This window comes from Neovison vison, chromosome 4, assembly GCF_020171115.1.
Source record: "Neovison vison isolate M4711 chromosome 4, ASM_NN_V1, whole genome shotgun sequence".
Taxonomy (NCBI): Eukaryota; Metazoa; Chordata; class Mammalia; order Carnivora; family Mustelidae; genus Neogale; species Neogale vison.
Genome location: NC_058094.1, coordinates 207965918 through 208035631, shown reverse-complemented (window position 1 = coordinate 208035631; position 69714 = coordinate 207965918). Strand labels below are relative to the sequence as shown.

General features: G+C 48.0%; 2 protein-coding genes across 2 annotated transcripts; both read left to right on the top strand.

Annotated features, from left to right (window-relative positions):
• Positions 1 to 15886: 15886 nt before the first annotated feature.
• PRRT4 (proline rich transmembrane protein 4) lies at positions 15887 to 24769 on the top strand. The gene is made up of 4 exons (XM_044244594.1): positions 15887 to 16538; positions 16624 to 16728; positions 17008 to 17127; positions 22759 to 24769. The coding sequence occupies exons 1-4, from the start codon at positions 15887 to 15889 to the stop codon at positions 24582 to 24584; spliced, it is 2703 nt and encodes a 900-aa protein (XP_044100529.1). The 3' UTR covers positions 24585 to 24769.
• Positions 24770 to 29810: 5041 nt separating this feature from the next.
• RBM28 (RNA binding motif protein 28) lies at positions 29811 to 60756 on the top strand. The gene is made up of 19 exons (XM_044246518.1): positions 29811 to 30044; positions 34738 to 34896; positions 35275 to 35369; positions 35762 to 35837; positions 36502 to 36594; positions 37351 to 37422; positions 38387 to 38567; positions 38736 to 38878; positions 40105 to 40177; positions 42680 to 42789; positions 45973 to 46046; positions 46996 to 47131; positions 48128 to 48192; positions 49951 to 50109; positions 53314 to 53463; positions 53760 to 53834; positions 56333 to 56595; positions 57211 to 57307; positions 60202 to 60756. The coding sequence occupies exons 1-19, from the start codon at positions 29927 to 29929 to the stop codon at positions 60334 to 60336; spliced, it is 2274 nt and encodes a 757-aa protein (XP_044102453.1). The 5' UTR covers positions 29811 to 29926; the 3' UTR covers positions 60337 to 60756.
• The last annotated feature ends 8958 nt before the right edge of the window (positions 60757 to 69714 follow it).

Here is a 69714-nt window from a genome sequence, read left to right as displayed (position 1 = left end):
CTTGAGGTGTGTCAGCCTTACTTTGGCACTCCTAGAGGGAATTCAGGCACGGTGGTCCTTAAATTTTGGTGCATATCCAACCCCACCGGAAAGCTAAGAACAAACCCCGAAGCCCGGGCTCCCTGAGGTTGGACAGGGTCTGGGCCTCTGAGTTATCACTCAGTCCCGGGAGATTCTGACACATTCCCAAGCTTGAGAATCACTGTTGTAAGAAATTGGAGAATCCCGTTTCCGTGATTTCTGAGACTTGCCAAAGCATGTGCCATGAGACCTTCAGATGACACGGCACCCACTTCGTGGCCTCATCGTAGCGATGTGAGAGAATGTGTGAAAGGTTCTGGGCGCTCTGTAAATCAGTCTTAGCACACCCTATTTGCCCTCCCCTTCTGCAAATGAACAGAGGCTAGAGATGAATGCATGCCAGGCTGGCCCAGACAGTACACTCAGGCCAAGGTGGGACAAGGGGACAGTTGCTCTAGGGAGGAACGCCACATCATATGGACACTCCGAGGTGGTCCAGAGCCACGTTTGGAACAGATGCAGATCACAGACCCCACAGTCAACAGGATATGTCCACCCACAGTCCAGCCTGGTTCAGGCGTGGGGAGCAGGTGCCCCCTCGCCCAGACCCGGCACCCTCGCCCAGCTCTGTGCGGCCCAGGGTGCCTGCCACCAGGCTGTGGAAGATGTGGCTGCACAGGCCCCAGGACTCGCTGCTACGGCACCCCAGATCTTGCCTCATGAGCGGTGGCATCTGTGCAGGGAGCCGGCCAGGGTCCCAGTGGTCCACAGCGACACCAGCACCCAGGTGGCCCACCTTTGGCTCCGGTGCTGGCATGGGAAGTGGCTTGGCACACTCTCCATGGCCTGCACCTCGAAGCCACGGGGCCAGGGAGAGCGGCAGTTACTTGTTCTTGCTGGGGCAGGAGCAGAAGCAGCAGCAGCTGGCGGGGGCCCAGGGGACCCTGGGAGGTGCGGCTTGCAGTGCAAGTGAACAGAGCCCGAGAGCTGGGGGGTAGCCGTGGGGCTGTGGCTGGCCCACCCTGGAGGACAGATGGAAGAGTGGTGGGTGGCCCTCGACTCTACCTTCCCCCTCACATCTGCCAGCGGAGGGCAGGGCTCTCAGATAGCTTCACTCATAGGTAGCTCGGGAGGAGCTGCACTAGCCCTCTGAGGGCTCCTTCAGCTTCTGTGCTTCCAGTGCTGATCAGGAAGTGGGCGGGCAGCCAGCCAGGAGAGGGGTCAGCACCCCAGCTGTGTACGACTCCGCCACCCTCAATTCTCCCTCCACCCCATCTCCTTACATCCAGGAGTGGGGTCTAGAGAGGAAGAGGGGCCAGCCCTGGGGAGAAGGGGGCACGCAGCTCCTCCCTCCATCCTCGAACTAAGCTTTTTTGTTCCTTCAGGATTCCTCCTGGCATCTGAGAGCCGCACTCCGACCCCAGCCTCTCTGGGTCCGTGCCTCTCCCCACAACTTTATACATGGACCCCTCCTTACTCAGGGGCTGGGGGCAATTCTGTCCACCACCCCGCAACCCCAACAGCACTGACCAGGCCCCAGCTCCCAAACCCTGCTCCCCATACCTGTTGTCCCCGGGATGGGGCCCCTCCCCTGCAGAGTGTGGGAGTCACTTTCACCAGCCTCCTGTACCTTCCTCCCAGGTCAGTTCCAGACGGAAGATAGGCAGGGTCAGGCACCCAAGAGACCCTGGTCCCAATCTCCTGCCCCACCCCTTCTCAAGGCCATTGGCAACAGCAGTCTCTGGGCTGAGAGCTTGGTGTCTGGCTCCCAAGTGAGCCGCGCTCCCCAGCCCAGCTAGTGGAAAGGAGGCAGGTGGGTGAGAGGGTGCTGTATTAGCCTGCAACAGGTAGAGACCAGCCTTTCCCTCTCTGGGTGCCTCAGTTTCTCCACTTAGGAAGAGGGAAAAGGTGCCTCCATTTCTGTTCTCTTAGGGAAGGAAGAGCCCCCCCCCCCACCTGCACCTCAGGCATCTCAATGGCTTCCTGTCTCTTGACCCCGCACATCAGGTCCGCTTCACCCTTCACCTCTCAGGGCAGGGTCATCTCAAGAGTGGCCAAGGGCAGGTCGGGGCTGCCTCAGGTGGCAGACCAACTCAGGAGACCTGGTCTCTCAGAGTAGTTTTCTGCTTCTCTCTCTTTTCTGCCCCCTGGGGTTGGTCGGAGGCAGGATCATCTGAGGCAACCAGAGCTTTCTCTGACAAGCTGTCAGGGTGCGTGGGAGGATTCTCAGGGAAAGCCAGGAGAAGGGAGGCCAGGACGAGGCTCACCTGGGGTGGAGAGGCGGAGAAGGAAGAAGGGAGCCAGAGGTGGCTGTGATGTGAGATCCTTGTCACTGTGATGTGAGCCTGTCACTCTCCCACTCCCAACTCTGATGTCTTCCTCCCTACTGCTCCTTCCCTGCGAAACGGGCTAGGGGGGAACAAAACGTATTCTGGGCTTCAGGGAATCAAGAGGAGGAACTTCATTTGGACTTGACGCCACCAGGAACCCTGCCCCACTTCGTCCTTCTATGTGGGTAAGGATGGTCCCTCCCATGGTCCACGGTACCTCTAACTCCTTTCCATGGCTCTTGTATCTGGGAATATCTAGGGACATAAAGGAGAAAAGGACTTTTTACGGTGGAGATGTTGGGGGTAGAAGAGCGGAGGCCGTCGCCTTCCCTGCTTGGGAAAGGAAGCAGGAATCCCGGTTCCGCGGGCCTTAGGAGCAGTGTGGCACTGCGTCCAGCAGGTGGCGCCAGGACCCGCCGACCTGTGAGACCTCGGGGACCCTGGAGTGGGGCAGTTTCCTAGGCAACAGGCAGCCTTTCTGAAAGCCCTGCCCTTGGCAACCATTCCCTGGTTGCCAGCGTCCCCAGTAAAATTTGGTTTCTGAAGGACAGGAGGAACACGGGAGTAAAGTAATCTCTCAGAAAGGAGAGAAGCTGGGGGTGGGGGGCGGAGGGGGGGCGGAGGGGGGGCGGAGAGGAGTCTAAAAGGCCTGCTTTCCGCCGCCATTTATGACCAAGCAGCAGTCTCTGTGGTGGGTGCATCTTATCCTCAGCAATCCCATGAGGTGGGAGCAGCACATATTCCTTGATTACCGACGGGGAAAATGAGGCCTGGGGAGACAGTGACTTCCCAAGTCGCCAGACGGCAAGACGTGAGCTCAGTTAGGAAGCAGGGCCTGCCCAGATGTCCTCCCTTCCATTCCACCCTACCTCCTGGGGAGCATGGTGTCCCAAGTCCCTCCAGGAAGCTGGCAGGAGGGGGCTGGGGACCAGGAGCAGTAGGCGTGGGTGAAGAGAGCTGAAGACGAATCTGCCCTTTGCTACAGGGCTGCTACCTTGGCCCAGCCCACGTGGGGGCACCCCTCTGCTCAGGGTTCCCCTGACCTTGCACTGAGGCTCCCCTCGATCTGAAGCCCACAGAGGTGGAGGGGAGGGGATTTAGGAATTCTGGAGCTTCTGCGAGCTTTCTAGGGAAACCGAGGACAGGCGAGTGGTTTGAGAAGGACGAAGCTGGCATCCAGGACTGTGCAGGAATAGATTCCGTGTTAGCACTTGTGCAGAGAAAGCCGGCTTCAACTGGGTCAAGGGACAGATCTGGAAGATTCAAATTCAGTTCAAAGATCTGATTTACTCTCATGGTGTTGTGCTGGCATTCACCTGCTTGCTGCACATGTCCGTCAGGATATCGAATAGGATCTCGCCCTGAACATAATCCTGAACGAGCACCGATACCTGAGAACCAGGAAAACAATCCAGTCGGAGTCTACATCCAACAGCAGGGGAAGGCCAGTGTCCCAGCTCGAAGACAGGCAGGGAGAGCAAATTCTCTCTTACTCAGCCTTTCTGTTCTATTCAGACCTTCAATAGATTGGATGAGGCCCACTCACATTGGGCCACTCACATTGATCACATTAACATTTGAATCTGTAGACTGAGTAAAGCTTTACTCAGTCTACAGATTCAAATGTTAATCTCACCCAGAAACACCCTCACAGACACATCCAGAATAACGTTTGACTAACCATTTGGGCACCCTGTGGCCCAGTCAAGTGGGCACATAAAATAAATCATTACACATCCTCACCATCTTCCCGGACCTGATCCTCCTTAAATCAACCCTATCTCAGAAAATAGCAATTCTCTTCTGGTTGCCGAGATAAAAAACAAAAATCGTGGAGCCACCTGCACTCCTCTTTCTCTCACATTTGTGTTAAATCCATCAGCAAATCTTGTTGGCGAGCTTCCATAATGTGTCCTTGGTCTGGTCACTTCTTCCAGTCTGTCCCCCAGCAATGGCAGTCCGGGCCACTGTCGTCTCTTGCATTGGTCTCTTGCATTGCCTAGCCCCCAGTGTTGCCTCCCTACAGAGACTTCCCAACATAATGGCCTGGGTGGTTCTTTTCATGCTTCTACTCAACACCATCCAGTGGCTTCCCCAGGGGTGAAAGTAAAATCCAGTGTACAAGGCCCTTCACCATTTAGTCCCCTTTAGCAGACTCTGCTTTCCATCTGTTTCTCCTTGCTAGCTCTGTTCTAACGACGCCGGCCTCCTTGCTGACCTCAAATGCTTCCACCGGCCTGTTCCTTCTGGGTCCCCCAGATATCCACACGACTCACTCCTTTACTGCCTTTGGGCGTCGGCTCCAGCAGCAACTGGTTGGACAGACCTTCCCTGACCCCATGCACAGAACAGCAAACCACTCCCCTACCTCTGTCCCTAGCACTTCCTTTTCCTTTTCTGTTGCTTCCATAACACATCACAAACATACTCTGTGTTTGTATATATGGGATCTGTTTTCCTTTGTAATGTCTTCATCATGGAAAACAGCCTTGCTCTGAAATACCTGTTGAATAGAATGAATGAAAACATAGAACTCATATTCGTCACCTATGGCGAGTACAGCAAGCAGAGGAGGCAAAGATAGGGTTGATGCTATGCTGGGCACTGTGTTTCATGCATTAGATCATTTAATACTGCTGCATGTCCTAGAGGCTTATTACCATCCTCTTTTCTGGAGGGAAAAGCAGGCTCAGAGAGGGGAAGTGACTTGCCCAAGGCGGCCCAGCTACTCCACCACTGAGACAATTGTGACCCAGCCACTTGCTCTCTGACCCCAAACTCTGTATCCCTCCCTCTCTCCCAGGGGAGCCCAGGAAAGTCCAGGGGCAAAGAAGGAAAAAGAAGAGGAAAGGAATGCTCCTGCCTCCTTTGGAGAGAAATAGAGTAGGACTGAGCTGGTGGGCCCTAGGTGACAGGAACCTTGCCAACCCCTACCGGCCTCCTCCCTCCACTCGTGTGGCCTCTACAGCCCCAGGGCTGATTGGGCTCCCTCCCCTGGCACCAGCCTTCTTTGCCACACCCCCGCCCTTGCCTGGGGCCTGGCTACACAGGGATCCCTTTCTGGCCCAGTGAGGCATGTAAGCCCGGGCTGACAGGCGTCCGGATGCCAGGGCAGCTGTGGCTGGCCAAGGGTGAGGTCACGGGCTGAGCACTCCATACCCAGCCCTCCTCTCTCATCACAGGCCCACTCCTTGCCCTGCCCAACTGCAAAAACTCCTCTCCAAACTCCTTCCTGCATCAAAGCTTTGCCCCCGTGGGCTCTGGTCTTTCCTGGCAAGGCGTCTTGTATGAGTTTAGTGTTGCTGCTGTAACAAATCACTGCAAACAGAACGGCTTAAAACAGCACATGTTTATTAACTTACATTTCTGGAGGCTGGAAATCTGAAGCAGATCCTCCAGTCTGTGCTCCTTCTGGAGGCTGGAGAGGACAATCCTTTATCTCGTCCAGCTTCTAGAGGCCACCTGAATTCTTTGGCTGGTGGCGACTTCCTTCCTCTTCAAAGCCGACAGCTCAGCGTCTTCTAATCCCCTTGTCTTTCTGATCTCTGCTACCGTTTGCACGTCTGCTCTGACCCCCACCCTCCTGTCTCCCTCTTATAAGGACACTTGTGATGACACTGGGCCCATGGGGATTATCTCCCCATCTCAAACCCTTGACAGATCCACACCTGCAAAGTCCCCTTTGCCATGCAAGGCAACATATCTACAGATTGTAGAGATTAGGATATAGACGTGTTTGGAGGTCCATTATCCAACTTTCTAGGACCCAGTGAAGATGCTCACTGCCTCCAGAGCTGAGGGGGTATTTATAGCACATTTACCACGGCCTCACTCTACTCCATGCTGAACCCCGTCAGTATTATCTCACACCATTCCTCGGAGGTGGGCATGGATCCCCACAGTATAGGTGAAGAGCCCAGCCAACTCCAGAGCCTGCGGGCTTGCCTCCATCCCAAGGCTGCCTCCTCAGACTGGAAATGAGCTGCTTCCTCCAGGAAGCCCTTTGCTTTGGCTCCAAGACCTGGGGGTTGCATCCTGGTCTGGCCTGGAAGCACCTTGAGACCCTCAGGGCCCTGGTGTGGGACACAGAGGAGGGACGTGGGCAATGTTGAGATAGAAGGAAAGATGGGATTTGTGGACTGGGCTTCATGGACGGGCTCTGCAGGATCTATGACCCCCGTCATGGGTGTGTAAGGTTCTGTGTCTGCCCATTTTTCTAGGCAGAAGGAGCAGAATTCCCACCAGATTCTCAGAAAGGGCTCACTCTCCAAGGATTAAGAAGGCCTGCTCGAGGTTCTGCTCCTGCCTCCCTTTCCCAGGCTTCCTTCTCTGAACCAGCTCGATGCCAGGGTTCACTCAGCCCCAGCGGCCAGGGCCAAGGTAAGCTATGAGGAGGTGCTGGGATGCGGGGCTGGTCCGCGGGAAACACAGAACAACATGGTTCGCAAGGACTCACCTTCACTCTCTTCTCCTCTGCACCCATACAATGATTCCATATTCTCTCGATCTTATAATATACCATTGTCTGCCCTCCCTCCCATGTTACTGACCCCTCAACCTCGCCCCGGTCCCCTACAGGCACACTGGCTGGAAGGACACGTTCCTGCTCTGCTCTGTTCTCGGCAGAGTCTGGCACTTCAGGAAGGAGCACAGTCCTCCCCAGGAGACCAGGATGAAGCAGGCTTTCCTCACCCCTGGTTTCCCTTATCACCTTCCAAGTCCCTGCCTGCCCTGAGTCTCCCAGCAGCCCCATCCTCCAAGCTTTTCCTGTCACTGCCCTTGCAGACATGACTTCACCCTCCTATCAGCCCTGGCCCAGCCCTGAGAGAAGGGGTGGAGCACTCTTCACAGCGCTGGCAATGGGACTGGAACACAGGTCTCCTGGCTCCCCCGTAAGACAGCTTCAGATGCATTGTGAGGATCTCAAAACTGGGGATGGAGTTTGATGAATGCTTCATTTCACCTTGTAAAATAACTAGTGTACTTTAAGCAATCTGCTCTACGAACTGGAAACAATGGAATTTGCTGGTTTGCCCTCTTCACTTGCGCCCTTCTTCCTGGAGGTTTTGCAAAGGAGTTCCTCCAGTTTCCCTCCTCCAGGCAGCTGACCAGGGAACAAGCCTGTGTCGGGAGCAGGGCACAGGGTGCAGAAACAGAACACCAGTCGGTGCACCCACAGCCTGCTGCCTATGCTCACTGCCTCCATAGCTAAGGGAGTATGTACGCAACATTTACCATGAGCCTCACTCCACTCCATGCAGAACCCTGTCAATATTATCCCGCACCGTTCCTCGGAGGTGGGCATGGATCCCCACAGTATAGATGTGAAGTATATAGTGGGTCCCCGCTGTACAGTGAACTCCCCGCTCACGGCCCAAGAGAGAGGACAGGAGGGGCGGGTGAGGGAAAGAGAAACGACCCAAGGCATCCAGAAGAGTTCGTCTCTTTTCTCTCAGCAGCTCAGCCACAGAGAAGGTCCCCTCCCTCCCTCCCTGCCCAGCCCAGGCCCTCTGGGAGGTGAGATTTGAGTGTCCCCAGCATCAACTTCGCCATTTAGCGATCCTGCCGTTTACATAACCAAGGCATCGAGTCTCAGGAAGCAGGGGAGGAGGGCTGAGATGAGGAGCAAAGATTGGTCTAAGGTTCCTCCCCAGCGCTTGGAGGTGGAAGCAGGGATGAGGACAGCCTGCCAAGGAGAGCTAGGGGAATGGGACCTGTCCTGGGGCTTGCTGGCTCCTCTTCTGGCCTAAAGGGGGGTGGTGCTCCCTCCACTGACACCCTGATCAGGCCTCACGGGGTGTCAACCTAGTAGCTCCATTGTCCCCCCTCAGCCCTGCACGCCTCTTGGCTGCTCCCACCTGTCCCACCTGTCCTCCAAGCCTGGGAGGAGTGGGGAGGGGAGGGTCATGGGCAGAAGTGGCTCAGGGTTACGGGTCTCCACGCCCCTGCTGGGGGGAACAGCTGAGTTCTCTGGGGCACTTGTGGGAAGCCTTCAGGCTGTCAAAAGCCAAAGCCCAGCTGAGTTTGCTCCAGTGCATTTGTGTGGGAGGAGGGGCTTGTGGCCCAGCCGGGGACCTGTCCCCTCAAGGACACCCCCATCTTGTGCCTGGGTGGTCCAGAGGAGGGGACTGCAGCTCCTAAGCAGCGAGTCTGCTTTTTCACAGGGATGTGAGAACCAGGACACTTTTCCCTGGGGCCTCCTCTGCCCTATAAAACTTAAACAGATCAACCTTGCAGATGGCATCCCAGCTCCTACCGGCCCCAACCTCTTTACCTCTCCCTGCTGGCCAGCGGGGATCTTGCAGCCCAGCCCCTGGAAAGAAGCCTCCTCCCCCAGCCACTCTCATCTCCCACTTGTCCCCACCACACTCCTGTTCCCGCAGCCCCCACCAATCTCTTCTGTCCACTGTCCCCCAACTTCCCCACGTCCTCATTCCCTACAGCAGCTTAATTTCATCCCTCCTGGAGCCCTAACACCGCAGTAACACGGTAGTAAGCCCTGGCATAGTATTTCAGTGTTCAAAGCACGTCATACATAACTGATACATAACTAACTGATTTAGCGGTCTCAGAGTGTTTATGAAGGAAGGACCATTATTATCCCCATTTTACAAATGAGGAATCTGATAGGCTGGCAAACAATAGGGTTGCGTTAAGTCTAAGGGCTGAAGAAACAGGGAGATACAGACCCACCAAGCGGACACTAGGGAACAGCTGTCGTTGTCAAAAGATTAAAACACTGTTTTGTTTTGTTCTTTTTAATTATAAAATACTGTGTGCAACAGACCTCCCTGACCCCAGCCCTATCCACCCGAATCCCCAAGAGCTAAAATCACAAAGAGATGAAATGCAGGGACTCACTGGAGGGGCCCTCCACCAGCTCGCCCCAGCTCCCTGACCCTAGGAGCCAGCAGCAGGAGGGAAGAAGGATGGGGGGCAGAGCAAAGTAGGACTCCTTGGTCCCCATCTCCATTCCCCAGCTCTCCTTGCCCTCCCTGCTCTGCTTCCTGTTCCTTTCCATTTTTCTTCATTTCTCTTATAGACAACAGGCAGTTACCTGCAGCCACCAGCCTCTGGACACTGAGAGGATGCTCTGACCTCCTGGGGGAGAACTGTACCACAGAGCTTTTACGTACGGTTTCACCACATTGTGTGTATTCATAAACAAGGGCAAGGGGCAAGAATAACCTAACTGGGAAAGGAAAGGATGGTCTTGTACTGGGCAGAGACTTCCTGGAGAAGGGATACTGAGCAGAGCCCCTGGTTCTTGGTATGGCTTTGGCTCCTCTGAGAATTACAAGAACCTTTTCTGGAAAAGCCCGTGGGCAGGGTCACAACGGGGTCCTGGGAAACCCAGAGCAGTGGGTTGGAGGCTAGTGTGTCCCCCAGCCCTCAGAGCTCTGTGCTCTCTGCTTCTGAGATCACTCCTCTCTCCCTTCAGGAGTGGGGCAAAGTGGAACACTTCCTGAGCGGGCAGAGGGGTGTGAAGGGGAGAGCAGTAGCTTCATTGCGCATGGCCAAGACAAGGCAAGGACACAGAGGAACTGGGGTAGGCTCACCTAGACAGTTCTGACCCAAGGTTCCAAAGATGGCACAAAGGCATCGAAGATCTTGGTGATGACAGCTGTCAGCATGTCTTCTGTGTTGGTCACAAGGCTCCAACCAGAACTCTCCTGTGGGGCACGGCTGACCTCCTGGGTCTCCCTTCATTGTCTTCCAAGTGAGCCCCTTTGCCTCTCTCCTATGGTGGCTATCCTGCGTTCTGCACCCCACGTTTTCTGCTTTCTTGGTTTACTTTCTGGTTTTGCTAGAACACTCTTGCTAGTAGCTTTTCCAGAAACTGTACAAGGGAGGTAAACATTTTGGAAATGTTCTATGTCTGAAAATTGATATATCCTGTCTTTCTACCTCACTGAGAGCTTGAACGAATATAAATTCTAGGTTGAAAGTAAATTTTCTTCGGGGCACCTGGGTGCCTCAGTGGGTTAAAGCCTCTGCCTTCGGCTCAGGTCATGATCCCAGGGTCCTGGGATCGAGCCCCACATCGGGCTCTCTGCTCAGCAGGGAGCCTACTTCCTCCTCGCTCTCTGCCTGCCTCTCTGCCTACTTGTGGTCTCTGTCTGTCAAATAAATAAATAAAATCTTAAAAAAAAGAAATTAAAAAAAAGTAAGTAAATTTTCTTCAGTATTTTGAAAGCATTGCTTTGAACTTCTGTCCTTGCCGCTGAGAAATCCAAAACCTTTCTGGATGTTATTTTGTATACAAACCTTTTGTGTGTTAGTTTGTTTTGGAAGTTTCTAGACACTTCTCTTTAATTTTCCTTGGTGTGAGTTTATTTTCATCTACAGGGCTGGACACACCTTTAATGAGCTGGCAACTCATGTCCTTTGGTTCTGGAAAATGTCCTCAAATTAGTTTAGTGAGGATTTCCTCCCTTGCATTTTCCTCTGGGGTGTGTGTGTGTGTGTGTGTGTGTTCTTTATTGGCTTCTGTTAACTTAGCGTCGAACTCTTGCAGCTGTCCTCGAATGTTCTTATCTTTTGTCTTTATATATATATATTTATATAATCTTATATTTTCTTACTTAGGAAGTAAAGCAAGTATGCTTGCTTTACTTCCTAAGGGGACTTAATCAGTTTTATCTTCCCATCTTTCTACTGATGTTTTGTTGCCGCTGTCATGATTTTATTTTTCAAGACATAATTCTCGCTGTTGCTATGTTTTGGTTGCTCCTTTGTATACAATCTTGTTCTTGTTTTATGGATGTACTAGCTTGTCTTACTTCTCTAACATTAGCAATGGGCTTTTGACACTCCTCGAACTCTATATAACCTGTTTCCTGCAAGTTACTTTTTGCTGTTTGTTTTGTCTCTCTTTGCATTAGAAAATTTTCCTGGTTAAACATCTGCCTTCAGCTCAGGTCATGATCCCAGAGTCCTGGGATCAAGCTTTGCATTGGGCTCCTTGCTCAGAGGGGAGCCTGGTTCTCCCTCTGCCTGCCGCTCCCCCTGCTTGTGCATGCTAGCTCTCTCCCTCTCTCTCTGACAAATAAATAAATAAAATATTTTTAAAAAAAAAAAAAGAAGGAAAGAAAAGAAATTTTCTGGATGTCTGGTAACTTTTGGCCATGATTAAGGTTGTGGAAGGTGAGACGGCTAGTCAAAAACCCTGAGTCAACTCACAGGTTGGATTCGCCACTGTAGGGTTGATCTAGTTGGGTTGTTTTGAGGGAAACCTGTATGTCAGTATCTTTAGGTCTTTCCTCTTGGGCTTGTGAAATACCTTAGGGTAGAGTCTTCCAGTTTCCTGCCCAAAGGGCAAAGGTCCTACTCCCAGCTCTTTGGGAGCCCAATAGTAGGAGAAGGCTAGGGGCCTCCGCATTCAGCGTCCCATGTAAGGTGGTCACTTAATCCCCCTGTTTCCAGCATTTTCAGTAAAGTCTCTGTTCACAACTGCGTTTGGAGCTTCTTCAATCCAGATACCCTCTACCTTACCTTCCTCAGGGGAAAATCTTCCAGACTCTGGGCTGGGATGGGCGAGGAACTTGTAGTCCACTGGCTTGGAGTTAGGGTAGAAATCTAGGGATCTAACTGCTTTTTATCCTGGCCCTAATCTTAACAACCTCTTCCACAGTTCCAGAGGGCCCTTGGCTTGCCAGTTCCTGTGTCTTCTGAGAACCCTGCAGTGTAAATCAAATCGGCTCTCCATTTTCCCCACTGCCAGTTGAGATGTCTTTTTTTCCTCAGGGCTGATAAGTCAGTAACCGCATGGCCGTTTGCCATCCTGCTTCAAAAATTCTGTGGCTGTTGTCTGTTTTCCTGTTTTCTCCATCCTTGAGGATTTATCTCTTGATTTTAAAATCTCTTTATTGAAGTTGTTTAGTGGGGTTTTAGGAGGAAGTAAAATTAGATATACGTATTTAATCATCATCTTAACTCAGAACCCTAACTCCCCTTTCCAATATATTTTTAAAAATATATAATCCCTGGGAATAACTAACTCTACGTGGTCGTGGAAGATTGCTGTTTTAATGTACTGGGGTATGTTTATTTCTGGTTTCCCATTTAAAGTCTTTAAGTGAACACGATTAGCAGGAAATGAGCCTTTCTATTAGGAGGATTCAAGGGAAATGTCTCTAGCAGGATAACGCTTATTAAGTATATGAGAGAAAACCAGAGGCTGGGTCCCAGTAAGCAGGCTTCAGGCAGCCCCTAGAGGATTTGAGGGAGTTCCCTACTAGGAGAGAGATCCTATAGTGATCCCGGAGGGTGCATCCCAGGAATGCCCTTTGTAATGTTTTGTTTAGGGACCCAGAATACATACCAGAGTTCATCATTGACATTCCCAGGAGAGAGGATCAGTTGTTGCCTGATTTTATCTTACATCAGTTGAAGGAATTCTGTGATTAAAAAAAACAAAGATGAATCCTTGATGCCTTTCTGAAACAGATCCCACTGCCCACTTGGAGCCCAGAATTCATCTTTTTTTTTTTGTTGGTGTCATTATTCACTTATCTGATATTCACTGAGCCCCTACCCAGGGCATCTCTCTACGTGAAATTTCTACGACTCTGTGAGCCCCTTTTGCAAACTCTCTGTGACTGAGACAGAATCTGCCCTCAGTAACTCTTTCAACACAGCCACCCCCAACTTCACAGAGCAGCAAGAAAGGTGAAGATGGAGCCGGGGTCAGAGGCACATCCAACGCCATCACTCAGTGACAATAATTTTTCTCTCTGTGGCTTGTGATGAAAAATAAGTGAGGATATTCCTAAAGCATCTAGCACAAAGCTTGGCACACAGCAGGGTGTCTAGACTTTGAGGGACAGCTTTATGTGGGGGAGCTTCCTGTCTTATGTTCTCCCTATATGTTTAAATATCAGCATTTTTGCAGGAACGCTTGAAGGGATTTAGAGATTCGAGATAACACAGATGAGCTGGAACCACTTAAGCCAGTCACTGGGACAGCCCAACAGGGTCCATAGAGTATCCACAGTGACCTCCCTGCTCCTTTGTCATCTTTAACCCCGGGTTAGCCTTGGTCTGGGCTCTCCTCTATTCGTGAAGCTGCACATTCTTTGATTCCTCTGTTCCTGGAGACTGGTTATAATCCACCTCTCACACGCAGCTGAAGATCACCATTCATTCTTCCTGGCAGACATTTCTGAAACTCTTGAGTATTTTTGAAAGATCAGTTTTAGTTAAAAAAAAAAAAAAAGTTACACACTGATGGGTATTCTGCAGTTCAACTGTGAAGTGTTGCAGGCCCTCCCGCGTAGCGGTACAACTGTTGGAAGCCACCAGGTTGTGGAGCGGGCAGCACATAGAGTGGGTACAAGTCCCTGCCAAGCTGCGTAATCTTGGGCAAATTTGGGACTTCTCCGAGCCTCACTTTACCTACCTGTGAAATGTGGACACCCAGAGGGCTGTGGAGAGGACTAATGAGCCATTACATTTCTGCTCACGGCGGCTCTTCTTGCCTAGGGTGCCGTCCCGGGGCCAGCTGCCGGGGTCGCGCGCGCGCGCGGGTGTGTGCAGGCGTGTGCGCGCGCGGGACTCCGGCCCACGGCTGTGTTTCCCAGGGAAGGAGGGCGCGTGGATGCGCGTGACCGGCCGCCAAGGGAGTGCGCGGCTGCCTGCGCCCGGCTGCGAGCGAGAAGCCCACACCCGCGGCGGATGGGCAGCGCGGGGTGAATGAGCGCGCGTCGGGGCGACGAGCACAGAGGCGGCGGCGCGGGGCGCTGCGGTGCGCGCCCGCCTGCCTGCCCGGGTGGGGGGCGGGCCGCGGGTGGGAGGGGGAGGGGAGAGGGAGGGAGGGGCGGGCGGGAGGGAGGCAGGCGGGGAGGGAGGGCGGGCGGTCAGAGCGCGGCTGCCGCGGAGCCCGGCGCGGGCGGCTCTGCCGGGGAGCGGGGCGCGCAGCCAGGAGGCGGCGCCGCGGGGAGGGAGTGCGGGGCTGCGAGCCGGACCCGGCCGGCCGCGGGGGACAGCGCTGCGGGCCAGACCCGGGGCGGCGTGGCGGCGTAGCCGCGGTCGCCGGGACGTGCCGAGGGGGTCGTCGGGCGCGACCGAGAGAACCGGCGACACTCGCCGGAGCGTTGTCCAGCTGAGCGCCTGGGCCGCCGCGACCTTCGGTTCTCGGGGGACTTGGCAGAGGAGACCCGCTTGCGGGAGGGAGCCGGAGGAGCAGGTCGGCGGGGCCGGGCAGGGGGAGAGAGGGAGAGAGTGAGAGCCAGCGGGAGCGAGAGAGCCAGCGAGCCTTCGAGGGGTGGGTGGGTGTGTAGGGCGACGAAGGTGTGTGATGTGTCTGTACGGAGTGTGTGAATGTGTGTGTAGGGGTGTGTGTGCCTCCGTGTGACTGTCTATACTGTGCGTGTCTGTGAGGGGCGTGTGTGTGTGTGTGTGAGAGAGAGAGAGAGAGAGAGACAGGGAAGGCTGGGAGCTCATAGAGCTTGGATCTGAACCCGTGTAAGAGGGAGGGGGCTCAGCAGAATCGGATGTGTGTGTGTGTACATGTGTGTGTGTGCAGGGTGTGTGAAGGGTGAGTGGGTGAGTGTGTCTCGGGTGCTAGGTGTGGCTGTGTGTGTGATGTAAGGGTGCCGGGTGCACGTGTGCCCCTGGCTTACCCTCCCCTTCCCCCACCAGATGCGTGTGCGTGGAGGGGGTGTTCAGGGGGGAGGTCGGACTCCACTGCAGCAGCCTCGCGCCGGGCTTGCCTGCCTGGCCATCAACCCCAGGAAGCCCGCGATGGCCAAGAGGCCCCTCCCCCCAATACTTCTAGGGTTAAGGGGAAGGGAGCAGGGCCAAGCCCCAGGAAAAAGGGGGCAGGCTGCATGGGCCAGCTTCTGCCAGACCAACGCACCCTGCTTCTCTGGCTGGAGCCTGGCTGCCTTTTCCCGCTGGGCCAGATCACGCAGCGCTGTGCTTTGCCCCTCCCGGGGACTGCATTCCCTGGGGTCTGAGTGGGAGACAGAGGGCCAGCATCTTAGGTTGGAGCTGGAGTGGGGGTGGAAGCAGGCCACGTTCCTCTGTGAGGGTTTGCTTGTTCACAGTTGTATCAGCAGAAAGGTGCTTGGCACATAGTAGGCCTCAGTAAATATCTGAAGGTGGACGGGGGGGTGGGGAGAAGAGAGGGAAGGAAGGGATCTGAGTCTGGGAACCTGAGTCCACCCCCTCAGCTATTAGGAGAGGATAAGGGCAGCTGGTCTCCTTCAGATCCCAGTCCCCAGAGTGAGCAGTAGGGGAGGCAGGGGTTTAGGGAAAGGGGCTTTAGCTGGAAGAGAAGGAGAGCTGCAGGTGAGACATGTGGTCTGGGGCCTGAATGGAGGAAGGAGCTGGCAACTCTCCCTGGGCAGAGCCCTTTGCGTCCAGCCCCACCACCTGCTTCTTGGTGATCAGCAGTCTCTCTCCCGGGGGGCATCCGACCCCAGGCAGCCAGGGCTCACAGCGCCTCTCCTCTCTCCAGGACCTTCAGGCTCAAAAAGTGCCGAAGAACTGAGCGCCCTGCCCACTGTGGCCACCTGAGGCCAGGTGGGGCCATGGCAGGGCAGGGCTGCCTGGGGCTGGGGCTGTTCTGCTGGGTCCTGCTTGCTGTTCCAGTGGGCCCCCAGCCTGCCTCCTCCGTCCCAGGTGTCCCTCTCACCACTCTGACCCCACCACCTCAGAGTGAGGCCTCTATGCTGTCTCTCAACCTGGGACTGAACTTCAAATTCCACCTTCGGGGACCTGCTGCTGCCTGGGGGATCTCAGTCACGGAGACCCAGCCGCTCTCTCCTGGGCCAAGCAGGGAGCCCGAGGAAGAGGTGGCCAGTGGGCTGAGGACTGATCCCCTTTGGGAACTGCTGATGGGCTCCCTTGGGAACTCGCCCCCAGAGTGGGGCTCTGCTGAAGGCAGCTCTACTCCCTGGGCCTCCTCCCTGTCTCCAGAGTCCACGTCCCCCCTCTCTGGGCCCACTGACCGGCCCACTGCTCCCTATCAGCCCAGGATGGGCACTGGGACCTGGGACACTGCTCTGACAGCCACAGCACCTCTGTCCAGTGCTCCCAGGCTCCGCCAGAGTGAGCTGGAGCTGAAGTTTGACATGGCGCTGAGGGCAGGCGCAGCCCCCACGCTCGGGCATCGGACTCTGCCCCTGCTGCCCAGCCTGCGGGCCAGTCTGGCAGAGATTGCAGGGCGCCTGGGACCCTTTGGTGAGTACCCACCCCATCTGGAGGAGAGTCCCTGCTGGGCAGCCTGGCAGGTAGGAGGAAGCTTCAGCCTGGGCTCCTTTTGCAGGCTTCTTTGGCACTACTTTGTCCCCACTGCGGAACTTCTCAGGCCCAAGCCCTCCAGGCCCAACTCCATCCCCAAGCTCTGCGTCTAGAGTTTCAGATTCTCCAGGTGAGTGTTGATTTCACTGCAACGAAAACTTAGGGAACACTCCTATGTGCCAGGCACTGTGCTGTGGGCCTGATCAGCACCCCCCTTTCTCTTTTGACTCTGTGTTGCTGCTCCCAGGGCCTGGGACACGGACCACTGCTCCCATGGGGAAATGCCTGTTTGGTGTACATTGGCTCTCTCAGCGTAAGCCCTGGGGGAAGGACAGGATTTTCTCCAAAGCCCCAGAGGCCAAGGCTGGCTGGTAGGATGGCCCTTGAACCCCACATGCTCCCTTTGCAGGGTTCTTTGGCACCACTCTGTCCCCGCCCCCATCCCCCCTGGAGAGAAAGCTCCCAAGCACAGGCCCGTGGGACCCAGCCGCCTCCCTAAACTCTGCCACGATGGCAACAGCATCAGTAGGTAAGTGTCTGATTCATTTGAACTTGACGTTTATTTAGCACTTACTCCGTGCTAGCCACTCATCTGCATTCTGGGACTCTCTTCTTTCCTTGTCCTCATCATCATAATCACCATTTTCTTCATCACCACCATGGAGATATATATTAACAGTCTGAGAACAAGTGTCACTGGGGGCAGTCCCACACAGAGTTAAGTAAAAGTCCTCCGAGAGATTTGTAATCCCAGGCAAAGCAGGATGTAGACAGATGTATGAGAGGCAGACAGATACAGGAACTCCCTCCTGGTTCCCACAGCCTTAGTACCAACTTCACCCTTCACGCCAGTCTGCCTGGCCTGCCTTTCCACCCCGCTCCCTCCACCTTGGGGGCTCTCTCCTTTGCTGTCTGATCTGACATGACATGTTGTCAGTTAGGAGCAAAGCTGGGCCCCTCATTGGGAAGACATTGAAGACAAGACTTTGAATAGACAGATGCCATCTTTATTCAAGGAAACCTTTCCGAATATGTGCATGGACAGCTGGTGATGCAGAGGAAAGAGCAGGGCCTCTGGAATCTTGAGACTTGGTTTGGAATCCCAGTTCACTTACTAACTGGCTGGGTGAACTTGGGCAAGTTATTTAACCTCCCCAAGGCTAAATTTTCTCATCTACCTAGGGTTTAATAATAGTACCTATCTTGTTATCATGAAGCTTCCAGATAATGCAAGCTCCTGGCAGGAGGCTGGGCGAGAAGTAGAAGTTTATTAAGGGTGAGCTGTTAACCTTGGTTTTTCCCAAGTTCACTTCCAGACCCTACCTAACACTGTACCCTTGGCCCCAAGGCCAACCAGCCCAACCCACAGGGCAGGGGGCACACTCAGGGAGAGTCTCTAGTAGGTGAGGCCAAGGGAGCCATGGAGAGGAACCGCTAGGCCCAGCTTTGTTCTGCAAAGCCTTTATACTGTGGCGAAGCCTCTTGGCCACTTCACAGTAGGAACCAGGTCAGCAGTGGAAACCGCTGATCTCCTAGCTTCTTCCAGTTCCAGACTTAACACAGAACCTGACTCTAGCTCCCTCCCAAGCAGTCCTTGTACTCCTGGGCTTGTGTGTATGTGTGTGGGGGGGGAAGCTGCTGACCCTTCCCCCCTCAGCCCAGTGTGTAGTAGTGACCGGATCTGCTCTGGGCAGTGGGGGGGGGGGCAGGCTCTGTGGCCCCTGGGGAAGGATGCTGGCTGGCAGTCTGTCAGCCTTGGTGACAGTGCTGGCCAGGCAGGTTTAATGAGTCTGGACAGTATCAGAGGAAGCCCAGCTCACTGCCCCACCCCTCCCCCCTCCTCACTGATGGCTGCAGGAACTCAGCCACTTCCTGGCTCTTTCTCTCAGATAAACCCAGGAGGGCTGGAGGCCCCTTGGCCAGAAGGTCCAGGGCCTTGCTCTAGCCAGCAGTATGTGTAGAGGGTAGTGTGAGGCAGTTAGGAGACAAAGGGAGCCTCTGTGTGTCTCTTCTAGGATCTTTCTAACCTAGGTGTGTTTAAGCTTTGAATCTAGGTCTCTTCTCTTGCATTAGGCTCCCAACACCTGGGGCACAGCTAGTATCCAGCCAGTACACCGTGGGAGAAGTTGGGCTGGTCATTTACATATTGAAAGACTCAACCCGGTTGATAAGTGCCCACTGGCCTTAGCCCCCTGAGCCCTCCCCTCTACTCCTAGACCACCCTTGGTGACATCTGTTCTGATTGGCTGCCGTCTGTGCCATTTTTAGTGGTTAAATATTTCGAATGTCAGTTACCCTTACAGAGAGGATCAATCTTCCATGATCCTAGAGGAGGGGGTGGGGAAGAGGAATGGGGCCAGGCAGCTGCATGGGCTACCACTTCTACTGGGAGAGTGATTTCCCAGCCCTTTGATCTGGGCAGCTGGTACATAATCAGGCCTGACTTTTCCATAAATCTAGCAGGCCCCCGCTCCCCGACTCCTCCCTGGCCAGCTATGACCTCACCAATCCCTCACATTGACATCCTACCTCCTTTCTTGCCCCTGAGGTCAAGAGGGGCCACGGGGCCAGAGGGGGATCACCTTGTAAGAGAGGGCTGCTCAGGAGAGGGATCGGAGGAACTTACCATCTTCTGGGGGGAGACTGAGGGCTCCTTCTGGGGAAGCCTCAAGTGGGGAGATAGGGGAATGAGGTCAAGTGGATTCTTCTAAGGCTGAAGAAGCTGGGTCTTCTCTGCCTGTTCCCATCCATGATATGGCCCAGCCCTGCGTCCACAGGGCAGGCCCACCTCCTCTCAAGAAAGCAATGCTCCTACTTCAAAACTACCTCCTCTAAGACCTTAGCTCTGCCTGTGCTTTGTCTGTTTTCTGGGTTTCCTCTTTTATTCCTGGCTTCTTAGTCACATTAAAAATTTGTTCTAGTTGCCGTAGTGCTTGGGGGACAGAGATGAGAGATGGGGTTTCTTGTGGCCCTCGGGTAAGAAGTGGAGCTGGAAGAAGGCAAGGCAGAGCAGATCTCTGAGGGCTGTGCTTGTCGGCTCAGTGAGCGAAGAGGAAGCTGTGAGGGGTGGCAGTCTGGCTCCAGCCATAGCCCTCCTGGGCACGGTCCCATTGCCTTTCTGCAGAGCCCGCCAACGCTGAGGAAAAGCCAAGCAAAGTCATCCACTTTGCTGAAGTGGGTTGGGCCAGAGCGCCAGAGGGGCAAAGGAATGAAGCTGGTAGAGGGGTTGCAAGTTTTTGATGCTGCTAACATCAGACTGATACCCACCCCTGATCGACAAGCTATCCCAGCTGAATGAACCTCATTTAACTCATGGCTGCGTCTTCCTTAAGTGTTCAGGGGTAGTCAGTCCAACTAAAGGGTGTTCTTTAAATAGGGTTCACAAGGTGAAACAATGTGTTGCCTTTCTAAGCAAGATTAGTATGGGCTAAGAAACAACAGTCTTTTTTTTTTTTTAAGATTTTATTTATTTATTTATTTAAAAGGTTTAATTTATTTATTTCACACACACACAGCGCACAAGCAGGGGGAGCAGCAGGCAGAGGGAGAAGGAGACTCCTCGCTGAGCAGAGAGCCCCCCCCACAAAGGGCTTGATCCCAGGACGCTGGGATCATGACCTAGGCTGAAAGCAGACGCTTAACTGGCTGAGCCACCCAGGCGCCCCCAGAGACAACAATCTTTTGTTGATTATATCAAGAACTAGTTTGAGGCCAGAAATAGTCACTGTCGCATGAACACAAGTTGATGATTGATCAGTGATACACATTACCCAATAATGATGATACCAACACCAAACACATACTGAAGGCTTATTACGCACCAGGCACTCCGAAGAGCTCTGGCCACGTCGAACATTTATCCTCTTAACAGCCTTAGGCAGAAGGGACTCTTCCCATCTCAGACTTGGGGAAGGTGATGGAAGGGGAAGCAGGGCCCATGCTTCCATTTGTAAGAGGCAGCGAGCTGTGTAGACTTAATTTTTGGCTGCTCCCTCTCTGCCCTCCCCAGATGTCTGATTCTGTCTTCCCAGCTTTCCCTCCAGAGCCGCTTTCTGCACACCCCACCCTCCCCACCCCTTTGTCTGGTACTGGGGATTGCTGTTTTGCATGCTCCTAGCAGGAACTGGCATGACCTGGGTGAGGAGTGTATCTGGGGTCTTCCTGTAGTGTGTGCCTGACACCAGGCAGGAGTGCGGCCAGGCGATTGGGGTAGGAGTCTCGCTGTCAAGATACCCTCCCTTCCTCATCCTAGGTCTGCCTTCTGTGCCCCTCCCCACCCTCACCAGGGTGTCTCCATTCTTCCCCACCATCTTTCTCCCTTCATACTCCTTTGCAGCTGCAGATCTGCTGAGCTTGCTAGGTGGAGGAGGGAGAGGTTGAGCCGGAAGCATCTTCCTTTGCTGCCTGGCTATGGGAAGAATCCTTGGATCTCTTTTTAGCTCTTCTCTTGCTCCAGGAAAGTAAATTAGGGATCTTACTCCTCATCCTCTTTTACTTGACTCTCCCCTCCCCTACTTTTAAAGATGTATTTATTTATTTTAGAGAGAGAGAGAGAGAGAGAGAGTGTGTGTGTGTGTGTGTGTAGTGGAGGGGCAGAGGGAGAGAGAATCTCAAGCAGACTCAATCCCATGACTCCAAGATCATGACCCAAGCAGAAACCAAGAGTCAGACACCCAACTGACTGAGCCACCTCTGGTGCCCTATGACTTCCCTTTTCCAAAGGGATGTGGGGAAGGTGTTGGAGCCCACACTGCGGCTGGGAGCTTAAGTTGGCAAATCGCAGAGCACCTGAGGAGCTCATTCACTAAGAAGGCATCTTATCCCACTCTGCTCACCCCAGTAATTCCTTCTGGAGAGTTCAAGGGTAGCCTCGAGACCCAGGGGAGTCCATTTCAATGTCAACTTCTGTAAAGTGGAGTGAGAACTCAAGGGGCATGTACCTTAAGAGCCTTGGATGAATGACTTTGTGACTGAGTTGGGATGGGGACCATGGCCATGGGTAAGCTAAGGGTTGGGGGTGTGGCAGACAGGAAGGCCAGTGACAGGAAAGATTGTGTTCTCTTCAGATGCTGGGAACGGGAGTGTCTTAACTCTCCCCCCAAACCCCCGCTGCTGCATGTGTCCACATGTGTAGGGGCTTTTCCTGAAGAGATGGGGGAAGGAGGAAGCAGATAAAAAAGGGCAGGGGATGTTTCTCCTAGCACTAACGTGGGAATTGGGAGTTAGGAGTGTAGTATAAGAGATAAGCAAACTAGTCTTATGAAAAAACTCTGGAATTGTGAGAAGGGGCTCAGACCAGTACTCAGATCTGGATTCTGAGATCTGCCGATTTGTGACCTTGGACAAGTCACTTTGCCTCTCTGTAGAGCCTCAGTGTCTTCACTGGAGAAACAAGAGGATTCATTTATTCAACAAATATCTGCTCAGTGCCCACTTTGAGCCAGGCCCCATTTTGGGCATGGAGATTCAGATGTAAGCAGAACAGACCGAAATCTTTGTTCTTATGAAGCTTACTTTGTGGTGGGAGGATTGAACTAGAGGGGCCTTCTCCAGTTCCCTCAGTAAAATTCTGTAGCTTCTTAAGAAAAACCCTTTTCAGGGCACCTAGGTGGCTCAGTCGTTTAAGCATCTGCCTTCAGCTGGGGTCGTGATCCCAGAGTCCTGGGATAGACTCCCACATGGGGCTGGTGTTCAGCGGGGAGTCTGCTTCTTCCTCTCCCAATACCCCTCCCCCGGCTTGGCTTGTATGCGCACTCTCTCTCTCAAATAAATAAATAAAATACATATAAAAAGAAAACCCCTTTTCAGTAGAATCGCAGAGTGATGAGCGGAAATAAATAGCAGAGAGCGAAGGGTGGGTTAGGGATGCCGGAGGGATGAGAGTTGAAGAGTTTGATGGGGAGGGGAAGACAAGGGGGTGAGAGACCGGTGAATCTCTACTAAAGACAAGTGTAGGGCACCTGGTGGCTCAGTTGGTTAAGCCTCTGGCCTTTGGCTCAGGTCATGATCCCACTGGGATCGAATCCCGTATCAGGTTGGGGGTGGGGAGGACACGTGTGACCTAGATGTTATGCAGACTCTCTGGTACACAGGCTATTGGCTGTGGGGAAGGCAGGGGAAGGCTGTACAATTGCCTCAGACGAATGTTTTTTGCCCACAGACCCCACCAGCCCCACCTTTGGCCCAGATGACTCCACTCCTGCCAGCCCTGGGAAGCCTTCGGTGGAGCCAGAGTGTGGGTCAGGGTCCTGCCGCATGGGAGAACTGCCTGAACCCGAAGGGCCGCCTCCTGTGGCTCCGCTGCCCCTCTTCTTCCTGACCCTGGAAGCCAACTGGGCAGAGGCCAGAGCTCGCTGGGGGCTGGCCTGGGAGGCCCACGTATACGGGGTAGGCGCGCTCTTCGGCCTGGTGGCCGTGCTGGCGCTGCTGGCCCTAGCCCTTTTGCCGTGGCGCTGCCCGCCGGGCGCCCCCTGCCTGGCGCTGCTAGACCTGCTCCTGCTCTCGGCCGGGACCACGCGGGCCTTCCCGCTCTTCTACGACGCCTACGGGCACCGCGATCGGCTGCCCCCGCTCGCCTGGCTGCTGCTGCAGGACCTTCCGCTGCCCTGCCTGGCTGCCGGCCTGGGCCTGGCCTGCCTGCTGCTGGCCCGGCCGCGCCCGCCGCGGTGTCCCGCCGGGCTGGCCGCGCTGCTGCTCCTGGGGCTGGGGCTGGCGGCCGCCGCCGCCGTCGGGAGCGCAGCCCACCGCCCGCTGCGGCCTCTGCGTCTCGCCTCCCGCGGGCTGCACGCCTTCCTCGCCGCCCTCCTCTCCGGGCTCCTACTGGCGCTCTCCTGCTGGGGGGGACGGCGGCGGCGGGCCGGAGCGCCCCTGGGAGGGTCGGGCTTCAAGGGCGCCACCCCGCTCCCGCAGGCGCGCAGCCCCTTCGCCCCGCGCGAATCCTGGCGGCGCGCTGCCCGCACAGCTCCAGTGGCGGGGACCTTCGGGCTGCTGAGCGGAGCCCTGCAGGGCTACGAGGTGCTGCACGCCTTGGGCTATGGCGGCCAGCCTGGCCTGGAGGGACCCTGGCCCTGGTGGGCCTTCCAGCTAGGCCTGCGCTTGGGCGAGGTGGGCGTCGCGATCCCGTTGGCGCTGCTGGGCCTCTACCCGGCGCTCAGCAGCCACCGTGTGCCGCCGCGCTGCTGGGCCAAGCTCTTCCGCTTGTCCCCGGGCCACGCAGCCCCACTGCTGCCCGGGGGCTGGGTCACCGGGCCCCCGGACAAGGAGCCCCTGGGTGGCGCCATCGCGCGTGGCGACGCGGAGCTGCTGCAGCTGTGCGCCCTGGCAGGGCCTGGCCCCGACCTCCTGCTCCAGGGAGGCGGCTGCCGGGGCTTCGATGGCGCGGCGGCCAACCCGGCCCCTTCTCCGGCCTCCTCCCCCTGCAGCGACTACACCGTGGACTTCCGCCCGCCCTCCCCAATCAACCTGAGGCGCAGCATTGAGGAGGCCCTCTGCAGCGAGGCGCTGCTCACGCCCGGCCTCTTCCAGGGCCCTGCCTTCGGGGAAACCGCGCCTGGGCTCGGCCTTTACCGCACCACCTCGCTGGTGGCGAAGGTGGGGGTCGGGCCCAAGGGGAAGTCTGAGGAGGCCCCTGGCTCCCCTGTGCCCTTGGAGCTCCCTTCTCCCCGGGCCTGGCCCATGGGCAGCAGCGCCTCTTCGGGCTCACTGTGCGGACTTTCGCGGGACAGCTCGTCCATGCTACTGTGCTCCAGCCCCGACAGGCCCCCACGCTGTCCTCTGGTCTGCGTCCTCAGTCCCCCGCGACCCTCGGGGAGCAGCCCTAGCCTCCCGGGCTCAGGCTCCTACCAGGCCCTGTCCCCACCCTCCCGCGACTCCCCAGAGCCTACTCCTGAGCTTCAGGCCGCAGAGGCTTTGCTGCAGGAGCAATTCCTGGACGCCTGTCGACAGATCGACGAGCTGAGTGTGGGCAGCGACACCATAGACCTGTGAAGAGGTGGCCCCCTGGCCGCCCCAGCCTACGCCCCCTCCTGGCGCCTGCTCTGCCTGAGACCTGCACACTGTAGCCCTTTCCCAATCCTGCCTGGCTCAGATACCGCTCCCCGCTTCTTCCCCATCCAGGGGTCGCTGGGTGGGTGGGTCAGCAGCCAGGCTCTGTTGATTGGGGTTAGTGCCACCTCCCCTGGAGCCCTGGGCACGGATGCCCTCTGCTGCAATTCTAGGCTGGCAGGGGTTCCACTTGCCTTGGCATTCACCAGCAATAAAGCTCCAAGGTGCTCCACTCCTGACCACCAACTCCCCACTCCGGTGCTGAGTGAGAGGGGCTGTCCTCCAAGGACCTCGAGACTGGCTTCAGTCCCTACACCCACCTGTGCCATGCCCAGGAATCCCATTCCTGTGTGAGTGAGACTCCCTGTCCTCCACATGATCCTTCCCTGTAGAAGGGTCCATGGCCCATCCAGGAGACTCCATAGCAGTTGGGTGGGAGGTGAGTGCTTCCAGAGTTAATTTATCAATAAAATATTTTCAGAGAAAGGTCTAATCTTCTTGGAAAAGCTTAGATCAGCCCACAGCGGCAGCCATTCCATCAGAACTGGAAGACAAGCCGTGTTTGGGTGGGGAGGCTTCATCTCACACCTGGGTGACCTGTACTCCCGATGGCAAGGACCCTTGTTGTCCTACAGCTGGGATGAGTGAGGGCCCTGGGAGTGACCCTGTGAAAACCCTCTGACTCTCTGGGAAGTGCCTTGTCAGAGATGAAGCAGGCCCTGGGAAGTGAGGCGGGACCTCTACACCCATTGGTAGAAACCTCTGCATTCCTAGGAGCCTGGCTTGCAGGTTGTGGGGGACAGCTGGCTAGGGATGAGTGAGTCCATGGTGAAGTCCTCTGTGGAAATGTTGATACACACATCAAGGGCTTGATCACTTTGAGCTGGGATCCCCAGCAACTGCCATGTTCCCAGAGGAACGCACAGAGGACACTACCTACTCCGCCTACCAACAAGGCCTCTTCAAGGTTGGACTTACAAGCCCTCTTTCCCTGCACTCATCTCTCATGGTGCAGATCCTCCCTAACGGGAGCCTATCTTCCCCCAAACCCTGGCCCCAATCTACCCACCAAAGCAGAGTTCACAATGCAGAGACCCAGGCCTCTGGGGACTCTGGAACCTCTCCCTTATCCAGAGCATTTGGCTCTGAGCTCTGGGGTGTGCATTTGTCATTTGGCTAAAATGCAATTAAGTTCAGAATGGCACTAAAACAGGGTTGTAGATTAGGTTTGGAAATTAAAATTTGGCAGTGTTTTGGCAGATATCTTGCATGTCACAGGAAAACCGACAGGGGTACAACATCCCAGGCTTGAAATGAAAAAACAGGAATAGAAGTGGTTTTTATCCCAAGTCTTCCCATCACCTCATGGGGATTGGAGAAGGGAGGCACGGGGAGTCAAGAGGAAAGCAGGCAGGGAGGCCCCGAGGGGTGGGGCCTCACCAGACTAGGTCCATGCACTAGTGGAAGAATCAGAGCACTGTTCTCCTTGCACGTGAAGATCTGTCTTGCCTGAGAAGATGGTCCAGGGTCTTGGACCTCGGAAGGAGGAAGAGTCAGTGATGTTTGGAGAGAGTGAGTGTCATGGTAGGGAGCTCAGTGAGACAGGAGCCACTGAGGAATGGAACTGGAGTGGTTTTTTTGACTGTGTCTCCTCCATCACCTGGCTCAGCCTGGCTCAGAAATTCTTGCTGCATCGTCACTCTGGGCTGAGGCCCAGGGAACTGCCAGCCTCCTAATTATAGGCATTTCTCACTGGTGTCATAGTGGCTGTAGCAGACCCAGCATTGAAGCTGCTTTGTATCATGGAAGGGATTCTTGCTGCTTGGAAAAAATGGCTCCTTTTCTCCCCCCACCAACCCTTCCATCTGCCTCTGCTCACACCCAACTCCTCTTGGCCCCCTCTTCCTCGCCCTAATGCTTATCAGCTGGCTCATTCCTTTTCCTCACCAGGGGACCTGGCTTCATGCACAACAGGGCAGTCCAAGCCCCACATGCCCTGAGTCAGTCTGTCGGGGTGTGTGTCTGTCTCTTTCTCCCTCACACACACACTCATACACAAACTCCTTTTCTGTCTAGAAGCTGTGAATGGAGCTGATGAGATGGGGAAGTGTTGGGGGAGGAAGACAGCTCAGTGCTCACCAACTCCAACACTTCTTTGGTTTTCCTCTGCAAGGATTACTTCAGCACTTTGACTATAAAGAGGCCAAGACTTTGGTGAAACAACCCTTCCCTTTTGTCCCATGCCTTGGCCCTTACCCAAAGCAGGTTTCCCAGAGGAGCCCAGGTATATCCTAATGCACACACCCTTCAATCCTAGTTCTTAGTACTTCAGGGGATGGAGTGACAAAGTCATTCATCCATTCAGTCACTCAATCTCTTTAAAACATTTTATGGAATGCTTACAGTATGCTAGGTGCTGAGCATAGAGAGGTGAATGAGGCGGACACCAGCCCTGAACGTATGAATTTGAAGGTCTTTGGGGGGGAAGGCAGATACTAATCAAATAGGGACACCAGGCTAGCTCAGTCGGTAGAGCATATGACTCTTGGTTTTGAGGTTGTAAGTTCGAGCCCCATGTTGGGTCTAGAAATGACTTAAAAATAAAATCTAGGGGCACCTGGGTGGCTCAGTGGGTTAAGCCTCTACCTTCGGCTGGGGCCATGATCTCAGGATCCTGAGATCAAGCCTTGCATGGGGCTCTCTGCTCAGTGGGGAGCCTGCTTTCCCCTCTCTCTCTACCTGCCTACTTGTGATCTCTCTCTTTCTGCCAAATAAATAAATAAAAAATCTTTAAAAAATAAACTCTTAACTTACTGAGCCACCCAGTTGCCCCAACGTAAAAATAAAATCTAAAAAAAAAAAAAGAACAAATCATATAAATAATTACAATAGTACTAACTACAGCTGTGAGAAGTGCTAAGCACAAGAAGTAAGTGGTATAATAAGAAGGTTTTACTTGCAAGGGGGAGTGGGACTAGAGGAATGGGGCCTGGGAGAGCCTGGCTGGGAGAGAGCACAGCCCAGGCCTCTCTTCCTTCCTTCCCAGGCTCCTGCACAGTGATGGATGAGGGAGAAACCAACAGTTTATTTCCCCTGGAAGCCACGTTGCTGATGTGGTGCAGGGGACCACAACTCCCGCTATTTAATAAAGAACCCTGCGTGTGTCCTGGGGAGATGGATGAGCAAATATTCCTGACTGAAGCACCATGTGGTCTCCCTGATGTGCAGGGATAGGAGGGGACAGGGCTGAGGTTGAGGCTGGGAGTCTGAGATGCACATGCCCCCCCCACCCCCGCCCAGGTCTGAAACTCCGGAAGTGTAGAAAGGGTCAGCAGCATTATTATCTACTCCTAGGGGCACAGAATTCCTCTGCATTGTGGGTGGCTGCTGCCCCCTGATGGGCACAGGCACACAGTTTTGTTTTGTTCTTTAAGGAAGGTCTGAGTGAGAAGTATTTTAAACAGCAGTGTAGGGGCATCCCAAAGGGGTGTTGCAACAGCCTTCTTAGGGTTCTTTTCCTGGATATGCTGCAGCCAGCACTGGGAAGGCCGCCTTATACTTAGGGCCCCAAAGCTTGCAGTTAAGTCTTTGGGGATAGAATTTTGATTTCTAAAGTGGTGAGGGGGCAGGAGAGGAGGAGAAAAAAAGAGGAGGAATGTGGAATCCCAAACCGACTTTATTCAAATGACCCATCCCACTTCCTTTGTCTACTTGTCTCTGTTTATCCTGGATAGGATTAACCCCATAGCCTTAAAAATCTGTTTTGTATTTCAGTACTTGCTCTCTTGAGTTATGTGTGTAAAAATAACTAGTGTTTTATTTTGAGCATACATTATATACTTGGACTAGGGTTTCATAAATCTGATGTTGTGTTCTCCCCACCCCACCCCCTTTATTGTCCCATCCATCCCATCCATCCAAAATGTATCAAAAGCAAATGAGTTTTGAAGAGAAGCAGAAATTTACTTTTCACTGTACCTTTTGTACTTTCTGAATTTTCAGGTTATAGTATTGAGAAGTTATTTTAAAAGTGCATTTATGGGGTGCCTGGGTTGCTCAGTGGGTTAAGCCTCTGCCTTCATCTAAGGTCATGATCTCGGCCTCCTGGAATTGAACCCCCAATCAGACTCTCTGCTCAGCAGGGAGCCTACTTCCTCCTCCCCCTCTGCCTGCCTCTCTGCCTACTTGTGATCTCTCTCTCGCTCTCTGTCAAATAAATAAATCAAATCTTTTAAAATAAAAAAGTGCATTGGAGCTTTTCTCAGCTGGAACCCTTCCGGGGTGCTTCATTCTTGCACCAGGTCAGTTCCTGAACCCAGTGGAATGGCTAATAGTCTCTGCCTTCCAGGTTCCAGGAGCACCCAGATCTCCTGCTGGTGGGTGACATCCATCAGCCTTGGGTCTGTCTGATAAGCTGACCAGAGGGAAGGTTTCCTCCTGTTTCTGGGAGGACCTGCATTCAGTGTCTGTATGTTATGTTTGCTTTGGGTGTGTTCTGTTATCCTGTATGGTGCCTGCTATGATTTATTTGTAAGTTTTTAAAATGAATGTCTGTCTACCCCCACTAGACTTCATCCTCCATGAGAGTAGGGACTCTTGTCTTGTTTTAGCTCATCAGTTTTATCCCTAGTGCCTGGCACATAGTAGGTGCTCAGTAAATATTTATTGGAAGAATGATTGTGTATGATCTGTGTCTGCGTGTGCTTTAATAGCTGTAATTTGTCTGCACACTGTTACAGGCATTATCTGCTATAGTGTGAAAGATGTCTCATTCTCTTAGAATATGTGTGATATACGCATCTACGTGCGTTCTGTTTCCACTTTATACAGGTAAACTGGGTGTCTTTGGTGGAACCGAAAAAAGTACTTATTAAATATCCAGGATGTGTCAGATCCTGGGTGAGACCCCGAGCAAAAAACGACTTCCTCTGCCTGCCGTCGCACTCTGGGATCATCTCCTGGAAATGAGATCTTAAACTAGGTAGCAGCTAGGATGCCAGTCTCCTACAGTGGCCCCGGGGGCGATAGGGACGGGAGGGGCCGTGCTGGGATTAGGGGTGGAGCCCCGCTCAAGAAGCTCCGCCCCCGGGCAGAACGGCCCCTCCCCCATTCCGGAACGCTTTTTTCCCCTCCTCACCCTGTTTTCCTCCGGACTCTTTTGAGCAACGAGCACTTCCGGAATCTCCGGGCCGCTTGGCGTGGTTGGCCTGCCAAAGCCTGATTCTGGCCTCGCGTGCGAGGCCCGGATTCGCTTGTGATCTCGTGCGCCTCGGTCCCCTGGCCTCATGGCCGGGCTGACCCTGTTTGTGGGCCGCCTGCCGCCCTCCGCCCGCAGTGAGCAGCTGGAGGAGCTGTTCAGTCAGGTGGGGCCGGTGAAGCAGTGCTTCGTGGTGACTGAGAAAGGTAGGGGGCGGGGCTGTCGAGGGCAGGGCTGGGGTTCCTGGGAGCCGGGTCCGCGCGAGGACACCCTCCCAGACTTCAGCAAGCCGTGGAGTTCTTGACCCGCTCCGGGGAGAAGGGGCTGGAAATTGAGTTTCTTTTCTAGAAGGACTCGGTTCTGGATGAGTCCGTAGGGGTCCGTTTCTGACAGTCAAGGCATTGCCTCAGGGTTCCATAGCGCTTTCCGTTTTTTGGGGGCGCTCACGTACGGTATCTTATTTGGTAACAGTGTTAACATTTAATATTTGTTACAGTTAACATTTAGTAACATCGGTGAGGCGTATTGAGAGTCAGCTGATTGCCAGGCACGGTGCTGAATTCCGCACGTGTTAATCTCATTTACTTTGCCCAACAGTCTTGGGGTGGAGAGTCTGAACCCCATTTTACAGGCAGGAATCTGGGGCTTGGGGAAAATTTGATAAGTTCAGTTGAAGTTCGTACAGCTTGTACGTAGTGGACCCAGAATTTGGTCACCCGACCCGGAGCTCCTAACCAGTATGTTACTCATTTACCCATTCATTCATTGAGATATTTTTTGAAGGCCTGCTGTGTAGTAGGCACTGTTGTAGGTCCTGAGGATGCAGTAGTGCACCCAAACCAAGCCAAAAAACTTGCTCTTAAGTCTGCAAGATGGGGAAGACATCCAATTAAACAAGCAAAATATAGAGTGGTAATGGTGGTAAATACTAAGGAGGAAAATAAGTCAGGAAGAAGGATGAGGAGTCTCTGTAAGTGCGTGTGGGGGAGGGGGTTGTAGAGGAGTGAGGAATGGCAGTTTTCTATGGATGGAGAAGTCAGGGAAGGCCTCATGGAGGTGAGGAAGGGAACATGTGTCTCTTCAGGAGGAGGAGAAGGCTAAGCAGAGGAGACAGCAAGCTCAGGAATACTGAAGAGGACTACTGGTATATGGAAGGAATGGCAGGGAGAGCAGGGTGACCAGAGTAAGTGAGTGGAGGTAAGAGAAATAGGAGATGAGATTCTAAAGGACCAGATCGTGGAGGACTTACGGGCCATTGCAAGGACTTTTTTGGCTTTTACTGTGAGATGAGAAACTGAATAGGGAGCAGTAAGTATGATCTGGCTTAAAAATTCTGAGGCTGCCGTTGGAGAATCGGACAGAAGCAGGGAGACCAAAGAGTGGGCTTTTGCAATAATCCAGGTGAGAAATTACGGTGTTGGACCAGGATGGTACAGTGGAGGTGGTAGAAAGTGATTGCAATATGGATATTTTTGAAGGTAGAACCGATTTGCTGATGGGTCAGATGCAGGGTATGAGAAAAAGAGGAGTCAAGTCCTATTCCCAAGGCTTTTGGCTTAAGCCAAAAGTGTAATCCTGCTGTATGCCTCCTACTCTGTGCGATGCTCATTGCATCACTGTGAGAAAGGGTTGGCATGTATTGCAATGAGGAAGGACTGTAAGGATTTTAATTGTAGAGAAGCATTCCTTCCTCTCACCTAGACTTCAAGGGACACTCGAGATAGGCACCTGATGTTTTATTTAGCTCCCTTCTAAGTCATCAGGCTGTCTCTGAAGGCGGCCGCTTCTTTGCTTTTCAGCAGAACAACTGAAGGGAACTGGCATCTTGTGGACCCCTGTTTCCCTGCACAGTTAGCGTGCGAGCAGACACGCTAACTGTGTGCTAATAATCCCTTCGTTGCTAGCTCCTATTTTGTTAATGACAGAGGCTAGAGTTGGGATTGTCCCCATGGCTCTGGTTGCCATACAGGCCATGACACGAGCCTGGTTCTTTGTCATTTTAGGTATAGATATGGGTGTGTGAGAGAATGGGAGTGCTCTACAGCCGTGTTTCTTAAACTGCAGATCATTACTGTTAGTGGGTTTTGAGTGGGTCATGACAAGAATTTTTTCAAAGATAAAGTATGTGTATATATGGTAAAGGATTAATATTTATAATTTTCAAAAAAGATTATTTATTTACTTATTTATTTGACAGAGAGAGAGAAAGAGAATGAGAGAGGGAACACAGGCAGGGGTAGTGGGAGAGAGAGAAGCAGGTTTCCCTCTCAGGAGGGAGCCCGACAGGGGGCTCCATCCCAAGACATGGATCATGACCTGACAGACGCGTAATGACTTAGCCACCAGGCACCCCATATTTATAATTTTTAAAAGATTTATTTGAGGGGCGCCTGGGTGACTCAGTGGGTTAAAACCTCCTCCTTCAGCTCAGGTCACGATCTCAGGTCCTGGGATCGAGCCCCCACGTCGGGCTCTCTGCTCAGCAGGGAGCCTGCTTCCTTCTCTCCGCCTGCCTCTCTGCCTGCTTGTGATCTCTCTCTGTCAAATAAATAAATAAAATATTTTAAAAAAAGATTTTATTTGATTCTTATTTGTTTATTTATTTTTAAGGATTTTATTTGTCAGAGAGAGAGAGCAGGTTCCCTGCTGAGCAAGGAGCCCCTTGCAGGACTGATCCCAGAACAGGATCATGACCTGAGCGGAAGGCATATGCTTAACCAACTGAGTCGCCCAGGTGTCCCTAAGGATTTTGTTTTTAAATAATCTATACACCCAATGTGGGGCTCAAACTTACAGCCCCAAGATCAAGAATCGCATTCTCGGGGGCTCCTGTGAGGCTCAGTGGGTTAAACCTCTGCCTGCGGCTCAGGTCATGATCTCAGGGTCCTGGGATGGAGCCCCATATTGGGCTCTCTGCTCAGCGGGGAGCCTGCTTCCCTCTCTCTCTTTGCCTGCTGCTCTGCCTACCTGTGATCTCTCTCTCTGTCTTTCAAATAAATAAATAAAAGCTTAAAAAAAATAGAATCGCATTCTCTACTGACTGAGGCAACCAGGCACACCTTTGGTTTTATATAAAGAGTATATATGTTACATTCATTACTGTGGGTTGTCAGAACACTTTGAGAGACACTACAGTCCCGTGCTTGGTGGTTCTGTTCCGGGGAAGAGCAGGCATTGAATGGCAATTCTCTTTAGGGTCCTCTATAGCTGAAGTGTAATCTTACCTTTTGTCTTATGTACATGGTCTAAATATAACAAACAAACAAACAAACAACCCCAAAACAACTCTATTCCCTTTTTAAAAGACTATATGCTCTTCTTTCCAGATAGTCAGGATGTGTTGGACGGAGTGTTACACTGACTGGGATGGGAAGGAGGTGGTGTGTGTGGGATGCGGTCTTAGTGATGACTTGGGCATGTCAGGTAACCTCTTGAAGATGGGAACAATTTCGCAAGATGTTGTGAGGATTCAAGTAGAATGAGAGTGCTTTGTGCGAACAGTGAATGGCATTTATTGTGAGACATGCTTTTATTTTGGTGCTGAACTCCTTCATATTTCAGTGTACTGATCAGGAAGGGCCCTGATTTTTCTTGTTCTGATTTCTGACAGTGAGTGGGCAGGCTTTTGTGAGGAGTGCCAGGAGAAAAACCTTGATCTCTAGATCACAGTATGCCTTCCTAGTGCATAGTGTCAGCTTTAACCATTTATGTGGATCATCGTCCTGTGTTTGAGGGCTTGTACCCTGAAGTTGGTCCGAGTACAGTTGAAGAAGAAGCAGAGCATGTGAGCTGTGTTTCTTCTTTGGGTCGTAGGCAGACTACCTGGTCTTTTCCTTTTCGATGCAGTAGATGGCTTAAAAATTTTACTACACAAAAATGTTAAATCAAAAAAAGCATACCCAAAAGGGCAAAGGCGAGTTTTTATTTGCAACTGTTTATGCTTGGTCCTAATATTCTTCTCTGTGGCCTTTATATTGGTGGAGTCCCATGGAAAGAACATGGGGCCAGTAATAAGGAATTAATTTAGCTACTAACACCCTGGCGCACCAACCAGTTCACTTACTTTCCTCCATTTCAAATTATTCATTTGGAAAGAAAGGATGGTAATATTCACTTTACCTACCTTAATGTCTTCTGAAGATGAAAGTGAGATAAGAGATTTACAGCTACTTTGGACAGGTTAAGTTTGATATTGATTGCTAAGGCTTGGTAATAATGGTAATAGTATCTGCAGGCTCCCGAAGCAATGCTTATTGTTTATTGAGGTTCTTTTGTCAGGGCCTCAGGCATCCATTTCTGATCTGCTGCATTATTGCCTTGCAGTTCTCAAAGCTACTGTACTTACCTTTCCCACCTTCTCTGGTATGTTCCCATTCTGTTTGATATGAGTTCTTCTTTGGGGCTATAATGGGTATCATGGATCTTCCATATTCTCAAGATTATCAAGAAAGGAGGAAGGGGGCACCTGTGTGGCTTGGTGGTTTAAGGCTTCTGCCTTCAGCTCGGGTCGTGGTACTGGGGTCCTGGGATCGAGCCCTGCATCCGGTTCTCTGCTTGGCGGGGAGCCTGCTTCCTCCTCTCTCTCTCTGCCTGCTTGTGATCTCTGCCTGTCAAATAAATAAATAAAATCTTAATAAAAAAAAGGAGGAGGAAGACAAGCTAACACTGAAGACAACAGATTAGAAGAGGAAGCCTAACAATTTCTGAACAAAGTGGAGAAGGGGCCACTGATACCAACTTTGTTTCTATTCTTCTGAGGATTTTGGCAAACGGATAATAGGATGGTCTGGCAGTATATCTGCTGGTTAGGACTTGGAGAATTTACTGGGTTTTAAAGAGAGAATTTAGTGTTTTAGGGCTCTTGACTAACCGTGCTCCCCCTCCCCCTTCATTGTTCAGGGAGTAAGGCATGTCGAGGCTTTGGCTATGTCACTTTTTCTATGCTGGAAGATGTTCAGAGGGCCCTCAAGGAGATTACCACCTTTGAAGGCTGTAAGATCAACGTGACTATTGCCAAGAAAAAACAGAGGAACAAGTCCAAGGAAAAGGGGGAAAATGGTGAGTTTCTAGTAAGTGAAGAGAATTTTCCCTCAGGTGGGAGGAAGGGGAGGATGGAGAGGGGAGATGGGGGTTAGCCTCTAAATTTAAAACTTCCTTTAATTTCCTTTTGATGTCCAAAATCATCTAAGATGGGGGTTAGCCTCTAAATTTAAAACTTCCTTTAATTTCCTTTTGATGTCCAACATCATCTAATGTGTTTTATTACCCATTTTTGTCTTTTATTTAATTCTAACTTTGGAAATCTGATGCTCCTGGGTGTTGTCATACTTAACCCTTGGGAAATGCTAGTAGCTTCTTTTTTTGCTAGTAGCTTCTTTCCTGTGATCAGGGATGAGACTGGATCACAGACTTATTTTGTTGCCTCTAATTTTTTAGAAAATTCAGAACCCCCAAAGAAGGAGCTGAAACCTAAAAAACCCAAACTACCAGATAAGAAAGCCAGATTAATTATTCGGAACCTGAGCTTTAAGGTGAGTAACGGAGAGCACTGACACTACCTGTTCTGTAGGCTGTTGGTACTGATTGGTGGCGCTTCTCACCAGGATAGTATAATTGGACCTAATTCCTTCTGGGCATGAATCTTAGCCTTGTTGGATACAGAAAATGGGCCTGTATAAACAATTAAGGATTGTAAGTGTAAAGGAGACTTCCTTTTGGGACAGGGAGGAGGGGAAGAGCTCTTTGATATCTATCTTCTTTGTTAGATTCAAAGCAAGGTGTTTTGTGTTTAGAAATGTTTGATGTCCTAGTCTCAAAAGTAAAAAAGGAGTGGAAGTATTCAAGTTCTTTGTAATGTGCTAATTTAATGTTTGATGTTTCATGTTTATTTTTTGTGATAATATCTTTTCACTTGTGGCATCAGTGTTCAGAAGATGACTTGAAGACAGTATTTGCTCAGTATGGAGCTGTTCTGGAAGTAAACATCCCCCGGAAGCCAGGTACCAGCAAACTTTCATTTGCTGTGGATTAGGTTAAGATTATTTAACATAATGGTGTTTTTCCATTTCACCCTTGAACTAACTGATATTTGACATAGAAATACAGGGGGATCTGGGTGGATCAGTCTGTTGAGTGTTCAACTCTGGATTTCAGCTCAGGTCACAATCTTAAGGTTGTGGGATAGAGCCCCAAGTGGGGCTCACACTCAGCATGGAGTCTGTTTGTCCCTCTCCCTCTGCCCCTCCTCACCACCACGCATGTTTTCTTCATCTCTCTCAAATAAATAAAATCTTTTAAACAAAATAGAAATACAGGGGTCATGTCATACTCCTTGTGAGCCCCAGATCACATGACATATATAAAGTATGAGGCTCAGTGCTTGACACATAGCAAAAACTCAAAAATAATGCTTATTCCCCCAGTGGCATTTTTAGTTAGATCGGAACAAATTTTAAAAGACAAGTGATAGTTTGAGAAAATGCATTTCTCCTCAAGCTTGAGTCAGGGTATACTCAGCAGGAGAACAAAAGCTATTGCTCTGGGCAAGGAGCTGACTTGTTGGCAGGATTTGGGTCATCTTGCCAGCCCAGGTTGCTGTAATGTCCTTGGTGTTTGTTGGCTCTCCACCTGCTGTCTCTAACTTCTTTGTACATTTGCACACAGATGGAAAGATGCGTGGTTTTGCTTTTGTCCAGTTCAAAAACCTTCTAGAAGCAGGAAAAGCTCTCAAAAGCATGAACATGAAAGAGATAAAAGGTAAGTTTTCTGTACCCATACCGTTCACCCAGATATTTCTGCTGTTTTGTGAATTAACACAGTAACCCACTTTCTACATTTTCAAAAAGGTGTTTGAATTATTGAGAGTCTTACTGCTAATACAGAAACTGTGTGGTGAAATATTCCTAGTGCTTGATCTTAGGGTTAAACTTGAAAGAACATATACCGTTGTTTGCTTTTCTATTTGGGTGATGAGTGTGCATTTAAATCCTTAATGAAAAAATATTCCTGAAATAATCACTGATAGATGCAGGTTTTGCAGGTTTCTCTGTCTTGGTCGTAGTCCCTCTTCAGCACCCTTCAGCATCAGTGGGCTGTTGAACTGGCTGTGCTCCTTTACTAGATTCTAAAGAAGGGCTTGGCTTGGAGACTTTGTAACTTCTGTGCAGAGTGCAAATTATTCCTACAACTTGTTTTGGCTATTGCTTAGTCTAACTAGAAACTTGTCTAACTGGAAACACTGTTCCCATTCTTTCTTTCTTAACTTTTTTACTCTCTTATCCCAGGTGTGGGGGCTGTGGTAGAAAGGCAAAATAACTGTTTAAATTGATAAAAAAAGTTTAAGGGTTAACAAGGGTAGGCAACTCTGAGCTTTATTTCAGGACCAGCATTCCCTGAATTAGTAGTTTCTTTTGTCTGTTTTGGTTCTGTCACGGTCTTCGATGAATAGGAAGTCATTTACAAGCGACATTAAAAAGAGGAAGACTTTTCTGATGCTATTTTTCTGTTTGCCAGGACGGACGGTGGCTGTGGATTGGGCTGTGGCAAAGGATAAATATAAAAATACACAGTCTGCCTCTGCCCCAGGTAAGATGTGGTTGTATTGGGTAGGAGGGGTTATATGTCCTGAGGTGGGTATGGAAACAGCTCTACCTACGGTAACATTATAAGGGAACCTGGTTGTCAGTAAGAATACTGGGTCAAAGGTACCAAAACCACAAAACTAATGGAAAGAATGAGACTGAGAATTAAGAGAAGCTCCGAGTTCCTGTGGGCTCAGAAGTGAGCCCAGGGCTGTTTGTTGATTCATATTGTACCATCTGGTGATCTGGTCTCAAAACATAGGGTCTTTTGAGTCTAAGCCCAATTCTGGGTATGAATGTGAATGAGGAGTGGGACCTGAGTTCATTGTCCCCTCTGCTGGCTGTCCTTTTCCAACTTCTCATAAAATGATGGAATATTAAGAATAGAGAAACTTAAAACTTGAGGGTTTTTTAGAAAGCAGGTAGCTTTTAAGCCACCAGGAGCTCTGAGAACAGAACTCACCAAGATGACAGTTCATGGCTGGTCCCCTGGGTGAGCATTGTGCTGGCTGTGGTGCACAATGATAGGCTGTTTGCGGAGGCTCAGTTGCTACTTCTCTCATTCAGAGCCTGATTAACCCTCAACCTTCTGATGAATGGGACAGGCTTCCAGGGAGTCTAGTGATGAGGGGTTTTTGTTTTTTTCTCTCATACTTTCTCTTACATATAGTAAGAAAAATACTGAGAAAAATAGTTAAAGTCCTAGTCCTAGTGCCAAGGAACTGGGAACTTGGGTTGCTAAGTTAATTTTGGATTCTTTTTAATTTTTTTTAAAGATTTTATTTATTTATTTGACAGAGAGAGACACAGCGAGAGAGGGAACACAGCAGAGGGAGTTGGAGAGGGAGAAGCAGGCTCCCTGGAGAGCAGGGATCATGACCTGAGATGATTAACCCACGGAGCCACCCAGGCGCCCCTTAATCTTGGATTCTAAATGAATACCTAACTTTCTTTATCTCTGTGTGTAGGTGAGGAGAAGAGGCCTGAACCTAAACATCAGGAATTAGGTAAAGAGAATGGCAGGGAAGAAAAGGATATGGAAGAGGAAGAGGGAGAAGAGGATGACACAGAAGAGGAAGAAGATGAGGAGGGGGAAAGTGAGGAGAACAAAGAAACAAGGGTGACCAAGCCTGCACAAATTCAAAAGAGGTAAGCAGCTCAGCTTGTTCTGAGATGACAGAGGCAGATGTAGGCTTGTCTCTGTGAGGGACAGTGATGTCTTCCCTGCCCCCTTCATGGCAGAGGTGACGTGTGTAGTGACAGTGGACAGACCCCTGCAGTAGCCCAGATCCTCAGTGCTGAACTGTGCCATTGCAGAGCAGTCCGGAGGGCCGCGCCTGGCGAGAGCAGTGAGGAGGAGCTTTCTGATGACGACAGTGACCTGGGGGAAAGAGAGAGTATCGATGGTGGAGAGGAACTGGCTCAGAGTGATACCAGCAGTGAAGAGCAAGAGGACCAAGGTTTGCCTTTGCATTTAAAACCAGTTCCTGGCAAATGTGCTTCAGTTCAGTGCATGCCTCTTTTTAAATAGACCCTAAGGTGTTCTGTCAGATTTATGTTTCAGTGCTGAAAAGGATACCTTTATATTCCTTCTCAAGGTTTTTGTTTTGTCTTTTAAATATGTTTGGAATAGTATTTGAGGGTTACAATTCTCAGCGAATTTAAAACCTGGCTTAATGCCGAGGCAGTACTTCTGTCTTGCTTATCCAAGATGAATGAAAAACTGGATAAACAGGATATTGTATCCTAACATCAAGTGGATTTTAAACAACTCTGACGAGTTGAGATGGGGCTAAAGGACCTCTTGGGGCATTTTGTAAAACTGTAAGCAAACCGTAATCATCAAACATTCTTTATAAAGAATGTCGAACATGAACTCAACTTATTTGTTGAGGGCGGCAGGTCATTACAGAATGAGGAATGGTCAGTAACTGGTTCTTTAGGTTAAGTCTGGCACGTTGGCTTGGCCATACAAAAAAATCTGAGGAAATAAGCTTTTTTCATGAAGAGAGAATGGTAGACACCTCAGAATTAAAGAAGCTTCTGTACTGGTGGGATTATGACCATTCAATAATCAGGTTCATCTCTTATCATTCTCTACTTTTAAAAAAATTATTGGACCAGTTCATGAAAATGGCAGAAAACTAAAAAGACTAGTGCAGGAGAATGTCATATAGAAAGAAAAGTTCCTCTCCACTCCCCCCGAGAGTCTCTCAGAGTAACTACAGCTGTTTCTTTCACATTATTTGAGAAATTTATGTATATGTAAGCATATATGTCTATTTTTATTTTTTTATTGTTTTTTAAAGTTTTTTTGTTTATTTGACAGAGAAAGAGAGAGGGCACGAGTAGACAGAGATGCTGGCAGAGGGAAGGGGAGAAGCAGGTTTCCTGCTGAGCAGGTTGTGGGACTCAGCCCCAGGACCCTGAGATCATGATCTGAGCCAAAGGCAGATGCTTAACTGACTGAGCCACCGAGGCGCCCCTATATGTCTATTTTTTAAAACATGGAGTCTTCCTTGTACTCAGGTCCTCAGCCACTTAGGGTCCCTCCCCAGAGACAACCAGTGTTAAAAGTTTCTTACCTATCTATGTAATACTTTTATAAGCAGAAACACACGTGCATGCACACACACGTCGAATATAGTGTTTATTGTTTAGAACATTGTTTTTCTTTGTACTTTAGATGTGCAAGTCTCAAAGAAAAAGAAGAGGAAATTACCCTCTGATGTGAATGAAGGGAAAACTGTTTTTATCAGGTATGCCTTTGTACCTTGGGAACTGCTGTTTGTGTTGCCGTCACAGGTTTTTTCTCCTTTTTTCTTTTCTTCTGTCTCTCTCTCTATTTTTGTAAAGATTTTGTTTTTAAGTAAGCTTTACACCCAGAGTAGGGCTTGAACTTATAACCCAGAGATCAAGAGTCTCATGCTCCAGTGACTGAGCCAGCCAGGCACCCCACCTTTCCCCACCCCGGTACTAGTTCTGTTAGGTAGGCCAGAAAATCAGATGCCTTTAAAACCATTAGTACATCTGGCCATAGGAACATAGCAAATGGTGAGAATATAGGAGAATCAGAACTGCACACACAAGATAAAGAGCTGGGGTCTCCAGATTTTGTCCGCATTTACATTTGCTTTTTTGTAGTTGAGGTAGCATCATTTGGAATAAATCAGTTCTCCAACTATTAGAAACGTCTTGCTTCTGGCTTTTGTTTTAGGGGAAGTGCTGGGAAGGGGTGATGCCACTGCCACTTGTCCCAGATAATTTTTCTCTCTGCCTAACTTACCTTTTAAAGTATTGTTCAGAATAAAATAAGACATCCATTTGTTTCCAGGAAAACTTAAGGAGGCAGTCAGGTGGAGATGGGTTTTATTTCATGTTGCCATTGCCCTTTTAGTGCTACTGACTGTGGTACATTGGTCATTTCACAGACCTAAGGTTACCCAAGGCGTGCCTTCTTGTCCTTTCTTAAGTGCCAGTGTGCTAGGGTTATTTGGGTCTTATTTTAAAGATGTGTATATTATCTTCCTGTATAGTCTTTTAAGGTTGTTTTTATTATCTAAGTAACTTATGCTTATTGTAGGAAAGTTAGGAAATAAATGAGCAAAAAGACACAAAATATTAACCTTACTGATTACTCAGAGAACACCCACAAACATGGCCATATCAAAGACGAGTTTAGCCTCCACAAGCTGCACTTTAGCCTATTCTCTTCTTTCACAGCTTGTCTTTTCATAGTTGTTCTTACTGTATTGTTAGGAATAGCCATATCAATAGTTTTGTATTTGTAGAGGATGCTGTCTAATGGGAAGGAGGAAGTGTCATACTTAGGAGCCTGTGACCTTAATACCAAGGGTACCATTCCTTACTATTTCTACATCTTTTAAAGAAACTTGGGAAAGTAAAGGATGGGGGAGAGAAAACTATACACAGTGAAACAAATTAGAAGTGACATGGCTAGGGTATGTCTTATTCCAGAACATCTGTTTTGTCTCGGTTACTTCGTAAGATGGAATTGTTTATGGGGTTGTTAACTGAGTAGAGAGAAGAAAAATTATAAATATTTATTGGGGACCGTTTTTTGTTTCTTTGTTTTTACCCTGGAAGGATGTGCATAGCTGGGGAAATGAAAGATCTTTACAATGTATTGAAATTTGCTAGAAAATCTTCCAACATTTTTTAATCCCATCAAGAGAAATAAGTGCTTTTCTTATTTTGCACTTAGCTAGGAAACTTTACTGTGTTTGCTTTTGAGTCATTATTTTGAAGGATTTTCTGACCTTTGTAAAGTTTTAACTGAAACCTGGATTTCACAGCAATACAGAGAGGAAAATGGGTAATCAAGAGAGACAGACAGACATATGCACACACTTGACTTTTCTCATTGGCCTGCTATAAATCTTTTCGTTGTAATAAGAGAAACTAATTTTGGCCACGTAAATGGAAAAGTGGGTTTGTTGGATGAACATTGGGTGATTCATGGGATCAAAACTGTCGAAGAACATACCTGAAGGAGATGAAAATCTGGGATGTTTTGGGCCCCAACTGTAGGAGGCTGTGGGTCTTTTCTCTGGGAACATTCATTGCCTTTTTTTTTTCCTTCTCAAGGCATAATCTGTATTCTGTAAATTGCCTTAATCTAAATGTACAGCTGTGTACATTTGTATAGTGAAATTTTTTTTTTTAAAGATTTTATTTATTTATTTGAGAGAGAGACAGTGAGAGAGAACATGAGCGAGGAGAAGGTTAGAGGAGCTGGGAGCCCGATGTGGGACTCGATCCCGGGACTCCAGGATCATGACCTGAGCCGAAGGCAGTCGTCCAACCAACTGAGCCACCCAGGCGCCCTGTACAGTGAAATTTTTCATGCATATATATCCATGTAACCACCACCCAGATCAAGATAAAGGACATTTTCAGATTTCCGCTTCCCAGAAGTTTTCTTTGGGTGGGCTACTGCTATTCTGAAATAAATCTGCATCAATAGCTTCTGGCCTTTGTGTATGTCTGTTCAAGTTTTAAATTCCTGAGGGGGAGAATCTGATTGACATAGAAAGGCCAATCAATTATGGCGGAGGGGCAGAGTCACATATTAGAGGCTGGGCCACTGGGGGCCTCCCCTATGTATTGGTGCTATTTTGAACCACAGGGTGGTCATAAGCAAGAGTACCACTCAACTTGGTGTCTTACTCACCTTGTACTAGAACACAGGATCTCACTTTAGTAATTGACCTTTCTTGTGACTTGACTATCTTCCATAGAAACCTGTCTTTTGACTCAGAGGAAGAAGAACTCGGGGAGCTCCTCCAGCAATTTGGAGATCTTAAATATGTCCGTATTGTCTTGCATCCAGACACAGAGCATTCTAAAGGTACTTGTTGTCAGCTTGTCAGGCCCTAAAAAGGTAGAGACTGCTGCCATGGACACTGACTAGGTTACTTGAGAGCATAATGTGTGCCATTGTAGGGGCCTACAGGCCATCCAGCCCAGGTTTCTATGGCCCGTAGAAGTACCAAGGACATTCTGAGGTTGTCTTCTAAGATATCAAACTCAGCATCTTTAATGGTGCTGCCAGCCACAATTTTGTCTAAGCTTTTTAAGCCCTTGCTTATTTACTTTTGGGTAATGAATTCCATTTGTTGTTCTCCTTTGAATTTCAAATGTGATAGCATCTCATGGGTATTAATCATTCCACATTGCTTGAAATTACTGGGATTTTTTTCAGTTGCTTTTGTTAGAGATGGAAGCTAACAGAAATTTTGTTGCAATGGCAACAGTCAGAAGGAAAGCTGTATATAGCAGGACTGCTGCCTTAGATTTTTCTCCCTAAAGCTATTTCTTTTGAACTTTAAGGATCGGCCCCAGTTCATTCTAGAGTACTGTTGTTAGGGGAGCAGCATCTTTTCAGTCTATTCATAATCTTTGATTTCATCAACTGCAGTCATTCTCCTAAAGCAGTGAATTCTTAATTCATTCTGGTTCTTGCTTCCTTTGAAATCTAGCAAAAGCTACGAACCCTCTCTCTCTCCAGAAAAATGCCACTCCTGAGGGTTTGTGGGCTTTCTGGAATCTATTCAAGGGGTAAGAACCTCTGTTCTAAACCTTACTTTCCAAATTGATGAGACCTGATCATTTTTGGTTTTCCCTTAGCCAAAAAGATATAAGTAGGGCAGGATGATGGAAAGAAAGATGAACTGCTTCCTGGAGATTAGGGATCTAATTGTAGCTGAGCCATAGACCAGCTGGGTGATTTTGGAAGAGTGTTTAACCACTGCAGTCTTCAGGTTCTTATCTGTGAAATGAGTAGGTTCAACTAGAGTAATCACTTAATGTGTCTTTAGCTCTAATACTCAGCTATACCTCTTGGACCTTCTCCATTTCCAGTATGTTTTTGGAATTGGAAACTAGAATTGCAAAGAATGTTCCTAGTACTGTAGGATATTGCATTACTTTGATATCTTTTGTTTGTTTTTGAGTGCAGTAGTGTGTTGGGTTGGTATTTTCAAAGTGTAGTCAGTAGTTGACTTGCTTAGTCTCTTTTGATCTATTAATGTTAGCTGAGAGTTAATGATCTTAATAAGTATAGTTTTCATTGTTATTAGTTTTTAAGATTTTATTTATTTGTCAGAGAGAGAGTGAGCACAAGCAGGGGGAGCAGCTCACAGAGGGAGAAGCACTTACCCTGCTGAGCAAGGAGCCTGATCTGCGACTTGATTGCAGGACTCTGGAATCATGACCTGAGCTGAAGGCAGGTGCTTAATGGACAGAGCCACCCAGGCATCCTGCATTTTTTTTTTTTTTTTAATACATTGTGTGTGTTTTTTTTCTTTTTTGAAGATTTTATTTATTTATTTATTTATTTATTTATTTATTTATCAGAGAGGGAAAGAGAGAGCAAGCACAAGCAGGGAACAGCAGACAAGAAGAAGCAGGCTCTCTACTGAGCAAGGAGCCTGATGAAGGACTTGATCCCAGGATCCTGGGATCATGACCGGAGCTGAGGCAGATGCTTAACCAACCGAGCCACCCATGTTTCCCAAATACATTAGCTTTTTCTAGCTCTTATTAAATTTTTTTGCCTACTCACAAAGCCTTGGCCACCTCCTACCAATATCCAATGTCAACATGCCATTTTGCTGTGTAGGAGAGCAAAAAATTATTTGTAGACTTTTAGGGAAGTGTTAAGACTAAACCCAGTACTGACCTAGGGATTTCCAGTGTTAAAATTTTTCTTACCACTCAGAGAGAAGTACCCATTTTCTTCATATTGGATGAATAAGCTGATCTGTCAGTTAGAACATATTTCTCCCATCTTCTTCCTTTCTTTCTGTATTGTTTGTTTCTTCCTATTGAGTATCTCTTAATGCCAGACACTATGGTAGATGCTAACAGCCTAGAAACATAGCCCTTACTCCTGAGGCATTTCTTCTGTTTGAGAAGATGGCATGTGACCAGCACTGTAAAAGAGAGATGTGATTGGAGGCCCAGTGGATGGGGCACTTGGCCCTGCCTGGGGGAGTCAGGAAACACCTCACCTAGATGGTGACTCTTGGGTTGGCCTGCCATGTGTGTTGTCTCAGTCTGCTGCCATTCATTCTTTTTTTTTTTTTTTTAAAGGTTTTATTTATTTATTTGACAGACAGAGATCACAAGTAGGCAGAGAGGCAGGCAAAGAGAGAGAGGGGGAAGCAGGCTCCCTGCTGAGCAGAGAGCCCAATGCGGGACTCGATCCCAGGACCCTGAGATCATGACCTGAGCCAAAGGCAGTGGCCCAACCCACTGAGCCACCCAGGCGCCCCTGCCATTCATTCTTGTAGAGGGCAAAAAATCAATCAATGCCCCAGTAACCCTAGGAAATAGGATTTTTTTTTCATACATGAGGGAATATTTAAATTTGTATAAAGGAATACTTGTAAAATATTATGAAACTTGTATTTCTTTTTTGGAGCCTACTGTAAGGTGAACTTTTTTCCTTTGCTGATAAAAACTGCTTTTTATCAATATTAGAAATTAGGGTGGGTTGATTGACTTTGCATTTAACCAGTGATAGGTTAGCCTGTGCAAATTTGAGGGTATGAGTCAAGAATTGAGCTTATGGCTTTCTGGTTCACTGCTGTATTCATGTGATAGAGGCCAGTCTACCCATATCTGATGTCTCCCAGGTGGCTTTGATGACAGTGAGATTCTGTAATTAATTTCATGTTAAGTGGTTCCTGCCTCATTTTTTCGTCCTCTAAAAAGCAAGCCAGTAAATAATGCTGATTTAAGTGGAATTTCTCTACCATATCCTGTGGCTTTTTCTTACTAAGGAGAGCAAGGGTGAGACCAAAGTTCTAAGAAGCATTAGAAAAGATGAAGTAATAATAAAATTTCATTGTAAGCATGTATCCTAGCTATCTTTGAACCTTCAGTGCCTGGCACAGTGCCTGTCTCCTAGCACCTGGCTGCGCCCCCTTCCACCCTGTGTCATGCTGCCACCGTTTGTAGCATCATTTTCAGCATCCTGGCTGGCCATGGGAGTTTGGCATCTCACTTAATTTGTTTCTCCATGCAGGTTGTGCGTTTGCCCAGTTCATGACTCAAGAAGCAGCTCAGAAATGCCTTGAAGCTGCTTCTCCAGAGACTGAGGTAAAGAGGACATTTTACCCCATAACTTAGGGCATAGTGGCTCCCAGCATCTGCTGTTTATACCCAGCTTTATTAGTACTGTCAATAATGCCATAGTAATAAAGCTGACACTTACTGAGCACTTGGTATGTGTTAGGCACTCAGCTTTACATGTACTACCTTATTTAATCCTTACATCAGTTCTACAGGAGTATGTAAGATAATTACAATTATTATGCCTACTGGAGTGCCTGGGTGGCTTAATCGGTTAAGGGTCTGACTCTTAACTTCAGCTCAGGTCTCCATCTCCAGGGTTGTGAGTTCAAACCCCATGTTGGGCCCCACGCTGGGCATGGAGTATACTTAAAAAAAAAGATCAGTTATTAAACCCATTTTATAAATGAGGAAGCAGGTATAATAATGTGTCTAATGTTTATTAAGCACTGTCTGTATGCCAGCCTCCATCATAGGCTGATAACATGAAAGGTTGGGACAGGAAGGGATTAAGGTCATCTATAAAGTGGAGTAAATGAGAGAAAATATATGGGTGATGGATTTTTCTATGTATTCTAAAACCAGGTATATATTGTTTTGAGATAAGTTATCCTGTATTGCCATTATCTTACATTCTCTTAAGTAGAATTAATACTACCATGTCATTAGCTTTCTTTAGAATTTTTAAAAAATTGGCTATATATGGTTTTCCTCAATTTGGACTTACTTTGGGCCTATTCAACTCCCATAAAATAAATTACTACTAACTGCCCTCAGTATACACATGGCCTTTTGCCCAGCTCTACAAGGTATTAGGCTTAGTGGTCCATTTGCAGCTGTCTGGGCTAAAACATCCTTTGGGTTGGGCTCCATAGCATAATTGGGATTTGCTGTTTTCCCTTTCCTTGGCATTCCTTGTCAGGTGCTTAGTCTCTACTCATTATGAATTTTAAGAGAAGGTTGCAATCTCTTACAGGGTGGTGGGCTTAAACTGGATGGCCGGCAGCTCAGGGTTGACTTGGCAGTGACCCGTGATGAGGCTGCAAAGCTCCAGACAAAGAAGGTGAAGAAGCCAACTGGAACCCGGAACCTCTACCTGGCCCGAGAAGGCTGTGAGTAGTGGAAGGGAGATGTGAACCAAGCTTCTGAGTGGCGGGCGCCGTGCTATGACTGTGACCAGCAATAGTATGTCTGGGGGCACGTTTCAGATTCAAAATCCACATGTCCTCGTCAATAGTGTTACATTACTATTCCACTCGAGCAGATGGGGCTTTCTGTTAGGAAGCCTTCACTCCGTTTGTGGTTTAACCAGTCCTATTCTCCTTCCTGCCTGCTTGCCTTGAGACCTTTAGATTAGAGGATTAGCAGGGCAAAGAGGGAGGAAAAGCTCAAATTACCTTCACTTCTTGTCAAGATTCCTGATAGTTTTTCTGAAGGAGTTGAAAATTATGACTAAAATTACTCTTTTGAATTATTCATAGATTTAAAATGTGCACCCAGTACCTTTCCCTTAATGTCAGAAAGATAATCAGAAATTAGCTTCAATTAAAAAAAAAACGCAGAAGATTCCCTTTCTCTAGGTCATATGGTATTTGTCAGTCTACCTGCTGCACAGCTGCACAGCCCAGACTAGTGATGCAAGGCCTTTTAGCCATTGGTTCTAGGCCTCTGTATGGCCCGTGGCTGTTTTCAGGTAGGCTTAACTCACTGCTTAGAACTGACCCCAAGTACATGAAGAACAGTAAAATTCCAAGGGCAGGTGATAGGTGGAGCATTTTGTATCCCAAATATCTAAAATGTACTTGTTTTCAGAACTTCCTCTAGGCCTTTCCATCTGATGTTGGGCATACACATGGAGATTTGTGGGAGGAGGGAAGGAGAAGAAGAACAAATTCACAAAATGTTCAGTTTTAGTCCTTGAGAGCAGCACAGAGCTGAGAACTTAGCCCTGTAGCCTATTTCTGGACCTACCCAAATGCCACTATGTCCTGGCCAGCATAGTCCTCTGGGCCCTGTACAAAGAGCTTGCATCATTCAAATCACATTCCTCTTGTTGCTCAGTGAAAATTCCCTTGCTGATGTCTTGGCCTTTTTCCCTCTTTTTGCAGTGATTCGTGCTGGGACTAAGGCTGCCGAGGGTGTGAGCGCTGCTGATATGGCCAAAAGAGAACGGGTGGGTAGATTAGGCACCAGCCTTCAGGTTCTGCATGACTTACTATAAATCAATATATAATGATTATTGAATGCTGGAGGTGCCTGTCAGAGAGCCAAGCATCAGTCACAGACCCTGCTTGCTTGCGGTCTTGTTAGAGGGAAGCGTACGGGTGAAACCGCAAATAACCCAACATTGTATATCATATAATGTGAGCGTTGTATGCCATTAAAAGGACTGGATCTTATTCTTTAATTTCCCAATGCTCAGCAGTAAATGTTTGCCAAGTAGTATGCTTCTACAAAATAGAATAGACACTTAGAGGCTAAGGCTATATATAATTAGATGTCAGTGTAAAGGCAGAATGACCTAAGAGAGGAAGATCAGAATGGGCTTGGAGTTAGTAGGGAAGGAGGTAGATGTGGGTCTTAGAAGGAAGAGTTAAGATGTCCTTTTTTGGTAGGGGGTTATGTCCAGATTATAAAACCATCTTAGGAAGACTCCATATCATGGGAGTTCCCCCCTGATAACTGATACTGAGTTTCTTTGCTGCTTAGTTTTTTATTTCCAGTAATTTTTAACTTTTACCCAAGTAGTGTACTTTCAAAATAGCTAAGCCATCCTAGAATGATAAAGAGGCATGATCATTAAGAGAATGAGCTTTGGAACTTGAAGGTACAGAAGATGAAGAACAGAGAAGAGAATGTAGACACCAAGAGTCAGTGTGTTTTTCCTTTGTACAGTTCACAACTTTTTTTGTTAGTGAGCATCTGGAAATCATGGTATTTAGAGGGCGTTGTATGCCTTTTTCTGATCATGGTATGATAGTGAAACATTTAATTTTCCCTTAGAACAAATTTTTCTAGCAAAAAGCTCAGTAAATTATAAGCATTATAATTCACAGCAGGCACAGTTTTTCCTGGGAGAAGAATCATACTGTTGAACTCAGGCGTGAGAGCCTCTTCAAATAACCCTTTAATACTCATTTTCAGAGTATCTTTATTTTGTAATTTGTTAGCACCTTTAGCAATTAAGAACAGCAGAAATAAGACTTGGTAAAAGAAAAAATTTAATTAAAAACTCATTTTCTACTAATCTGATTTTAAAAAAACATACCAGGAGAAGAATGTTATCCTCTTTAGCAAACGTTGCCCTGGAACTGGTGTTTTGTGCAGCATAGTTGAGTCCAATGCTCTAGAAACAAAATTCATTTCTGTGGTCATGGACATTCTTTTGCCTCAAGGTGGCAGAGTTGAGATAGCATTCTATCAAGTGTTTAAATAAATTCCGTTTCCTTTTGGAAGGACTAGATAATTAGCTTGAGTTGGTGGGCAGATAAGGACTGGGCATAGATGGTAATCACAGTATTATTTATTATTTGTTTTGGGCTGCGTTTCGAGTTTGTGATTTTTTTGTATATTCCCTCATTTCAGCTGCACATCAGTGCTGAGAGATGGGTATTTTGACCTATGGTTCTACTTTGTAGAGGGGAAAAACTGAGACTTAAAAAATTTCATGTAACTTCTCCAGTTAGGGATGAATTTCCAATTTAGTCTGAATTCTAGAGCCCATGATCTTATTACTTAACCCCCATCTTGCCTCTCTGTACCTTTCCTAATCCAGTCATCATAAGACTGTAGGTGGGTGATTTCCCTTCTTTTATCTATACGTGTTGTTGTTGGATGGGGAGTGGTGGTCACAGTTCTTTCCTTTTGGAGAATTATGAACCTGCATTTTTAAAGGGTGGATTGTATTGTTAACAATTTGGTGTTCTTTCAGTTTGAGCTGCTGAAGCATCAGAAACTCAAGGACCAGAATATCTTTGTCTCCCTGACCAGGCTGTGCCTGCACAACCTCCCAAAGAGTGTGGACGACAAAGAGCTCAGAAAGCTGCTGCTGAGTGCCACCCGGGGGGAGAAAGGGGTGCGCCTCAAGGAGGTGAGATGGGCCCTGCCCACTCCGAAGTTTGAGTCTCACTGTGGGTTAGACTGAGCAGTTCAGACTGTGCTGCTAGCAGACTGACAGTTTCTTTTGTGTGCATTGTCGACAGATGAGGCTGGGTTTGGCAGTTTTCATGTGTTTGTTTTCTCTTCTTAGAACTGCCTTTCACACGCATTGTCCAAATTGCAGCAGAATGTGAGGAAGTGTCTGCCCTCGTGAATTAATTTGAATGCTTGTTGTGTGCTCAGCATCATAGCAGGTGCTATAATGTTAATTTTCTCACAGAGAAAATACTCTGCGTAGTTTGCTCTTTAGAAGGACATTTTAGTGCCATTTAGGCTCTTACTGTATGAAAGTGCTGTGTGGCAAGCACAGAGAGCCATGGGGGTCTTGGACAGTCGTATTAGACAAACATTGGATTCATACTAAGTCTCTGAGTACAAAGACTTTCCTGCCCCCCCCCACCGCAAGCCTTTGTCATGGCACTTACTGTACACCGTCCTGTCATTATCTGCCAGTCATTTCTTCCGACCACACTGAGCTCTTTGAGAGCAGGTAGGACATTGCTCCCAGTTCTTGGCAGAGTACCTGGAACATACTAATCTCTCAATCTGTATTTACTGAGTAAGTAACACAGGCAGTATTATAAATCTACTTTGTTCTGATTTGTGACTAGAAACTGTTTTCCTAATCCTGGAAAACCTCTTCAAAATGTATGGCATTGGTATTTGGGGAATTACATGAGAGAATGTGAACATATCAGCACATATCTGACACCACTCTTAGTAAAACTGTTCAAAGTGTTACTGGCGTAGAGGTCAGTTGTGTAATTTCTCATATCAGCATCCACAATACTTAGTAAGTGCCGATACACATTGAAAACCTGTCATCAGAAAGGGAAATTTTGTTTTTTTAAGATTTTATTTATTTGTTTGTGAGCAAGAACAAGCAAGAGAGCACAAGTGGGGAGCAGCAGAGGGAGACAGAGGGAGAAGCAGTCTCCCTGCTAAGTAGGGAGCCCGATGCGGGGCTCAATCCTAGGACCCTGGCATCATGACTTGAGCCAAAGGCAGATGATTAACCCACTGAGCCACCCAGATGCTCCCAGTTAGGGGAATTTATGTGTTTTACTATATTTGTGTTGTATTGAATTTTCTCTTTACTTACTTTTTAAAAAACTCCCACTATTGTCATTTTAAGGGGACTTACTTTCTTTCCTTTCTCCCTTTCTTCCTTCTTTCTATCCCTTCCTCCCTTCCTTCCTTCCTTCCTTCCTTCTATTTATTTATTTGAGCAAGAAAGAGAGTGAGAGTTAGCATGAGAGGGGAGAGGGTCAGAGGGAGAAGCAGACTCCCCACTGAGCAGAGAGCCCCGTGCGGGATTCAATCCTGGGACTCTGGGATCATGACCTGAGCCGAAGGCAGTCACTCAACCAACTGAGCCACCCAGGTGCCCTCTTTTTTTTTTTTAAACACTTATTTATTTATTTGGGAGGAAGAGTGTGAGCAGGAGGGGCAGAAGGAATGGGAGAATGAGAATCTGAAGCAGACTCTACACTGAGCATGGAGCCCCATGCAGAGCTCACTCTCACTATCCTGAGATCATGACTTGAGCCAAAACCAAGAGTTGGATGCTTAACCAACTATACCACCCCAGTACCCCTTGAATTTTCTCTTTAATTCTTTAATATGTATAGATACAGGATCTCAGCAAGATGGTAAATTTCTTGAGAACAGGAACCTCATGTTCAGCTTTTTGTAACTTCCCCATAATACATGGCACAGTTGTAGGGACAGCATAGGTATGGTTTTGTTTTTTGTTTTTTGTTTTTTTTTTTTTGTTTTTCCCCAAAGGTATATACTTTAATCTTATCAATTTGAGAATATTTGGTCAGTTTCAAAGAAAGCTTTATGTCTAAGAAATACTCTCAACAGGTAAAAGGACGACCAATGCAAATTATTAATTCTAAACAGAGAAACTTGGCTGCTCTGGTCTGAATCCTGCCTCTGCCCCTGATGGCTGGATGGGTGACAACCTTGGCCAAGTCACTTACCCTGTTTCTTCACACACTTAACCCCGAAGTAGGTACTAGCAGTAGGTACTAGCAGCATCCATGTATCCTAATATCTAGATGCTCTATTACATCAGAACTATGGCTTTCAGGAGTAGTGGCATGTAAACAATCAGTTTTTCCAAGATATGCTACTATAGTTTGGTATCCTTGATGCCCCAGGACACCTATTACATTCAGCTTAAGGATTTAAGAAAAAATCATGCCAGAGAAGATCTGAGCTCTGAGCAAAGCCAGCTGAAGCTTCTTCCTGTAATCCTGAAGCTATATATTAGGCAGGCCCTTCCCCATGCCTGAATGTTTTTCTTAAAGATTTATTTATTTATTTGAGAAAGAGAGAGAGAAGGGGCAGAGGGAAAGAAGCAGACTTCCTGCTGAGCAGGGAGCTTGATGTGGGGCTCAATCTCGTAACTCTGAGATCATGACCTGAGCTGAAATCAAGAGTCAGATACAAATAACTGAACCACCCATGCGCCCCTAAATGTCTTTCTTGACTAAAGCCATCAAGCCTTCTTTCCCTTTTCCTTTTTTTTTTAAGATTTTCTTTATTTATTTGAGAGAGAGAATGAGAGAGAGAGCGTGAGAGGGGAGAAGGTCAGAGGGAGAAGCAGACTCTCCATGGAGCTGGGAGCCTCATGCGGAACTTGACCCCAGGACTCCGGGATCATGACCTGAGCTGAAGGCAGTTGCACAACCAACTAAGCCACCCAGACGCCCTTGTTTTCCTTCTTTAGTGACTTCCTTCCTGAGTGGCTTCTTCAGGGATGAGGTCTATGGACAGCACTTCAGAATCTGTGATAACCTACACCGTTTAAAGTACCATATACCTCTCAACTTGCATGTATTGTCCACAGTTGACTGTTAAAATGGGGGGGGGGCGTATTTTATTTACATGCTTATTTATAGGTTTTTGTTGATCTCTGTAAACTCTTAGAAAGCCAGAAAATATCTGTTTAATTGGTTTTGTGCTTTCAGTAGGGGTGTTCTAATAAGACCTTGGTAAGCGTGACTCCAGTGTGACTGTTGTGGCTGATCGGATGAGGATTCTTTTCCAGTCACCTGATTTCTCAGTGAGTCTGTTCGTGCTCTCATCCTGTAACCACGGCTTCTTTCTCTTGTTCTACTCTTAGTGTAGGGTGATGCGAGACCTCAAAGGAGCACTTGGGAAGGTGAAGGGTCAGTCCCTGGGCTACGCCTTTGCAGAGTTCCAGGAGCACGAGCATGCCCTGACAGCCCTACGCCACATCAACAACAACCCAGAGATCTTTGGGCCTCTGAAGGTGAGCCTCGGCCTGTGGGCGCACCTGTTCCTCTGAGGGCCGTTTGCACAAAACTATTTCTTTCCTTTATGTCCCATGTCCTCTGACTTGTGTGCCAGTTGGTGGAGGGAATAAGCAGTGATTCAGCTGATAGGATTAGAATGAATTGGAATCTAAATTGGATAGACTGCTTGCGGAACGGCCCCTTACCTTTAAGTAGAGTAAGTGAGCAGGAGAGGGGACAGTGGTGGGGGACAGCTCAGCTCCTTGCACTCAAACTAAGACATCTAATGAATGATATTCTCTTTCTGACCCAGAGACCAATAGTGGAGTTCTCTTTGGAGGATCGAAGGAAACTTAAAATAAAGGAACTGAGGATTCAGCGCAGCCTGGTACAGAACTGAAATGTTTTTCTGTTTTTGCTTGTTTTCTTAAAATTGTGGTCAAATACACATAACATAAAATTTATTATTTTTAAGTGTAGTTCACTTAAAACATTTTTGTTCAAGCTATATTTAAACTCCTCTTTTGTTCAATTTGTGGTTCTGCATTCCTTGAAGTAGGTCTTTACCCCATTAGGTTACCCTCTACTCTTAGTTCCCCAGAACTCTCCAGGTCATCTTCTCTGCTGGCCTTCCTTGTGATAGCTCTGTTGAGGGGAAAGGAAGGAGAGAGGAGAGTCAGGCTAATGTTATTAGCAGTGAACAATACCAGTACAGTGTTTTGTGACATACCTGTCAAAGGTAATGGCCCACATGAAAGTTTACATTGCTGTAGATTTCAGCTGTCTATGCCATGATTCTTCCTCTTAGATGTCTCCAGAAATGTGATGCCTGATAGTTTTAGTATTGTTTTTAATCTAGTGTGGTGTAAAGCAAAGAATGGGACCAGGAATACTCATGTTCAGACTCGGGCTGTGCCCCTAAGTTCTGTGGCAAGTTAGTACCTCTCTCAGCTTCAGTTTAGTTTATAAAGTAAGATTACCAGTATCTGCCTCACATGACTGATAAGGATTAAATGGTCATAGTGCATGGTCAGCACACAATCAGTACTCATTCTCTTACCCTTCTTGCCCTAGGACTTAGAAGGCCAGAATAATCCTGATACCGTAACTGCTATAGCTTTCATGGATAATGTACCTGGATTCGCTTATATACCAAACATCTGCACTCTTTGTGGTGTGTACCATGGGCCTGGCCAATAGAAGAGCAGTTTTGGGAGTCGATACAGTCAGTGGTCCTGGACTTGAAAATATAGGATCTGGTTCTTGTTTGAGGCAGCTTTGTTGTCCTTACTGCCTTAAGCTGTTGCTTCAGAGTGCTTCTGAAACTAGAGGTTTAAAAAATGATTCAGACGGCTTTATTTGCTGCTTATACTTGTGTACGTACTACTCTGTGTGAAAGTGCCCCTTTCCCCTGACTCAAGGATACTTCTACCCAGTTTCTGTATTCAGATCAAATGTGCTTCCTCAAGTAGCGTTTTCACCACCTCTCTCAAAGGAGGTAAGACCTCATAACTTGTACTTTCATGAATTTCCTTAAGGTCTTTAGTTTTTTTTAAGGTTTTTAGTTTCACCCCATTTGTATGTGTCTAATCGCCACCAGGCTGTGAGTCCTCAAAGGTAGACACCCTTTGTAGCCTTACCTTAGAAACTGAGACTGGCACTTTACAGGCATATAGTAGATCTTGGTTGTGTCAATGATTACACTAATTTAATGTGGATCTTTTTCTTCTGCCACTATAGTGCAGCTAAATCTGTAACATACTTTATGTCATCCTTCTTACAGCATCTTTTCCTAGTCTTCATTTCAATTATTCCTTTTCTAGCATTCTTCCTTTTTTTTTTTTTTTTAAGATATTATTTATTTATTTGACAGAAAGAAAGCAAGGGAGCACAAGCAGGGGAAGTGGCAGAGGGAGAGGGAGAAGCAGGTTCCCCGCTGAGCAAGAAAGCAGGCCTCAGGGGCTCAGTCCTAGGACTCTGGGACCATAATACACCGCCTGAGCCACCCAGGTGCCTGAGCCACCCAGGTGCCCTGCAGTCTTCCTTTCTTTATGCAGATTCGAGTTGAGTTCTGACCTAGGTCATCTTCCTTCTCTGAAGAAATTCGCTTAGCCTTTCTTGCAAGACAAGTCCCTTGGTGACAAACTCCTTTAATTTAGTTTGTCTGAGAAAGTCTTTCTTTGTCCTTCATTTTTGAAGGTGATTACACTGGATACAGAATTCTAGCTTGGTGACTTCCCCAAAACTTTAAGTATTTCTCTGTTCTCTTCTTTCTTACATGGCTTTTAAGAGAAATTCAGTGTAATGTTATCTTTGTTCCTCTGTAGGGAAGGTATTCTTTACCTCACCCCGACCCCTTCTTTCCCGATCTTCATTTTGTCTTTGATTCCCTACAGTTTGGTATGATATGCCTGGGTAGAGAGGCTGTGGTATGTCTCCTGTTCGGTGTTTGCCTCAGCTTCCTGCATCTGTGGTTTAGTATCTGCCACCAAGTCTAGCAAATTCTCACCCCTTATTACTTCGAATATTTCTTCTGTTCCTTTCTTTCTTCTCCCTCTGGGATTCCCGTCACATGTTTAGTAATTGCCCCATGCTACTGGCTTTTCTTTTTGCTTTCTTCCTACTGGCTTTCAAGTCTTGGACATGCATACACTTTCCCTTGTTCCTGTATATGGAAAGGGAAGTGGTGGTTTTGTGTCCCCCAACCTGGTAACCAGCTATTACCATGTCAGGGCCTGTGAACTTGAATTCACTTCCCTGTAATTTGTACTCTATAGGGGAAGAATTCTCCTTTCATTAAGCTTGCATAAAGCTCCTTTTCTGCTGAGTGTTTTCAGCAAATAAACCTCATCCGGAAACTAGATGGCAGTCTCTTGTTTTGTGCAGCAAAAAGTGAAATCCAAGCCTGCAACTGGTGGGCCCCAGCAGGAACAACCAGCACTTGGAAAGGACCAGCAACGGCAACGGAAAGCAGCTCAAAACCACACACAGGAACAAACCAAGGCCCCCCTGGAGCAGAAGGGGAGGGTGCATCCGACCTCATGGACAGGGTTCCAGACCAAGGCTGAAGTGGAGCAGGTGGAGCTGCCTGATGGAAAGAAGAGAAGAAAGGTCTTAGTGCTCCCCTCACACCGAGGCCCCAAAATTAGGTGAGATGCAGAGTGGCGGCATAGCACAGCGGTGGGCTTCTCCCAGGGTTTGGTTTTGTTCTACCCTTTTCCTCTTTGTGGCTTTTGTTTGGATGAAAGGTACATTTAGCACTCTGTCAGCCCCCCATAAAGGGTTAATGTGCAGGCATCTCCACACAGACAGAGCTGTGCTCTGGGAGCAGTTGGAGGCCGGAATAGGAATAGCCTGGGAGGAACTCCTGGGGTGGCTTTTGTGCCATTCTCCTCCTCTTCTGAAGAGCTGCCTCCCATCCGGAGGGCTGTCTCTGTCAGCTGAGGCCCTCTTACTTGAGCTTATCTTGCAGATCCTGTTTGAGGCAGCGGATTAGTGCTATCAACAAAAGTCAATCTTTACAAAATACTTGTTAAATAAATGATGGTTTTTGAGAATCCCTTGAGGTTTTAAGCCAAAATAAAAAGTATACACATGTTGAGCCTTAGGATATTATGTTACAGTTTCCTCTTTTAGAATGACTTACCCTGGGCTTAGAAAGAGCCAGTGTAAGAAAAAGCATTTTATCTGGCGGTGGAGACAGCCTCGGAGGAGCCAGTTAGAGGGAGAGCTCAGAGTGACACTTACCTGATCTCTCATTTCAGGCTGCGGGACAAAGGCAAGGTGAAGTCTCTCCCCAAAAAGCCAAAGCCCCAGATGAACCAGCAGAAGCCAGAGAAGCAGACATTACCTCCCAAGCAGGTGAGTTCTATAGGGCACGAGGCTTTGGTACAGCAGGGCTCTACCATGGCTGGTAGCCACTTTTGTGCTCTGATTAGTTAAGCAAAAAGAAAGGGCTTCTGGATTGCAACACCCTCTTTTAGAGGCTGTTGAGGTATGCAGTTCTAAAAGTGGAGAGAACCTGGGCGCCTGGTTGGCTTAGTCAGAAGAACATGTGACTCTTGATCTTGGGGTCATGAGTTCAAGACCCATGTTGGATGTAAAAATTGTTTTAAAAAATAGGGGCACCTGGGTGGCTCAGTGGGTTAAAGCCTCTGCCTTCAGCTCAGGTCATGATCCCAGGGTCCTGGGATCCGCATCAGGCTCTCTGCTCAGTGGGGAGCCTGCTTCCTCCTCCTCTCTCTCTCTCTCTGTCTGCATCTCTGCCTACTTGTGGTCTGTCAAATAAATAAATAAAAATTTTTTAAAAATTATTTTAAAAAATAAATAAACTTAAAAATAAATGGGGGCACCTGGCTGGTGGAGCATGCAATTCTTGATCTTGGCATTGTAGTTTGAGGCCCATGTTAGGTGTAGAGATTACTTAAAAATAAAAATCTTAGGGGCACCTGGGTGGCTCAGTCGGTTAAGCCTCTAACTTTTATTTCAGTTCAGGTCTTGATCTCAGGGTTGTGAGTTCAAGCCCCACATTGGGCTCCACACTGGGCATGGATCTTACTTAAAAAAATCTTAAATAAAATAGGTAAGAAATAAGTAAATAAATAAGTTATTAAGTAAGTAAATAAATAGATAAAATAAAAGTAGAAAGAACCTGCATATTACTTTCTTTACTTCGACAATTCTCTTATTTTACCTTTTCCTCAAGCATACTGACCCTCTGCCCAGAGTATGTTAAGGCAAACTCAGCTTCACATGTAAATATGCCTTCTATGAAAATGAGGTGTATTGCTCAGAAAAAAACCTCGGAATGCATCTTCAACTGACTGGTCTTAAAAATATGTATATATTATGCCATGATCATATCTAATGAAATTAATAAGAAGCCCTTAATATCCTCTAATATGCAGCCCATATTAAAATGTCCCTAGTTACCTCAAAAACATTCCTTTGTAGTTGGTTAGTACAAATTAAGATCCAGACAGATTCATACATTACATTTGGTTTTATATCTCTTAAATCTTTTTTTTCCCTATAAAACTCAGTTTTCCTCATCAGACCCTTTTTTCCCATACTGATAATTTGTTGAAGAAACTGAATGATTTGCCCTTTAGAATGTATTACATTTTCGGGTGCCTGGGTGGCTCAGGTCATTATCCTGGACTTCCCGCATTGGGCTCCCAGCTCCGAGGGGAGTCTTCTTCTCCCTCTGACCCTCCCTCTTCTCATGCTCTCTCTCTCTCTCTCAAATAAATAAATAAAATCTTTAAAAAAAAAAAAAAGAATGTATTACACTTTGAGTTTAGCTGCTTGCTGCGTTGTGGTATCATTTAACCTGTTCCTGTGATACCCGGTATTGCCTATAAACTGGTAGTTAGATGTACAGGCTCGATTAGATTCATGTCCAGTTTTCTTTTACTTTTTGTAAATATTTTATTTATTTTTAAATCATCTCTACACCCAGTGTGGGCCTTGAACTTATAACCCAGAGATCAAGAGTCACATGCTCCACTAGCTGAGCCAGCCAGGCGCTCCTCAAGTTCAGTTTTCTCAGCAAGAGTTTTTCACGGGTGGTGCTGGGTGCTTGTGGGTGCATCAGCATCCTAAGGCACATAACGTCTGGTTGCCCCATTTTTAGTGATGTTCAGGTTCATCAGTAGATGTGTAGGCTTAGAGATTGTCTGCCTCTCTCCCATTTGTGAAGTTCCCATCAGCCTCTCATCTAATGGTTTTAGCACCCACTGACAATTACTGTCTATATCCATGATTTCAATATGGGGTGCAGAATGATGATTTTCTAGTGTTTTGGTTTTGGGGCTCCCCCCCAGTTCTTTTGCATTATTTTGGTAGAATTCTAGAGAATATAATCTTCCCTGGTCAACTATATGGTTACCATGATATAACCATTTGTATAGGAAAGGCAGGATAAATGCTTGATTTCATTTCTCTTTATCAGTTTTCAGAGTAATGAGTTGGTGCCCTACCACTCTCCTTTGGTGACCAATAAGATCTTTTTAGTATTATAGATTCCTGAGTTTTTGTATACTTGATGTGTTGCAATCAAATGCAGCTATTATTTTTGTCCAATTTGGGCAGCAGAAGGCCCTTCAGTTGGGTCCTGAGTCCTTCCGATATGACCCTGTCTTTGGTGGTGTCCTTGCTTTTTGGTAGAACCAATGTCCCAGCTCATCTTACATATTTCTTCCCTGGTCCTGGCATTAGCCATTTTTCCAAGCAGCCCTAGGTCCTTTAGTAGAAAGTTTGGTTTTACATTCCTGAACATTTGAGGTCAAGATTTCTTTTCCCCTTCCCTAGTTCTTCTAAGTTTTAAGGGTAAAAGAAGCATTAGCTTCTCCTACTCAAGGAATCTGTGCCTCTGGGAAGTCTGACCCATACCATACTGTCTTATAGAGCTCCGTCTCTGAAATCACATAAGCAGGATTCTCATTGAGGGAAAGGGCCAGCAAGAAGCTGCAAACTCTGGGCTGACTCGTGTGAGAAGATTCTCACAGGAGCGGCTGAGAGTGAGAGCTCTGTAGCTCCTGCACGGTGTTTCAGTGGGACCTTCTCTTAGGTGTTCCCGGTCTGGTTTCTTGCCAACGGGTGGTTCATTTGGGCTTTTCTAAGGGTCACTCTCTGAATGTCCACCTCTTGTGGCTGACAGGATTTCTTATTTTCTCTCTTGGTTGGCATAAAGGCAAGGTGACGTTCAGTGCTTGAAACTGATGATCTTGTTTTTCCTTACCTTTCATTTATAGGCCCTTAGGAAAAAAGCTAAGGGAAATAAGACCGAAATCCGCTTCAACCAGCTGGTCGAACAATACAAGCAGAAATTACTGGGACCTTCTAAAGGAGCACCTCTTGCAAAGAGGAGCAAATGGTTTGACAGTTGATGGTGGCAGCGGACTGGATAAGAAGCTGGATTCTTGGTCAAGCTCCCAGGTCGCCACCCCCTAATGTTATTCTCTGAGGGAAGGACACCCCCCACCCCTTCCTCCCCGGGGCACTGCCACTTTGTTGGGAGGCCCCTTGGGCTGTGCACATTTGAACTTTGGGCCCCTCCTCAGTGTGTGATTAGTGAACCACAAAGGGAAATCTCAGAAAAACATCGATGCTTTTTGTGTATTATCCAAGTTACTATGTGAATTGTGTCTGTAATTATTACCCATTCAGTCCTTTGTCTCTCAAATGAAAAACAGTGGGAAAGAGGATTCTTGAGGGCTGAATTTTTAAGATGTGTATTTTGTTAAGTGTTTCCTTTAAATGAGGTATTTTTTGGCTTTTTGAATAACAAACTTATTTCTCATTTCTAATAGATGTGAATCCTTTATTATTTATGAACATTGACATTCCTAACTCTAGTTCAGTTACATAGTTTTACATAATGCAGGAATTAAGTAAGAATGGAGAAAAATGATTTCCAACCTAATCTCAGAGAATGGGAGAGACTGGCAAAGTCATTGAGGGCGGTGGGGCCTGGCAGAGAGCAACCCCTGATAACTGCTAGCCAGATAAGTGGGTTATTATGAGCAGTTGACTAGAAATCGGTTTGCAGTGGCCCACTCTCAGTAGCCTCGCTGGTGACGACCCACATTTTCCCTCCTCAGGACTTAGCAGAGGTAGGAGTTGGTGGAGGAAGCAGTGAGCATAAGGCCTAAGCTTTAGGTTGTCCTGCCTTTACCTAATGGGTGGCCTTAAATCAAACGCAGACTCTCTCAGCCTTGGTTTTCTCATCTGTAGAGTAAGCAGTTAAACTAAAGATTTTCTCTGATCCATTTTGGCTATTCTCTTTTTATAATTCATTCATTCTAATTCATACTCTTTTTTTTTAATCCTTTCTTTTTTTATCCTCAGAGAGGATAGAGATGACTCATTACTTCCCCAAATTTTGGAGGTATTGCAAAAGCTGGGAGGGATGGTGAGTAAATATTAGAGAGTCTAGATCCAAAAAACATCATGATAGCCTGAAGGGATGGGCTGAATCTGATAAAATGAAAATCACTGGGAGCAAACATAAATTCCTTCACTTGGGTTCAAAAGCCCTGCAGGCACAAGTTGTGATTGGAGAGTTTGAGTTGAATGAATTCACATTCTGAAGCAACAGAATGGCTGCCACACATGTAATGGGATCATTAGCAGTAGAAATGGGACGTCTCCAGTGAGTGAGCTGCTGGTATTCTGGGTTGGCCATATCATACCTATGAGACAAATGTAATGACCAAGTTGGTGAAGGAAGTCAGAAAGAGAGAAACACAATTGGTCATGAGTTGGTTGTTGTTGAAGCTGGTCATAGGTAAATGGAGATGTATTATACCGTTCTCTCTGCTTTTGTGGACATTTGAAATGTTCCATAATAAAAAGTTAGACTTTAGAAAGTCAAATGAGTAACTGAAAGAAACCGGTCTGACTTGCCTGAGAAGGGAATTTTTGGAGTGTTACTAGCTGTTGGTAGAGCGCAGAAGGATTTATGAAGGCAAATGAGTAAAAGTCACAAGGAATTGGGTTTTGGAAGAACTTCAGTGTCACCATCAGAGGGGAATGAGTCTCATCTCTGGAACAGAACAAGTAGAGTAAATCCGAGATAGTGCCAGGGGGTTCCAGTACCCGAGGACTGGGCTAGAGGAGACCATAAGGATTGGTCAGCTGAGTAATGTTTGACCCCAGGATGACCTGAAGATGAGCTTTATGTCTCTACCCTAGTCCCTGAGGCCCCTTTCTAAAGCAGACGTCCTCATTCTCTCTGCAGTGTTCTGCAGCTACTTGGTCCTCATGAAGTCTGCCCCAGGCTGAGATGGTGTAGCTTTTGCAACAGGCAGTGCCCTTGGTTCTCCAGCCCCTGCCCCCTCTTCTGCTTGTCTCTCTCTATTTCATTTTTGGCTTCCCAGCCCTTCCTTTAGTTCCTTTGACTCTACCACCTCAGAACCTTCGTGTTTGTTCCCTTCACCTGGAGAAGTTTCCCCTCAGATCTTTTGCTTATCACTCAGCTCTCCACTGAGCTGTCACTCCTCCTGGAGCTCTTTTCTGGCCAAAGAAGGGCTCTTCTTCCCCTCCTCTCTATCCTGCCCCCATCACTGAGTCCTGTTACTGTGCTTATTTTCTAACAAGCGCTCAGTCTCTCGGAGAGTGTGTGTTTGTTCCCCTAGTTAGAAAGTATGCTTTGTGAGAGGAACTTGATTTCTCATTGGTCCTGGAGGCACAGCACCTAGAGTTGAACCTGGCACATAGTAGGTAAGGAGTAAATATTTTTTGAATGAAAAAAAAAAAAATGGGCAAAGGAAGAAACAATACCCAGTGGGTCAGAGAAAGAATTGGAAATATAGTCCAAAGTTCTTGACTCTCTAGTCCAAGCTGGTGCTATAATAAATGGTGCTTACTTGAGAACTGTTGCAACCCTAGGGCTATGGCTGTCGCTTATCTTGGGAGGACCAATGAATGCTCAAAAATGCCCTGAATTGGTTAAAAATGGATAAAGGAGAGACCCTGAAAATCCTTAAAAGCCTTCCTTGGGCAAGAACCAAAGGACAGGGGCTGTATCTCCAGAGTTCTCTTGAGACAGTGGGACCTAGGAAGTTTGAAACATTCTTTTAGTAGCTTGGCCACACACCTGTCCTAGGAGGGTCTGTACACTGTGGAGGGAGCAAGATGCATTATCAAGGTGTACACTCCACCACCTTCCTGTCAGCTGGTCTGTTTTCTCTTGGCCAACTCTGCTCACCAGATCCTTTTTTTGGGGGGTTTACAAATATCTATAAATTAACATTCATATGTCTTAACATTTAGAAGAGATAAAAATTGGTGTTCATTCAGATAGCTTTGCCATATTCTCTTAGATCCAGATGCTGCTTCTGATAGCGTTAGCAGTCTAGCAAAGTTAGTGCTCGGTGCTTTTAAAAAGTGATAGGCAGATCAGTCATCCACTTTCTCAACAACCAGATTCCTTATATGGTATTGTCCTTTGGGACACCTTACGGGGGTTATCTGGGTAGCTTCATTTACCTTTCCCTTGGGAGTATTAATGCTTGAGAGTTGTGTTCGCTTCTTCACTTCAGAGCCTAAAGTTTCATGAAATGTAATTTTCTGAATTGAACATGAAGATAGAGGTACAGACTGCTTAGTTAAAAAAACAAAACAAAACAAAACAAAAACCATTTCGTTAACATCCAAGACCAAATGCCTTCAGTCAGACTGTTAGGTTTCAGGAGCATCTTCCTGCTTTGGTGACGGTAGCCTGGCTCAGAAATCTTTCTTTTAAATATAGAGTCTTAAGATTGTGTGCTACTTCTTTGCTTTTGGGAGGGGGCAGTTACTTGACAGTTTTGAGGACTCTGATCTAGGAGGTACAGTCCCTTCCTTTAGCCTGCAACAGCATTATGTTTCAACTGTCTTGAAGTGAGATCTGTAAACTTCTGAGACGGAGTTAGGACATGTGAATTCATTCTTTTTAAAGTTTTTCATTTTAATTCCAGTGTAGCTAACATACAGCGTTCTATTCGTTTCAGGTGTACTATATAGCAATTCAGTAATTACATACATCACTGGTGCTAATCATGACAAGCGCACTCCTTAATCCCCATCACCTCTTTCCCCCATTCCCCCACCTCCCCTCTGGTAACCATCAGGTTGTTCTCTATAGTTAAGAGTCTGTTTCTTGGTTTGTCTCTCTTTTTTCCTTTGCTCATTTGCTTTGTTTCTTAAATTTACATCCGAGTGAAATCTTAAGCTATTTGTCTTTCTCTGACTGACTGATTTCATTAGCATGACACTCTCGAGATCCATACATGTCATCGCAAATGGCAAGATTTCATTCTTTCTTATGGCTGAAAATGAACTCATCTTTCAAAATACTTCCAAACATCTTGTGGTATGTTTTTGCCTTGAAAAGAGTTTTTCCACTGAAGCATTCAGAGCCTAGAACCTGAGGGCACCAGAGATCCCCTTCTGACCATTATTTGGCTTTCAGTCATCTGAGGAAGCAGGAGGTCAGATATGCCAGAGTGAGTGCTAACCACTTAGAATCTTCAGTCTTGTGCCTTCTGATTGAACCAAGGAGCTAGTTCTCTGCTTCATATCCCCGTGACTCTCTTTTTGAGACGTGATTGACAGACATCTGCCAGCTCTGTCATAGAAGTAACAGCTTTGCCCCACACAACTCGGTAAGTTCCTGAAACTTCTCCGCTCCATCATAGCAATAGCTACATCGTCAGACTGTGGAATGCCCAAGATAAACTGGTATTTCAGTTTGTTTCAGATGACGTTCACCTGTGCTTTCCCCCGCTCAGCCCTAACTGCTCTTCCAGGGCAGGGAGGAGGTTGCTTCGTTTCTCTCAGGCCAGGTAGAGATGTGCAGACTTCCTTTGTCCAGGGTTGACCAATGTAGAAGTTACCCACAGGCGTTGTCTTATGTTGGCTCTCTAGTTCTTGTTCTGATACTTCTTCCTTACCAGGAGTAACTGCAGAGTCTGAGGCTGCTCATTGGTTGGGGTGCTGTTCAGTGGCCCAGCCATGGATGGGTCGTAGGTATCTCTGCAATTACTCTGGCTTCTGATTCTGAACGGGCGTTTGGCCACAGACGGGCTCCCGTGATTGAGAAGGAAATCACTGGGAGGAGTGTGGGAGACACAAGACTGAGCCTGGTAACTAATCCTGAGAAGAAAACTGCAGAGTCACCGAACACCTTTGGACCCCCCACGGATGGAGTGTCTTGATAGATGGCTAATGTGGTTTTCCTTAGACTTGTCCGTGCTGCCCAGAGCCCGCTGCCATTTATCAGACGGAGGACTTCACTGCAGCAGAGTCATCCTGAATCTCTGTCACTGGCCGTTTGACAGAAGGAAAATCCTTCCTGCCCTTGAGGGAAGGGACTATATTTCACACTTTCCTATGTGCTCTGCAGTATGTGACAATGATTTACACATAGTAGGAGTTCATTTCATTCTGTCGAACTCACTGAAGGCCATCTGTTTCGAGGCTTAGTTGGGCTTACGGAGGACAAGAGTCATTTCCTGAGTGAGGTCTGTGAAAGGGCCCCCAAATATAAAGTAACAGAAAAAGAATAATAAACAGCTAGTCACATTCCCTTGAGTACACCAGCTGGCCCCATTTTATTGTTCCTTGTCCATCCATGCTAATTCCTTGTCCAAAGTGAACACCTTTCCGCTGGTGTGCTATCTGGCATTCAAGTTCAGGCCAGATTTCTCCTGGGGCGCCTGCCCAAACCAGGGCACTGCAATCCCTCCCTCAGTCTCTGACACTTATTAGGTGGCAGCCATTGACAGAGCATAGGGGACTGTGGCTGACCTGTCATTTCTTTAGGTCTTGCCTCCCCAAGGAGACTGTGACCCTCCGATGGCAAGAACTTGCTCTGTGATCCCAGCCCCAGGGCTTGGGACATGGCTGACCATTGGTTATGGAGGATGGTGAAGATGAGGGATACACCAGACTGTCATCTGCTGCAGTGATCTCTTCCCAACCTGTCCTTTTGTTTTCTTTTTGCTCAGCCTCATTCCTTATAGTAGGTACTCAATAAATATCAGTTCCTTCCTCTCCTTTTCTCCTCCTCTTCTCCCTGCACTGTTGTCTGAGCTTCAGTCCACCAGCAACTCCCCTCAGATGCTGCTTGGTCTGCCTTATGGCTAGAACCCAGAGGCCTGTCCCCTCTGCCTGAGGGACTCCTACCCTCATGCATAGGGCTGGATGTTAAAGTCTCTTTGTGCAAAAACCTAGCTGTAAGGAATGGATTCTCAAGTGTCTCCTCACTGTCAACCTCTCTCCATTTTCCCTGCTCTTCCTCCTTCATGGATGGACACTCCATTGTCTACATGCACTTTTCAATCAAAAGATAACTCAGATGCTTTGATACTTTGATGAGGTTTTCCGGAGACTGCTTCAGAAAAGATTCCATCTTTGTATGCTAGCCCACATTGGGGAAGATCCTGTCGTGGCACTTGGCACCTCAGATGGAGGGAGAGGTCCAGAACATTGTTCTTTTCCTATTTGCAATGAGAAGATAGAATTCTGGTGCACCCTTCTAATAAAATAACGTAGTATTGTGATTTATAGTAAGAAATACATATTTGGTCTTTGTCTCCTTGTCTCCGCACAGATCTCCTAAAACCCTTGGAACTTCCTGTGAAGAGAGCAATAAAGGTGTCTTTTGTTACTGAGGTGATTTGGGGATGCACCTAAGGATGGGGGCTGGTTGCGAGAACAGCTGACCATGTGATTAGAGGCTAGAGATTGAGTTCAGTCGCCAGTGGCCAATGATTTAGTCACACTCAGGCCTACGTGATGAAGCCTCTGTAAAAACCCAAGGGTGGGTTTTGGTGAACACGTGGAGATAAGGGGAGAGTAGAGTGCTCAGTGAGGGCAGTGAAGCTCTGCCCCCTTTCCCCAGACCTTGCCCCATGCTTCTCTCCTGTCTGGCTCTTCCTGAGTTCTGTCGTCTATAATAACCTGGCAATCTAGTGCATAAAATGTTTCTGTAAGTTCTGTGAGCCACTCTAGCCAATGAGTCAAACTCAAGGAGAGGTTGTTGGAACCTCTGATCTCACAGGCTTTTGGTCAGAAGCCTGGGGGACAGCCTGGATCTGTGACTGGCGTCTAAAGGGGCCGGGGCAGCGGGCGGTCTTGTAGGACTGAACCCTTACCTGTGGAATGTGATGTTATCTCCAGGTAGATAATGTCAGAACTGAATTGCAGGACCCCCAAGCTGGTGTCCGAGAATCGCTAGTCTGGGGAAGACTCCACCCATGGGAGTTGGGTGCAGAGTTGTAGTTGGTGTCAGGATTACAGATAATAACTTGTAAGAGCACTCCAGAGAACATTCCTGCCCCAGCAGTATGGCGGCCAGCCATGGCCAAGTATGTGAGGTTATCCAGCCCTCACAACAGCCACCAGCTCTGCAGCAGGGTCCTGGAGGGCAAAGCAGACCTGTATTTCTTCAGAGTTGGCGAATGCCACGAATAAATGAAGAACGCCTGAGCGGCCGGGTGCCGTGACTCCGGCCAGGGCTGCGGTGTGGGAAGCCGGAGAGCAGCCTCGCTCGTCTAGTCAGACCTGCGTACTACACAGGCCTGCCTTGTGTAGTTAAGTGGATTGGAGGCTGTGATATCCATTTCAGAGGTGGGGCAAATTGAGGCCCAAACAGGGTAGGTGGCACTGGGTGGGGCTGGGATACAAGCCCAGGTCTCCTGACTCCCAGGCCAGTGCTCCGACCTCACCTGTCTCTGGCCACATGGCCCATCCTGTGTCATCCTTAGTATTCCCACTGGCACAAAAAAGTTTCCCGAAGGAAGCCCATATCTTGTGTGTCACCACATCCTTGATGATGTGGCTCAGAAAAGCCTGTGGCTGTTGAGAGGGGTAGGGCCACAGCCATGGGTTCTAGGTCGTTAAAAAAGCAAACCACAGGCCCAAATGGTGTCTCTTAAGCCAAGCCACAAAACCCAGGCTTAATGCCTAACTTGCCATTTCAGTCTCCCCCAGAAATCTAATTCTCAGCCTGTCAATCAGGAATTTTCTGAAAGCACCAATGAGGTCATCTGTCACACGCGGGCCCCTTCTGTCCCCCAAAGGAAAATTAAGTAAACTACCTAATAACACCCCTTTGCTTTTATCTAAGGGAAGGTGGCTTTGCCTTTCTTTTCTTTTCCTAATACCTTTCTTGCTCCACCCTCCTTCTAGAAAACCCTTCCGTTTGTACAGCTCCTCACAACAGTTCCCCTCTACTGGGAACTTGGATCCTCAGCTAGATGGGCTGCTGCCCTATTCATGAATTATTTAATAAAGTCAATTAAATCTTCAAATCTACTCAGTTGAGTTTTGTTGTTTTAATAGTATCGGTCATATAGTGTGGGCAAAGGCAGGGCCAGTCACCCTCCTCACCTGTGGGAGAGGGCAGCCAAGGCTTAGGGTGAGTGGGGATGTCCTCCAACCTCTCCCGGCTTCAAGTTGCCTCCTGATGGGAGAACGAACACAAAGGAAAACTTCTCCTTCCTTCTTATTTCTCCGGACCCTTCCCAGAGGCAGTCGGATGTGGGTGGGCAGCCTGGTTATGGGAGAAGTTGCTGAAGTTGCCCGAGGAAGCCGTCTGCCTGTGACAGGTGCAGAGTGGCCCCAGGACCCCACCTTGGCAGGGACTGGGCCTGAGCACTGCTCCTCTCACATGAGAGTCAGCTCTGCAGGCGGCCTGCTTTCTCAGAGCCTTTGCTTACTCCTTACCTCAGGTGCTCTTCACAATAATCCTGGCCAAGGTGACCGAGGGGCAATCGTTCTGGACCGTTCTCCTGAGGTCATTGAGTGGCAATTATTCCCACCGCCTCACAGCTGTCGGCAACTGGCTGGCTCTGCTAAGATCCCCGGCCACCCGAGTGAGGGCCAGAGCAGGGCTCCGACCTGGCCCAGAGCTGTCTCTGGGGCCTATTTAAGGAACTGTCTTGTATTTCAAAACACTTTTTGCCGGGTACATCAAATGTTTTTAGGATAAAAAATGGTTTCTCTTTTTCAAATTATGTGGTAAGAAAAGGAAGGACACTTTATTCTCGCACGTTCTTTGGATGGTAGCAAGACTTTTTAAAACTTTGTTCATGTAATTAATAATGCCAAGTTCTGATGCTAAATTATTAACTGAAAAATGAAGTCCTGTGCTTCACCACCTCCTTTCCCCTCAGGGCAAAAGAAAAGAGCCAACCCAGATTTGGGGAGTTGCTCTCCGTCTCCCTCCCTCTCCCTCTCTGCTGCCAGAAGCCAAATGCACTCTTATACATCAAAACTGGTGAAAAGAATTTGAGCAGTGAATGCCTTTACTTTATGACTTCCTTACCTTGGCTTTGCGTCTCTGAAAGGGTGACTTGGCTCCATTTGGTTTGTGCACGGCCTTTCCTGGAATCCTGCAGGCATCGTCATTCCCCTGGAGGTCAGATAATGGCTATCTATTTTCCATAGTCATGGAAGTCTCTGGGGAGAGCCATGGCAATTTGACAAGGACTATTAAAGGGACATTAAGATTGAAGCGGCTGCTTCAAGGGAGCAAGGGAGCTCACACACCCTTGCTCCGGCTCTGTGGGGACAGCTGCCAGCCAGGCTCTCCTGCCCCGTGGCCAGCTGTGTGTGGATGTGGCTGACACAGGGCAAGAATCCTTTGCCTCCTATTGCCTTACTCTTCGCAAGAGGATGGGTGCTCTAACGTCAAATATAATAGTTCATAATAGCTGCTAATAGTTCCCCAGCACTTAGTCAGGCATGTGCTAAATTATTCCATTGAGCAAAGGCTT

Bases quoted from the DNA above. Each gene is read 5' to 3' on its own strand.
- PRRT4 (XM_044244594.1), top strand. From the start codon at position 15,887: ATGGCAGGGCAGGGCTGCCTGGGGCTGGGGCTGTTCTGCTGGGTCCTG. The intron at 16,539-16,623 runs GTGAGTACCCAC...CTCCTTTTGCAG, and splicing joins AGGGCGCCTGGGACCCTTTG to GCTTCTTTGGCACTACTTTG. The intron at 17,128-22,758 runs GTAAGTGTCTGA...TTTTGCCCACAG, and splicing joins GATGGCAACAGCATCAGTAG to ACCCCACCAGCCCCACCTTT.
- RBM28 (XM_044246518.1), top strand. From the start codon at position 29,927: ATGGCCGGGCTGACCCTGTTTGTGGGCCGCCTGCCGCCCTCCGCCCGC. The intron at 38,568-38,735 runs GTAAGCAGCTCA...GTGCCATTGCAG, and splicing joins CCTGCACAAATTCAAAAGAG to AGCAGTCCGGAGGGCCGCGC. The intron at 53,464-53,759 runs GTGAGCCTCGGC...TTTCTGACCCAG, and splicing joins AGATCTTTGGGCCTCTGAAG to AGACCAATAGTGGAGTTCTC.